This window comes from Rhipicephalus microplus, unplaced genomic scaffold (genome assembly GCF_043290135.1).
Source record: "Rhipicephalus microplus isolate Deutch F79 unplaced genomic scaffold, USDA_Rmic scaffold_60, whole genome shotgun sequence".
Lineage (NCBI taxonomy): Eukaryota > Metazoa > Arthropoda > Arachnida > Ixodida > Ixodidae > Rhipicephalus > Rhipicephalus microplus.
Window position 1 is genome coordinate 1,137,909 of NW_027464633.1, and position 71,835 is coordinate 1,209,743.

The window sequence follows — 71,835 nt, forward strand, 5'->3', positions numbered from 1 at the left end:
CGATATCTAATGTGAAAGCGCTTGAAACCATCGTAATGTTGTAGAAAGCAATGTAAAGTAGCGAGTAAAACGTTTTCTAACGATAAAAGTGCGAAGGTTATGTTAGGTTGAGTTATGTTAGTTTAAGCTAGGTAGCGTCGTGAATCCACCAAAAACGACGTCATCTAACGAGATAGTGTTGTTTTATTGCGAGTACGAAACTGCGATAGGTGAAATGTTGTGAAAGCTCACAAAACGGCATGAACAAGCCAAATACTGCGTGTTGTACCGTTACAAGTGCGAAACTGCTATGTTGTGATATTCTCGTTAAAGCGCATGCAAGCATCGTGAAACCTTAAAGAATGATGTCATTTAGCGAGAGACAGCGTTCTGTACTGTAATAAGTTGGTGAAAAACTGTGAGGTCATGCAAATATCGTAATTGTGAACGAAACAGTGTAATAGAGCGTTTTGAGATACAAGTGCGAATGTTAGGTTAGGTTAAGATATGAACCGTCGTAAAACCGCATTAAACACTGTCACTTTGTGAGATGCAGTGTTTTTCACCATTACAAGTCGGGAACTGCGATATCTAATGTGAAAGCGCATGAAACCGTCGTTAGGTTAGGTTAGGTTAGGTTAGGTTAGGTTAGGTTAGGTTAGATTAGGTTAGGTTGGGTTGAGTTGGGTTAGGTTAGGTTAGGTTAGGTTAGGTTGGGTTAGGTTAGGTTAGGTTACGTTAGGTTACGTTAGGTTAGGTTACGTTAGGTTTGGTTATGTTAGGTTAGGATAATGAGGGTGGCGATTTGGGCTTGTTGGTATGGTTGCATGATGATGGATGGTAGCGCAGACAACGAACACGGACAAGAGAAGGCACATAGACACAACACAGCGCTAACTTTCAACAACAGTTTATTACACGCAGATCTCCGTGGTGTATGCGATCCACCACGCCAACGTCGCACGTGCGTAGCTCTAAAAACCATCAAATATAACCAACGCGCGTGTTCCAATACTTTACAATTTTATATTTTTCAATCTTTTTCTACTTTTTCTTTCTTCCTTTTATCCCATGTTACCACAAACCCTATCGCGAATATATGTAATCAAGTTCCTTATCTGTCAACACCACTGATGGGCTGCTCACACACGTGTCACCTAGCTCTGCAATTCTGCCGGCCTCCAATACCAACCGCGTCATCTCGTGCCTACTTCTATTGATTATAACCGTTTCCTTGAATTTCGGTGTGCAATTACATCTCTGGCAATGAAGGGAAAGAAAACCATCAGGAACAACACTATTTACTTTGTTATTGTGCTCGCGCAAGCGATCGTTTATGCATCTACTGGTCTGACCGATATAACACTTTCCACAAGTAAGTGGAATGAGGTATACAACACACATGATGCACTCCACAAATAGGTTTCTATGTTTCTTTTGGCATACATTTGATTTTCCCTTGTCTGGTCTTGTGCTTCTGCAAAGACTCACCAACTTATTGGGTGCCGAGAAAACTACGTTAGTGCCACATTTTTCCGCAATCTTTTTTATCCTGTGAGAAACCTTATGCATGTATGGAATTACGGCAAAACTTTCCTTTCTTGAGCTCACCCTATCCATCCCTTCACATCTTTTCTCCAGCACTTTTCTGTGCAATCCTTCAGCAACGGACACGACGAGGCTCTTGGGGTACCCGGCATTGCTTAGCCTCGAGACCTGTTGTCTGAAGCTTTCATTCATGAGGCACCGGCAGGACTTCTTTAGTGCCTCACTCAAGCACATCTTCGCAATGCCTCGTTTTACCAGTTTAGTATGCGCTGAGTGAAACTGTAGTAAAGGCTTACTTGCTCTGGGCTCGTAACACCAGCATGTCTTTTCATCTGAGAATTGAAAGTTAATGTCAAGAAATCTGAGCCTTCCGTCACATGGCATTTCAAAAGTCACTTCAAGTGGGTTAAGCCCCTCACGAAAAACGCTACACACGCTACTACATTGAGTAGCAAAATCTGCAGTTCTGTCATTGATAAACACTAAAAAGTCATCGACGTACCTAAATACGTGCACAACATTGTATTCATTTAGGCGTCCTGATAGCCTCCTGTCCATTTCAGCCAAAAACAAATTACTTAAAACTGGTGCTAAGCACGAGCCAATGCATACTCCTTGTTTTTGCAGATACAGGGTACCATTGTTTTCAATAAACGTTGACGACAAGTAAAACCTAAGTAATTCTAAGAAATTGTCGACGGACGTACCTGCTTGTGAGCTAAATCTAACGGCACCGTACTCATCGATGCATTCGCCAACACTTGTTAATACTGCTGATTGTGGCAGAGAATAGTACAGATCTTTTATGTCAGCCGAAAACGCTTTTAACCCTATGTTTTTTCGTTCCCTGACGAAACTTATCACCTGTTCCGAATTTTTTGTCAGGAAGGGGTCATTTATGTCAAGCAAGTTTAATGTTCTTTGCAGATACACAGCTACAGCTTTTTGCCACGTGTCCTTCTCCGACACTATCACTCTGAACGGTACTCCTTCCTTATGCGTTTTAGCACTAAAGAACACATCCAGACTGTCATTTTTACTTTTTCTGATACCGCTAAGCACACCTTCTAGATTCATCCTCTTACAAAGTTCTATTGCTTTTCCCCTCACTTTTTCAATCGAAATACTTTTCTTTTCGCTGAACACTGCCGTAATAGCACTTTTAGCCTTTTCTTTAAATTCATCATGCGAGAAAACCGCAAACCCTCCTTCTTTATCGACTGGAAGTACACTCAGAGCATGCTGTGTCAAGTAAGTTTCCACGCGTTTGAGAGGCAAACTGCGGCATGGAGGCCTACACAATTTTAAAGCGTCCACACCTTCGTTGATGATCCTGGTGGCTTGATCCTCGGGAACCCGCTTCGACACTTGACGTACAATTGATACGAGTTCCGGCTTGTTCTTTTGAGGTTGCACGGCAAACTTTGGCCCAAGTCCCAATACTTCTAGTACAAAGTCCGGTAGGCAGATGCCTTCTGCCACATGAACGTTGGAGGTTGCACTCACGCGCACTTTGTCCACCAAATCACGTAACAGTCGTAATTGAAGCTTCCAGTGGAATTATATCATTTGGTCTGCCAGACGTAGATGCTTTCGAAAGTGAATCTCCGCTGCATATGACTCGTAAGTTCGATGCATCTGCGCGCGTAGGTAGGCTCTGAAAAGGCGTACCTGTCGAAGCCATTCTGAGCGCTGAATTTTCATGATCCTCGTTCTGTGCCCATCTGAAGGGGTACACCCTCCGAAGAGCGCTCGAACATCCTCTGGTAGAATCTTGTTCCTTATGGAAAAGCTGAGCGTTCTTGCCTTGCACACGGCGTTGACGATGAGGGCTACAACACCCGAAGGATCTCGCAGTACATGAACGAAAGAGCCCGTTGAACGAGAAATGAAGTCAATGAGGGTGGCGATTTGGGCTTGTTGGTATGGTTGCATGATGATGGATGGTAGCGCAGACAACGAACACGGACAAGAGAAGGCACATAGACACAACACAGCGCTAACTTTCAACAACAGTTTATTACACGCAGATCTCCGTGGTGTATGCGATCCACCACGCCAACGTCGCATGATGAATTTAAAGAAAAGGCTAAAAGTGCTATTACGGCAGTGTTCAGCGAAAAGAAAAGTATTTCGATTGAAAAAGTGAGGGGAAAAGCAATAGAACTTTGTAAGAGGATGAATCTAGAAGGTGTGCTTAGCGGTATCAGAAAAAGTAAAAATGACAGTCTGGATGTGTTCTTTAGTGCTAAAACGCATAAGGAAGGAGTACCGTTCAGAGTGATAGTGTCGGAGAAGGACACGTGGCAAAAAGCTGTAGCTGTGTATCTGCAAAGAACATTAAACTTGCTTGACATAAATGACCCCTTCCTGACAAAAAATTCGGAACAGGTGATAAGTTTCGTCAGGGAACGAAAAAACATAGGGTTAAAAGCGTTTTCGGCTGACATAAAAGATCTGTACTATTCTCTGCCACAATCAGCAGTATTAACAAGTGTTGGCGAATGCATCGATGAGTACGGTGCCGTTAGATTTAGCTCACAAGCAGGTACGTCCGTCGACAATTTCTTAGAATTACTTAGGTTTTACTTGTCGTCAACGTTTATTGAAAACAATGGTACCCTGTATCTGCAAAAACAAGGAGTATGCATTGGCTCGTGCTTAGCACCAGTTTTAAGTAATTTGTTTTTGGCTGAAATGGACAGGAGGCTATCAGGACGCCTAAATGAATACAATGTTGTGCACGTATTTAGGTACGTCGATGACTTTTTAGTGTTTATCAATGACAGAACTGCAGATTTTGCTACTCAATGTAGTAGCGTGTGTAGCGTTTTTCGTGAGGGGCTTAACCCACTTGAAGTGACTTTTGAAATGCCATGTGACGGAAGGCTCAGATTTCTTGACATTAACTTTCAATTCTCAGATGAAAAGACATGCTGGTGTTACGAGCCCAGAGCAAGTAAGCCTTTACTACAGTTTCACTCAGCGCATACTAAACTGGTAAAACGAGGCATTGCGAAGATGTGCTTGAGTGAGGCACTAAAGAAGTCCTGCCGGTGCCTCATGAATGAAAGCTTCAGACAACAGGTCTCGAGGCTAAGCAATGCCGGGTACCCCAAGAGCCTCGTCGTGTCCGTTGCTGAAGGATTGCACAGAAAAGTGCTGGAGAAAAGATGTGAAGGGATGGATAGGGTGAGCTCAAGAAAGGAAAGTTTTGCCGTAATTCCATACATGCATAAGGTTTCTCACAGGATAAAAAAGATTGCGGAAAAATGTGGCACTAACGTAGTTTTCTCGGCACCCAATAAGTTGGTGAGTCTTTGCAGAAGCACAAGACCAGACAAGGGAAAATCAAATGTATGCCAAAAGAAACATAGAAACCTATTTGTGGAGTGCATCATGTGTGTTGTATACCTCATTCCACTTACTTGTGGAAAGTGTTATATCGGTCAGACCAGTAGATGCATAAACGATCGCTTGCGCGAGCACAATAACAAAGTAAATAGTGTTGTTCCTGATGGTTTTCTTTCCCTTCATTGCCAGAGATGTAATTGCACACCGAAATTCAAGGAAACGGTTATAATCAATAGAAGTAGGCACGAGATGACGCGGTTGGTATTGGAGGCCGGCAGAATTGCAGAGCTAGGTGACACGTGTGTGAGCAGCCCATCAGTGGTGTTGACAGATAAGGAACTTGATTACATATATTCGCGATAGGGTTTGTGGTAACATGGGATAAAAGGAAGAAAGAAAAAGTAGAAAAAGATTGAAAAATATAAAATTGTAAAGTATTGGAACACGCGCGTTGGTTATATTTGATGGTTTTTAGAGCTACGCACGTGCGACGTTGGCGTGGTGGATCGCATACACCACGGAGATCTGCGTGTAATAAACTGTTGTTGAAAGTTAGCGCTGTGTTGTGTCTATGTGCCTTCTCTTGTCCGTGTTCGTTGTCTGCGCTACCATCCATCATCATGCAACCATACCAACAAGCCCAAATCGCCACCCTCATTGACTTCATTTCTCGTTCAACGGGCTCTTTCGTTCATGTACTGCGAGATCCTTCGGGTGTTGTAGCCCTCATCGTCAACGCCGTGTGCAAGGCAAGAACGCTCAGCTTTTCCATAAGGAACAAGATTCTACCAGAGGATGTTCGAGCGCTCTTCGGAGGGTGTACCCCTTCAGATGGGCACAGAACGAGGATCATGAAAATTCAGCGCTCAGAATGGCTTCGACAGGTACGCCTTTTCAGAGCCTACCTACGCGCGCAGATGCATCGAACTTACGAGTCATATGCAGCGGAGATTCACTTTCGAAAGCATCTACGTCTGGCAGACCAAATGATAGAATTCCACTGGAAGCTTCAATTACGACTGTTACGTGATTTGGTGGACAAAGTGCGCGTGAGTGCAACCTCCAACGTTCATGTGGCAGAAGGCATCTGCCTACCGGACTTTGTACTAGAAGTATTGGGACTTGGGCCAAAGTTTGCCGTGCAACCTCAAAAGAACAAGCCGGAACTCGTATCAATTGTACGTCAAGTGTCGAAGCGGGTTCCCGAGGATCAAGCCACCAGGATCATCAACGAAGGTGTGGACGCTTTAAAATTGTGTAGGCCTCCATGCCGCAGTTTGCCTCTCAAACGCGTGGAAACTTACTTGACACAGCATGCTCTGAGTGTACTTCCAGTCGATAAAGAAGGAGGGTTTGCGGTTTTCTCGCATGATGAATTTAAAGAAAAGGCTAAAAGTGCTATTACGGCAGTGTTCAGCGAAAAGAAAAGTATTTCGATTGAAAAAGTGAGGGGAAAAGCAATAGAACTTTGTAAGAGGATGAATCTAGAAGGTGTGCTTAGCGGTATCAGAAAAAGTAAAAATGACAGTCTGGATGTGTTCTTTAGTGCTAAAACGCATAAGGAAGGAGTACCGTTCAGAGTGATAGTGTCGGAGAAGGACACGTGGCAAAAAGCTGTAGCTGTGTATCTGCAAAGAACATTAAACTTGCTTGACATAAATGACCCCTTCCTGACAAAAAATTCGGAACAGGTGATAAGTTTCGTCAGGGAACGAAAAAACATAGGGTTAAAAGCGTTTTCGGCTGACATAAAAGATCTGTACTATTCTCTGCCACAATCAGCAGTATTAACAAGTGTTGGCGAATGCATCGATGAGTACGGTGCCGTTAGATTTAGCTCACAAGCAGGTACGTCCGTCGACAATTTCTTAGAATTACTTAGGTTTTACTTGTCGTCAACGTTTATTGAAAACAATGGTACCCTGTATCTGCAAAAACAAGGAGTATGCATTGGCTCGTGCTTAGCACCAGTTTTAAGTAATTTGTTTTTGGCTGAAATGGACAGGAGGCTATCAGGACGCCTAAATGAATACAATGTTGTGCACGTATTTAGGTACGTCGATGACTTTTTAGTGTTTATCAATGACAGAACTGCAGATTTTGCTACTCAATGTAGTAGCGTGTGTAGCGTTTTTCGTGAGGGGCTTAACCCACTTGAAGTGACTTTTGAAATGCCATGTGACGGAAGGCTCAGATTTCTTGACATTAACTTTCAATTCTCAGATGAAAAGACATGCTGGTGTTACGAGCCCAGAGCAAGTAAGCCTTTACTACAGTTTCACTCAGCGCATACTAAACTGGTAAAACGAGGCATTGCGAAGATGTGCTTGAGTGAGGCACTAAAGAAGTCCTGCCGGTGCCTCATGAATGAAAGCTTCAGACAACAGGTCTCGAGGCTAAGCAATGCCGGGTACCCCAAGAGCCTCGTCGTGTCCGTTGCTGAAGGATTGCACAGAAAAGTGCTGGAGAAAAGATGTGAAGGGATGGATAGGGTGAGCTCAAGAAAGGAAAGTTTTGCCGTAATTCCATACATGCATAAGGTTTCTCACAGGATAAAAAAGATTGCGGAAAAATGTGGCACTAACGTAGTTTTCTCGGCACCCAATAAGTTGGTGAGTCTTTGCAGAAGCACAAGACCAGACAAGGGAAAATCAAATGTATGCCAAAAGAAACATAGAAACCTATTTGTGGAGTGCATCATGTGTGTTGTATACCTCATTCCACTTACTTGTGGAAAGTGTTATATCGGTCAGACCAGTAGATGCATAAACGATCGCTTGCGCGAGCACAATAACAAAGTAAATAGTGTTGTTCCTGATGGTTTTCTTTCCCTTCATTGCCAGAGATGTAATTGCACACCGAAATTCAAGGAAACGGTTATAATCAATAGAAGTAGGCACGAGATGACGCGGTTGGTATTGGAGGCCGGCAGAATTGCAGAGCTAGGTGACACGTGTGTGAGCAGCCCATCAGTGGTGTTGACAGATAAGGAACTTGATTACATATATTCGCGATAGGGTTTGTGGTAACATGGGATAAAAGGAAGAAAGAAAAAGTAGAAAAAGATTGAAAAATATAAAATTGTAAAGTATTGGAACACGCGCGTTGGTTATATTTGATGGTTTTTAGAGCTACGCACGTGCGACGTTGGCGTGGTGGATCGCATACACCACGGAGATCTGCGTGTAATAAACTGTTGTTGAAAGTTAGCGCTGTGTTGTGTCTATGTGCCTTCTCTTGTCCGTGTTCGTTGTCTGCGCTACCATCCATCATCATAGGTTAGGATAATTTGGTTAGGTTAGGTAAGGTTAGGTGAGGTTAGGTTGGGTTGGGTGTTGTTGGGTTGGGTTGGGTTGGGTTAGGTTGGGTTAGGTTAGGTTAGGTTACGTTGGGTTAGGTTAGGTTAGGTTAGGTTACGTTAGGCTATGTTAGGTTAGGTTAGGTTACGTTAGAATAGGTTAGGTTAGGTTACGTTAGGTTAGGTTAGGTTAGGTTAGGTTAGGTTAGGTTTGGTTAGGTTAGGTTAGGTTAGCTTAGGTTAGGTTAGGTTGGGTTGGGTTGGGTTACGTTGGGTTAGATTTGGTTAGGTTAGGTTAGGTTAGGTTAGGTTGGGTCAGGTCAGTTTAGGTTAGGTTAGGTTGGGTTGGGTGGGGTTAGGTTAGGTTAGGTTAGGTAAGGTTAGGTTAGGTTAGGTTACGTTAGGTTAAGGTATGAACCGTCGTAAAACCGCAACAAACAATGTCACTTAGTGAGATGCAGTGTTTTTCACCTTTACAAGTTGGGAACTGCGATATCTAATGTGAAAGCGCTTGAAACCATCGTAATGTTGTAGAAAGCAATGTAAAGTAGCGAGTAAAACGTTTTCTAACGATAGAAGTGCGAAGGTTATGTTAGGTTGAGTTATGTTAGTTTAAGCTAGGTAGCGTCGTGAAACCACCAAAAACGACGTCATCTAACGAGATAGTGTTGTTTTATTGCATGTACGAAACTGCAATAGGTGAAATGTTGTGAAAGTACACAAAACGGCATGAACAAGCCAGATACTGCGTGTTGTACCGTTACAAGTGCGAAACTGCTATAATGTGATATTCTCGGTAAAGTGCATGCAAGCATCGTGAAACCTTAAAGATCGATGTCATTTAGTGAGATACAGCGTTCTGTACTGCAATAAGTTGGTGAAAAACTGTGAGGTTATGCAAATATCGTAATTGTGAACGAAACAGTGTAATAGAGCGTTTTTCAATACAAGTGCGAATGTTAGGTTAGGTTAAGATATGAACCGTCATAAAACCGCATTAAACAATGTCACTTAGTGAGATGCAGTGTTTTTCACCATTACAAGTCGGGAACTGCGATATCTAATGTGAAAGCGCTTGAAACCGTCGTAATGTTGTAGAAAGCAATGTAAAGTAGCGAGTAAAACGTTTTCTAACAATAGAAGTGCGAAGGTAATGTTAGGTTGAGTTATGTTAGTTTAAGCTAGGTAGCGTCGTGAAACCACCAAAAACGACGTCATCTAACGAGATAGTGTTGTTTTATTGCGAGTACGAAACTGTGATAGGTAAAATGTTGTGAAAGCACACAAAACGGCATGATCAAGCCAAATACTGCGTGTTGTACCGTTACAAGTGCGAAACTGCTATGTTGTGATATTCTCGTTAAAGCGCATGCAAGCATCGTGAAACCTTAAAGAATGATGTCATTTAGCGAGAGACAGCGTTCTGTACTGAAATAAGTTGGTGAAAAACTGTGAGGTCATGCAAATATCGTAATTGTGAACGAAACAGTGTAATAGAGCGTTTTTCAATACAAGTGCGAATGTTAGGTTAGGTTAAGATATGAACCGTCATAAAACCGCATTAAACAATGTCACTTAGTGAGATGCAGTGTTTTTCACCATTACAAGTCGGGAACTGCGATATCTAATGTGAAAGCGCTTGAAACCGTCGTAATGTTGTAGAGAGCATTGTAAAGTAGCGAATAAAACGTTTTCTAACGATAGAAGTGCGAAGGTTAGGTTAGTTTGAGCTACGTAGCGTCGTGAAACCACCAAAAACGATGTCATCTAACGAGATAGTGTTGTTTTATTGCGCGTACGAAACTGCGATAGGTGAAATATTGTGAAAGCACACAAAATGGCATGAACTAGCCAGATACTGCGTCTTGTGCCGTTACAAGTGCGAAACTGCTTAATTGTGATATTCTCGTTAAAGCGCATGCAAGTATCGTGAAACCTTAAAGAACGATGTCATTTAGCGAGATACAGCGTTCTGTACTGTAATAAGTTGGTGAGAAACTGTGAGGTCAAGCAAATATCGTAATTGTGAACGAAACAGTGTAATTGAGCGTATTTAGATACAAGTGCGAATGTTAGGTTAGGTTGAGATATCAACCGTCGTAAAACCGCATTAAACAATGTCACTTAGTGAGATGTAGTGTTTTTCAACATTACAAGTCGGGAACTACGATATCAAATGTGAAAGCGCATGAAACTGTCGTAATCTTGAAAAAAACATTGTAAAGTTGCGATTAAAACGTTTTCTAACGATAGAAGTGCGAAGGTTAGGTTAGGTTAGGTTAGTTTAAGCTAGGTAGCGTCGTGAAACCACCAAAAACGACGTCATCTAACGAGATAGTGTTGTTTTATTGCGACTACGAAACTGCGATAGGTGAAATATTGTGAAAGCACACAAAACGGCATGAACAAGCCAGATACTGCGTGTTGTACCGTTACAAGTGCGAAACTGCTATAATGTGATATTTTCGTTAAAGCGCATGCAAGCATCGTGAAACCTTAAAGAATGATGCCATTTAGCGATATACAGCGTTCTGTACTGTAATAAGTTGGAGAAAAACTGTGAGGTCATGCAAATATCTTCAATGTGAACGTAACAGTGTAATAGAGCGTTTTTAGATACAAGTGCGATTGTTAGGTTAGGTTAAGATATAAACCGTCGTAAAACCGCATTAAACAATGTCACTTAGTGAGATGCAGTGTTTCTCACCATTACAAGTCGGGAACTGCGATATCTAATGTGAAAGCGCTTGCAACCGTCGTTAGGTTAGGTTAGGTAAGGTTAGGTTAGGTTTGGTTAGGTTAGGTTAGGTTAGGTTAGATTAGGTTAGGTTGGGTTTAGTTGGGTTAGGTTAGGTTTGGTTAGGTTAGGTTGGGTTAGGTTAGGTTAGGTTAGGTTACGTTAGGTTAGGTTAGGTTACGTTAGGTTACGTTAGGTTAGGTTACGTCAGGTTTGGTTAGGTTAGGTAAGGATAATTTGGTTAGGTTAGGTAAGGTTAGGTTAGGTTAGGTTAGGTCTGGTTGGGTTTTATTGGGTTGGGTTGGGTTGGGTTAGGTTGGGTTAGGTTAGGTTAGGTTACGTTAGGTTAGGTTAGGTTAGGTTACGTTAGGTTATGTTAGGTTAGGTTAGGTTACGTTAGGTTAGGTTAGGTTAGGTCAGGTAAGGTTAGGTTACGTTGGAATAGGTTAGGTTAGATTAGGTTACGTTAGGTTAGGTTAGGTTAGGTTAGGTTTGGTTAGGTTAGGTTAGGTTAGCTTAGGTTAGGTTAGGTTGGGTTGGGTTGGGTTAGGTTGGGTTAGGTTGGGTTAGGTTAGGTTAGGTTAGGTTGGCTTAGGTTAGTTTAGGTTAGGTTAGGTTAGGTTGGGTTGGGTTGGGTTAGGTTAGGTTAGGTTAGGTTAGGTTAGGTAAGGTTAGGTTAGGTTAAGTTAGGTTAGGTTAGGTTACGTTAGGTTAAGGTATGAACCGTCGTAAAACCGCATTAAACAATGTCACTTAGTGAGATGCAGTGTTTTTCACCTTTACAAGTTGGGAACTGCGATATCTAATGTGAAAGCGCTTGAAACCGTCGTAATGTTGTAGAAAACAATGTAAAGTAGCGAGTAAAACGTTTTCTAACGATAGAAGTGCGAAGGTAATGTTAGGTTGAGTTATGTTAGTTTAAGCTATGTAGCGTCGTGAAACCACCAAAAACGACGTCATCTAACGAGATAGTGTTGTTTTATTGCGAGTACGAAACTGCGATAGGTAAAATGTTGTGAAAGCACACAAAACGGCATGAACAAGCCAAATACTGCGTGTTGTACCGTTACAAGTGCGAAACTGCTATGTTGTGATATTCTCGTTAAAGCGCATGCAAGCACCGTGAAACCTTAAAGAATGATGTCATTTAGCGAGAGACAGCGTTCTGTACTGTAATAAGTTGGTGAAAAACTGTGAGGTCATGCAAATATCGTAACTGTGAACGAAACAGTGTAATAGAGCGTTTTGAGATACAAGCGCGAATGTTAGGTTAGGTTAAAATATGAACCGTCGTAAAACCGCATTAAACAATGTCACTTTGTGAGATGCAGTGTTTTTCACCATTACAAGTCGGGAACTGCGATATCTAATGTGAAAGCGCATGAAACCGTCGTAATGTTGTAGAGAGCATTGTAAAGTAGCGAGTAAAACGTTTTCTAACGATAGAAGTGCGAAGGTTATGTTAGGTTGAATTATGTTAGTTTAAGCTAGGTAGCGTCGTGAAACCACCAAAAAGGACGTCATCTAACGAGATATAATTGTTTTATTTCATGTACGAAACTGCAATAGGTGAAATGTTGTGAAAGCACACAAAACGGCATGATCAAGCCAAATACTGCGTGTTGTACCGTTACAAGTGCGAAACTGCTAAGTTGTGATATTCTCCTTAAAGCGCATGCAAGCATCGTGAAACCTTAAAGAATGATGTCATTTAGCGAGATACAGCGTTCTGTACTGCAATAAGTTGGTGAAAAACTGTGAGGTTATGCAAATATCGTAATTGTGAACGAAACAGTGTAATAGAGCGTTTTTAGATACAAGTGCGATTGTTAGGTTAGGTTAAGATATGAACCGTCGTAAAACCGCATTAAACAATGTCACTTAGTGAGATGCAGTGTTTCTCACCATTACAAGTCGGGAAATGCGATATCTAATGTGAAAGCGCTTGCAACCGTCGTTAGGTTAGGTTAGGTAAGGTTAGGTTAGGTTTGGTTAGGTTAGGTTAGGTTAGGTTAGATTAGGTTAGGTTGGGTTGAGTTGAGTTAGGTTAGGTTAGGTTAGGTTGGGTTAGGTTAGGTTAGGTTAGGTTACGTTAGGTTAGGTTAGGTTACGTTTGGTTACGTTAGGTTAGGTTACGTTAGGTTAGGTTAGGTAAGGTTAGGTTAGGTTAGGTTAGGTCTGGTTGGGTTTTGTTGGGTTGGTTTGGGTTGGGTTAGGTTGTGTTAGGTTAGGTTACGTTAGGTTAGGTTACGTTAGGTTATGTTAGGTTAGGTTAGGTTACGTTAGGTTAGGTTAGGTCAGGTAAGGTTAGGTTACGTTAGAATAGGTTAGGTTAGGTTAGGTTACGTTAGGTTAGGTTAGGTTAGGTTAGGTTTGGTTAGGTTCGGTTAGGTTAGCTTAGGTTAGGTTAGGTTGGGTCGGGTTGGGTTAGGTTGGGTTAGGTTAGGTTAGGTTAGGTTGGCTTAGGTTAGTTTAGGTTAGGTTAGGTTAGGTTAGGTTGGGTTGGGTTGGATTAGGATGTAAGAATAGCAGACTGGGCTTGTTGGTTTAACATATTTGCAGCTTAAGGCGCGAAAACGACACGGACGAAGAGAGACAGTACACACACACGGAGCGCCACTCTTTCGAAATAAATCTTTGTTGGAAGTGGCGCTCCGTGTGTGTGTACTGTCTCTCTTCGTCCGTGTCGTTTTCGCGCCTTAAGCTGCAAATAGGTTGGATTAGGTTAGGTTAGGTTAGGTGAGGTTAGGTAAGGTTAGGGTAGGTTAGGTTAGGTTAGGTTACGTTAGGTTAAGGTATGAACCGTCGTAAAACCGCATTAAACAATGTCACTTCCCAGGCAGCACAGAAGGTTGGCCCAATATTGGGGATAGATCGGCATTGCCTGGCCCATGAACGGCCCAGTTTTCACAACGTACCGCCAAGATTGGCTATGCCAGCCAAATAGAACGGCGACGTTGGACCAGCGTTGACAACGTATCCCCAATATTGGTTCTGCCAGCCGAATAGAACGGCTATGTTGGACCAGCATTAACAACATTCCGCCAATGATGGCTGTGCCAGTCTATTAGATTGGTTATATTGGGCCAGCTTTCAGAACTTTCCGCCCATATAGGCTGTGCCGGCCTATTAAAACGGACACATCGGGCCAGGTTGTACAAGTAGCAGCCAATATGGGCGGAGCCATCCAATAAGACCGGCATTATTGGCCCGCCGTTTGAACGTTATTGCCGGCGTCAGCTGAAAAGTCAACATCACGATGTCATAATATTAGAATATGAGCCAATTTCTGCGTGTGCTGCTTTTTGGCGCTGTTCTGGCCCCAATTCACGCGCCGATTTTTCAAGTTAGAGAGAGAGTAATATATGTGCCGGGCACAATATTAGAACTATCTTTTCGTCATTAAACCATGCCCCGCCGCGGCGGTCTAGTAGCTAAGGTACTCGGCTGCTGACCCGCAGGTCGCGGGTTTGAATCCCGGCTGCGGCGGCTGCACTTCCGATGGAGGCGGAAATGTTGTAGGCCCGTGTGCTCAGATTTGGGTGCACGTTAAAGAACCCCAGGTGGTCGAAATTTCCGGAGCCCTCCACTACGGCGTCTCTCATAATAATATGGTGGTTTTGGGACGTTAAACCCCACATATCAATCAATCATTAAACCATGCACAGCTCGTTGAAATGCATAATCGTTGGTTGAAGTTGTGCAAGGTAGACTTTTTAAGTGAGAAAAAATTACCGATCAAGTTTCTCTGACAGACGTGACGTCCGATGCGGTGCTATTCGTACGTATGACGAACCTGCTGCGGATACCGCTGTCTTACGCGTGCATGTAGACGTCGAATATCTGACGCAAATCTTATCGTATCATGTGTCGGGCTAGCTATCTACGCGACCTATTCGAATCTGTTTTGCGTTCACAGCACAGTACGGTTAACGGCGCTTGCTGCTGCTTGACGTGTGGGAAGAGCGGGGGTCGTCAGTTGCGTTATGGTGACTGAATCATACAACATATGCAGTTGCCGTGATCTAACACACAGACGCGCGTGCGCACGCACGCACGCGCTATATTCATGTAACGACCACACGAATTCCCAACAACATCGCAGCGAACGGTTGGTAAGGTGTTGCGGAGTGTGTGGGCGTCGTAGGGCACCCTGTCGGTGCCCAGCTCGTTGCGAACGCGAATTTCGGCGTGGAACGCATCTTTTATATGTACTTTTTTTACGTGTCCCCTAAACGGTAGGCTGCGCGATACGAGAAGTACGACACACAAAAAAAGAAGAAACGTGAATGCGTAGGGCAAATCGTTAATAACAAAAAAAAAAAAACACGCACGCTCACGCCACTGCAGTGGCGTGAGCGTGCGTGTTTTTTTGTTATTAACGATGCACATGTGCTTCCATAAAACATGACAGCCAAGAATGATGAAGTATTCATTTACATACAAATTACTATGAGTTGCTGAAACTCACGCAAAAGAACATAATTTTCTTCCTTGGATATTGATCGAGTGCCTTGGAATTATGCTATGTGAATTTGACACATCAACAGTGCATAATGATTCCCACCATAAGGGGCCACAATCTTGGCAAGTAATAGAAGTACTCTTCCCACCTGATGTGCACCTAACGTAAAGAGGCCTTGTTTCTCAAGTTAGCAATATATATATATATATATATATATATATATATATATATATGTTATATAACCACTGGAAAAATATACCAGGTGTAACCAGAAAAAGGTGTACCTGCAGTTTTAAAGTTTAAAAGAAGCAATGACATGCCAACCATCCAAAATAGAACGCCCGAGAAAGGAGCATCAATCAGTATTACAGCAGCTAAAAACCTGCTAACAGCTGAAGGTAGTCATGCTGCTCTTCCATTCAAGTATAGTGTACACTGAGAAAAGATACTGAAGATACACCATCAGCAAATGACAAAAGCAATACAGACAGAGCTTTCTCTTATAATACAAAAAGTCTTTAGCTGAGGAGGCAAATAAGTCATTGGCACACAATAAGTGCACAAAAAAAAAAAAGCTGTCGCACGAGGCTGTCAGCGCTTAGACAACACAGGCAAAAATACAGTAGACTGAAGAAGGGAAAACCCATAGCAAAAGTTACCATACTCATGAGCTCTTGCTTTGCGTGCAAATGAAGCTAGCGTGAAGTTGAACACTAGATTAAAGCACCACAATCAAAATCTGGAAGTCAATGCTTTAGGAATAATACAAAGTACTGAAAAAGCATGCAAAGAGCATTCCTGTGAAGGCAAATATAAAAAAAGACTGAAAGCTCTGTGGCCCTGAACAAGACAACACCACAACCAATCGAAGAGCCGTTCGGACACACCAGCAGTTCTGGCCAACACTAAAAAGTCACAAAAACATACCTTTAATGCCTTTTTTACAAGAGAACTTCAAAAGAAATGTGCATACACCAATGCCAGAAGTATCGATGGAAGCTATTACTCATATTCAGCTCTTCATTGAAACACTGACAGAAGATACTTGTAGCTGGATGCTTAATTACTTTGGTACAACCCAAGAGCGTCGACGCCAAGTGGCAAAAAAATTATGATGGAAGACTACAATGTGATCAAATGCACACGTCAATCACCAACCAAGGTCCTATGCTAGAGTGAATATCGCAAAAAGTCTTGAACGCCTAATGTCACTGGCTCATACTCAGCGTTCTCAATCAAAATCTTGACCTCCCACACAGCATATCATTTCAACAACCTGCCACCTCTCACCATGTCATGAAACAAGCTCGAGTATACACAAACCCTCCTCACCGTTAGGTAGTTAGATAGCTCCACTAGTGCTTCACTCTCGGAACACATAGACCAGGGCCGTAACTAGACGGGTAGTGAGGAGGTTCTGAGCCCCTGAAGTGTTTTCATGCTCTGACTTTTCGTCAACAATAGCTTAATCTGGGCAAGTTGGTTCATCGTGGTTGTGTTCTAGTAACAGTGAGAGAAGTTCAGGAAGAGACAAAAAGGACAGGAAAGAGCGCTGACTGCCAACTAAATTTTATTGAAGGTACTACGCCCACTTTTTTACAGAGTACAAGAACAGTGCTCATGCACAACGACACATGTGAGACCATGATAATATAATCTTAACTGAGAAAAGAATACTCTCTCTCCGAATGGATGAGTGAAGGTATACTGATGCACTGATCCATGGCCTTCCTGACAAGAAAATGCTTTCACAGTCTCTCTTTCATTTCTTATTCTTGCTTTTTTCAAAAACAGTGTTTTATGAAACATAGAGCTGCACTTACATTCTTTACAGTGTATGGCCATGCGACTACCATAGCCATTCTTAACATTTTAAGCATGCTGTCTTGCTCAAACATTGGGGCATTGCCCAGTTTGTCTTATGTTTACGCTTACACGTGTCAATAGTATCTCATACACAACATTATATTGGCATTCAGTATACCTATTCTCGTGACGAATGGTGAAATAATGGCTATTCCTGTTGCTTTTTAGTACACACACTTTTGAAAACTTGCAAGAGATGGCAAATAACAAGATAAAATCATATCGGCTCGCTATTTTCTTTATATTGTGAAACACCTTATGTACGTACGGTATAGCATGCAAAGATCTTTGGTCATTCTGTTTTTATTTTGGTCCTGTTTTGTTTAACTTGACTTTCTGCAGGAGGGTTTAGCACACGGGTGTGATGGTGCTGTTGGGATATCCAGCATCCTTTAGTCTTTTAATCTGGTTTTTAAGGCTTACCTCATCCTTGTGCTCACATGACTTCTGAAGGGTGGCCTCAATGCACGTGGTGGCAATTCCTCTGTGTAAATTGTGTAAATGTGTAATTATGTGTTATGATGTACTAAAAAAGATGTCCCAAGAATCAGAATAAGTGACAGTAGTCAAAGTTTTTGTCACTGCCTTCATACAAATACCAGTTTATTTGTTGCCTCCTGCAGTATTTTAGTGCCTCTTATATAGATAGGATGTTTTCTCACTTTTATTACATTTTTGTATTGATGATGCCATATGCTCAGGAGGTAGAATGTCGTTATGTTCTTTCTGATAACTTCTAGCTTCTGAGCAAAGATAATGTTTCAGAAAAATGAAAAAAGGCTAGCATAATATTAAGACATGAAAAGAAAGCAGAGTTTATCAAAAATGAATGCATTATTTGGGAATGAGAAAAAAAGATGGATGACAGGTCAGTAATGTCAATTAATTTATATTAGGACACATGAAATGTAGCAGAGGGTGGCAGGTGATTAGTTCCAATGAGATCAAGAAATTATCAGCCATAATATGAAATTGGCTCATACAGGACAGGGAACATTGATTGGGCTTCCACCCTGGAGTGGACATAATGTAGGCTTAACGCTAACAATGAGCAAAGCCTGTGAAATTAATCCTCCACGAAATGAGCAGTACTGCACAGATTGCTGTGCTAGACTTCCCATTTTGCATGTTTTTACCAGCTTATCCTGCTCGCTGTTCAGACACAAAGCTTCACCAGAAAAACAATGTTATACTTGGTGAGGATAATGCCAGTGAATCCAGTGTTTTATCTACACCTTTCCTTGCTTAAGTCCTCCTCCAAACTATACGATTTTTCTTGGAAATGTTCTGCTTATAGCACACCAACCAATCAAGTGAAACAACTTTATTGGGGTCCTGCAAGACGTGCCCTAGTATGCAATCACCATTTCACTTCACGTTACAACATACTGGTGGTAAAAATATTCTCTGGCAGGGTACAGAAGTGCATGCACTGAGCTAGCTTGTGCAGCGCGGTCTATTCCAGAAAGCTGAACCTATGTTTGGTACAGAATTTTGTAACCACACGATGCTTGCACAGATTAAATGTGGCCCCACATAGCAACTTCTGAGCTTTTTTATGAAATGATCTCGCAGTATCTGAAAACATTTGTTTTTTTGTTTACTTCATAGTTCCCAGTGAAATATTTCTCTTGTTCCTCTCATTCAATAATGGCATTTGGTGTGACTAAGGTGTTCCTAATGCCTCACTATGAGATCAAAAAAACGATTCTCCTTGACATTGGTTCACGAGCATTTCCTAAGATATTGAATGACACTGCTTGCACATGTACAAACATTTGCTAGTTTTATTGAGGGTTGATGATAAAGGGAATCAGTTGGTGCATCCAAGCCGGACAGAGATTGACTGGCCCTGAAAAGGGCCGTTTAGTTATATATCTTGCAGCTTGTTCCAGGTAGACAGGGCTTCATTCTGTAGAAATGGTAACTCATCACACTGGTTCCCCAGCATGAAGAACATAACTTGATGCTAACACTGACTCAGATGTTCTGAAATGTCGTAGAGGGTACATGAAGGCTGGGTACATGAAGGTTGCAGTTATACTAACTGTACAGTCAGCATGCTTGTGTGATATGTGCATAGCTGCATCAAAGCCACGTGTGAGAATTGCGTGACCAGCTGAAAATCTCAATGGCAGCATAGCTTAAGAAGTCTGTCATCCCTTTTTTGCCAGTTTCCAATATCATCCTTCCCTTTTCATGCATCTTCTTTCAATATACCTGGGGTTTTAATTCCCAAAACCACGATATATTAATGAGAAGCAAATTTTGAACATCTGGTGTTCTTTAACATCTTCACTTGTTTGCAGCGCAACACCAGAAACACAGGACAGGGAAGGAGCAAAAGAGAAAGAAAAGACGGCGCCGACTCTGAAAAAGACGGCACTGACATCATGACATGCACATGTCGTGATGTAAGCTGCCCAAAGAGTGGCCTCCCGTGAGAATAGTGAAGAATTGGGAATAGGATCTACCAGTAAGGGCTTTGTGTGCAATTCACAAACAGTGAAAAAGATCCACCAGGGGTGAACCACAGGTACATGGTGCACTCTGGTTGAGAGAGAGCAGAGTAAAACAGATGTGCCAGACAGGAGATTATAAATGGTTTTGTCTGGAGCTGGTGCCAGACCGAGCTCTGATTAAGCGTAAGGGAGTATTGAGCGCCAGGCCAATCTGATCCCATTCCTGTGATGGGGTGCAATATGATGACAGGTGCGAATTCCATTTTCTTTTTTTTCCATGGGTTTAGGGAAATAATTTTTCAGGGATCAGATGAAAATACCTCCGACATACATAATAACATGCTTATTCTTGGGCGTAGTCATGCCTAGCCACCAGATTGGGAGAAAAAGGAGTGTTTCCCGAAATGTGCGATAAAGTGTTTGGTGCTACGCCTTGACGGAAGTATTGATAGGTGCTTTGGAAATCGGTACGCCATTTCTGTAATCGTTAAATATGCAACTGCATGTGCCACTGCTAGGGATAGCGTGACACTCCCAGCCATTTCGGGGTAAGCCATTTTAATCTACGTGAAGATGTTAATGAGCCCGTTCTCCATCACAGCAGTAGCTGTGGCCATTCCTTCAACTAGGCCTACTGCAGCGCGAACTAAACGTCTGCATGAATTTGCAGCTAGTACCGTACATAATAATCAGCACAGGCCTTGGGTTCACTTCGATGGTGTTGTGAATTCATCTTGCGTGACAATGGTTTAAGTTGCATGCGTGCCTTAATCATTATTGCAATAGGAGACCATGATTTATCGTCACGCATGGTGTTGCTTAGCTCGGTCCTCGGTGTTCGAAGCAGGTTCCGCCTTGTGTGTGCATGAGAGAGGCACAAGAGTTGATTTCTGCTCTGTGTTTCTATAATTCCCTAGCCTGTATTATACAGGAAGCGGATAGTGCTGGTGTGCGTCAGCTGCCTCGGTGCGCTCTCAACTGCCTGCCTGGTAAGACTGATACCTCATTCTATCAGCGCCTTGTCGTACTCCCTCCTAACACTGCGACATGTCCTCCACTTGGAGGACATGATGACGGAACAAGATGATACGAAACCCAAAACCGCAATGTTTGCAAGCCACAACCCGAGCAAACAATTCAACGGTGAGGCCAGAAAATCTACCTGACTAGGCCTGGAGCAACAAGCCAGAGAGCATATTCTTGGCTGGATAGATGGATGGATGTGGCTGTACCCTTTAGATCGGACGGCGGCTAACGTCACCTTGCCGTAATGCTTAGTGAACTAACCACTAGATTTTTTTTTCCCCTTTAAATAGTAAAGTTGGACGGGTACTTTGAAGTGAAGGGTTTAATTTTCAATCGTGCCTTGACTTTAGCCACCAATCAGATAACCTCCTTCTAGTTAAGTCTACCCGCTTAAAGTCTATTTTGCCCTCCCTGTCCCTAAATACCAGTGCTTTGAAAAACTCTGCGCCATCATCTTGAACTATAAGGTGAAGCCCATTACACAGCATTGTCAAGTGTTCGGCAGTTTTTTCTTTCTCTTCGCACGCACTGCATATTGTGTCTACCTCTTCATATTTGGCCCGATATGTCTTGGTTCGCAGTACTCCCGTCCTGGCCTCAAACAGTAGAGAACTACCCCGAGTATTATCATAGGTCCTTTTCTTGGCGATTTCCTGCTTAAAAGTTCGATAGATCTCTAGTGCGGACTTCTTAATCATGCCCATTCTCCACATGTCAGTCTCCGTTTCCTTTACTTTCTTCTTAACCGATAGTTCTTTTTGGTTTGGCCACCTGCTGTTTTCTAAGTATTTACCAGTCAATTTCCTGGTTCGCTTCCTTCATTTTGTATTAACATTCTTCATGTACAAATAGCTGAAAACCTTCATAGCCCAACGCTCCTCCCCCATTTCTCTCAATCGCTTCTCAAATTTTATCTTGCTGCTAGCTTCCCTGCCATCAAATGATGTCCATCCCATATCACCTTGTACTCCCTGGTTTGGTGTATTCCCGTGAGCTCCTAAAGCAAGCCTAAATATTTCACGTTGCCTAATTTCTAATCTTGCTTGAACTTCTGACCTCATGCACAAGACCGTGTTGCCGAACGTCAGCCCAGGAACCATGACCCCTTTCCATATTCCTCTCACAACATTATACCTATTGTAATTCCACAGTGCCCTATTTTTCATCACTGCTGCATTCCTGTTATCTTTAGTCGTCACGCATATTTCGTGTTCCCTCAGGTGCTCGGTCCCATTGCTTATCCATACGCCCAGTTATTTGTATTTATCTGTTATCTCTAGCGTGACTTCCTGTATTCTAAGCTCACTACCTCTGTTATCATTAAAAATCATGACTACTGATTTTTTCTAACTGAATCTAAAATCTAACCTATCTCCCTCATTACCGCAGATGTCCATCAACCTCTGCAAATCTTCCTTGTTGTCGGCCATTAGCACTATATCATCTGCGTAGGTTAATGCTGGTAGTGCCTGATCAATGAGTTTTCCTTGTTTGACTAAAGAGAGGGTGAAGCCAAGTCCCCTTGCCTCTAATTTGGCCTCTAATCCTTGCAGGTACATCATGAATAAGAAGGGTGACAGTGGGCACGCCTGCCTAAGTCCACGTTTCACCACTGTGGGCTTGGATACCTGTTTTTCCCACTTTTTAACTACCTTGTTAGTTTTATAGATTTCCTTTAAACGATTAGTGACTCCATCTTTTACACCCAGTGTGTCTAGTATTCCCCACAAGTCCTCTTGAACCACGCTATTGTACGCTCCCTTGAATTTCTGCAGGCCGGTAGGAAGCTTCACAGCGCAGCGCCTGATCTTGTGAAACAGCGCAGCCATGCAGGCAGGGCATTCAATTCGCTCCCTATTTTTTGTATACTACTGTCCTTGTGTACATCGTAGAACACATAACAGTAATGATAGCAAACAGATCATTGATTCGGGTAGGCTTGGTGTTTTTATTTAAAATGGAACAACGAGGAAGCTGCTGAAGCTCGTGCCTGTATACAGCTGCTTTATATGGAGATGAAACTTTAACGAAAAAAAAATGTAATGATAAACAGTAGGCTCATAACAAACAACATTTCTCTGAGGGTGCATGGAATATATGTCCCATGCAAGGCTATGCATTGCAGTCCTTACTGCATTAATTATGTACACGTACTGCAGGGCATGCAAGTGTATGCAGACACACGCTGACGAAATGACATTTTTTGCTACATACAAACGTGCACCACACCAAATAAGACGCACGTGTTTGTATAGTCAGGGAACACTCGTGAATACTGATGAAATCACACAGCTCGCTTACAGTATAAAACAAACACAATTGCGAACAATAAAATGCGACGCTGTTTAAAGAGGCGGACCCAGGTTACGAGGAGAATTATCAGTATGGCATACACACCACGTGTCAAGCTTTTGCAACATTTAAAGAGACTAAATATGGAAAGTTGCCTTTTTAAGTTAACATGACAGTACCAAATGGAGAAGCCACACGAGAGAACAATTCATCGTGGGCTAAAGAATGTGTTTTAAATATATACACAGCTTTGCAAGACAACATCGACGAGTTTTACTCGTCTAGGTGTGGGAGGTGTAGGCCTGATAAAATGCGATATTGCTTCGGAGCCTTTCTTTCGTAATATTGCAATTTTATTCAACTCTTTCAAACGCGGCCCCGTAAATTTCTACTGGGTGCTCGAACACGGCAAGCAGGTCGCGGGGCAAAATCTTTGTAACATTTTATTACCGAAACAGCGATACTAGCAATGCTTGAGCTGCACTTGCTGTTTTCTAAATTGTAATCTCCTCAATCTCATCACTGTGATCAGGAAACAGAGAGGAAAAGTACAGCAGTAGTACGTAGAGAAATATTTAATTTCAAGCCCTTTAGCAATATCATCTAAACAAATTGCCAGTTCACTGTTGAACTCTCGATGGAAACAAACAGCTGATCAGGGACGCAAGCTTGGCTTGGCACTGGCTTGGCCGTCCATACAGAGCCAAAAGCCGCTGCAGGAAACTGGATTGCGGATCGTATTGAGACAAAATATTTTATACATTTTTGTTTTCTTTGTTTCATTTCTCTAATTGCTCTTGTGATGGCGTGGACCGCGCTTCGTGATCTCATGTACCGGCGCACTGTTTTGAAGTTTAGTATGGCGCACGATAATACATGATTGCGTGCTTTAATTTAAAAAGGTTCGCGAGTATGGCAGCAACACTGCAATGTCGGGAAGAGGCACGGGGAAGAGGATAATAGCAGAACCAGTAGCAGCTGCATGCCCGGGTGGAGCGACTGATGCCCAGATGGAGGAATGTCAACCCGATGCCTTTTGTGTTGGCCGTTCTGGCAGTTCCGCCGACTTTATAGAAAGAGACGACCCCGTCGCTTGTCCTCTTCTCTTTTCCTTCGGGCATCAGCGACAACATTGACGGACGACGTGTTCGACTTCACCGTGCACGTGAGTATAGGTTGGTTTTTCATTCGAGTGAATTCTTGTTCAGATTTGCAACTTGTCGACTTCATCCTGATTACCTGTCACCGGCAATAAGTCACATACGTGTGATATTTAGGTGAAATAAATGATAATGCACATTTTCTGCTCTATTTGCGTGACTTAGCTACACCAGGACATGAGGTAAAGCCTTTGTCGCCTAGCCACTAGCAGGCAAGATTGATCACTCGCATCCTTCAGTTCACGAATCAACGCGCCTGCCTTAAAATTAGTAAGCTGCTCGCAAAGAAATCTTACCGAGGCAATTTTGTTTTCTGTGAACAATGCACCGTAGATTTGTCTTGAATAACAAAAAAAAAACAACTTGAAAAATAAATGTCGCGACCTTTTAGAAAACGCCGTGTCTAAGAGCTAGACGCGGCATTTTGTAAAAGGCTCATTAAATTCAGTATGTTTTCGTAGTTTCTGCTTGAAATTATTATTGTCTATGAATTTCATGGCCCAATCTTTTGCTTTGGCTGAAAATCTCGGCGGCAAAAACTTTGTTCAGTGTCCCTTTAAGGGCAGGTGTAGATGCCATCATTTCAGTCGCAAATCTTTTTGCTAGTCGGTCGGCTGGTTAACAATAAGGGTACTAACTAGAGTTCCAGATTTCATCAGCAACACATCATCATGGCTTCATCAGATGCTGCATTATATACATTCTATCCTCGTTTTTAAATAGGTGTACCGTATGGTCCACTGTTACAGGAAACAAGCGAGCTCATGGACAGTGAGCCATCTGGTGCTAACTGGCAGCGATGCTTGTGAATGGGACGCATGCGCATAGAATCGGGGTGCGCCCAGTTTTGTCTGCCATTTCTCCGCATGTACGCATCACAGCATTGGAAAGCGCATCCGTATTTTAGCTGTGCAATTTATCTAGCCCAGTGCCTCCTGCTTCAGGGATTTCCTGTGAGCACAAAAAATGCATGATTTTAATCGTTGCTGCAGTGTTTTGCAAGTTGTCACCGTAAAGCACATCATATTTTTCGCATAATGCTCGCTGCAACTAGCAAGTTTCGATGACTCAAAATGCTGTTCAGGTCTGATGTAGCAAACATTTTAAGCTCGTCCTCATGACCATGAAATATTGGTTTATTAAATAATGGAAGGCAGAGTTGGTATCAGTTGATTTACAGTGTGAAAATGAAAAGTGCGAAGGACCGTGCCTCGCAAGTAAGCCCCGAGAGCATGAGCAGAGAAGTAGCAGATGAGGATGCTCATGCGCTGCATTTCCAAATCTCACCAGCACTAATGCTTGACGGACTGCTGGCCACGCACTAGCGTGATCTTTCTGAAACAGGACTTTGGCCCTGTAAGCATGTTCTTAAAGGGCATAAGTAAAACGTACAATGGGCCCCCTAAATGCACCCATCCTTGAACCATTGGGCTTATAAATTAGTGCCCTTTTCAAAATACAACTATTCTGAGCTATAAATTGTGACAGAACAGTGCACGAAGTTCAAAAATGGGAAAAAAGTCTTTAAATGTCCCCTTTATACATAGTGTTCTTGTGATGTCACTTCTGCCGTTGTCGCCCTCTCCCGCCATGCCCGGGTAACTCCCTGGGTACCTACGGCAGTTCACGTGCTGCAGTGCGGTTTGTTGGGGGCTTGTCATCTGTTGCTGTGAACGATGTGGAAGCATTGTGGTTTTTTGTTGTCTTACTTTAACGAGCTCATTGGATGAGGAAGGCCTCGCTCGTTCACTCGATACAAGACCAGATAATCAAGATGTGCGACACATATACCAGCCACGGCGTACACCGGCTGCCCGCATATACCAGCCACGGCGTACACCGGCTGCCCGCCACAACCTATGAGGGCCTATTATCTTGCTTTCACTACAAATTGCCTGGCCCAAAAACAAGTGAAAGCTCAAAATCTCTCGAGCCGCAATTTTAAGAGTGGATGTGCGAAGCGCAGCTGCTCCTATCGAAAACTAGTCGTGCAGAGCTAGGCAATTTTACAAGAGATATAATATTATGAATATATTGTCACGGCCTAAGCCACCAAAGTAGCAATGCCCCCCCCCCCCCAAGTGTTTTAAACAGTGCTGATGTTGAGCTTGAGCCTCTTTGATTGCAATTTGTGGAAATAGTCGAGGAAAATATTATACAAGGCAGATAGCGACTTTGTGTGGTGTGTGCCGCAGTAATGCCAGTCATCACTTTATTTTTCGCGTATGCTTTAACACACTTTTCACTTTGTATTTTGCTTTTGTTGTACGCTAATGTACAGTGGAGTCACTGAACATGATAGAGACCGTGTATAGAAATAATTGACTAATAAAAAAAAATCCTGACGCCCAACTTGAACCGATCGGCTATACTTCAAAGTGAACTAATATTGTTTCCCATTCTTTATAGTTTGTTTCAGTGCAATACCAAATCTCCGCGATCACCATCACGATTTTAACCGCCTTCCTCGCCATCATGATTTTAACTGCGGACAAGTTTCTATGTACAGTATCTTGGTAAGCTATATCTGTTTGCAGGTAAATACTTGGCTATGGCACTTACCCGTAATGAAGTTGCACCTGAAGATGCAAATATTGCAAAGTTTCTTCAAATAGCTTTTGTTAATCTGCACCAGCCAAATACGCTGGTACTTTTAGGAAAATCGGAATGTGCGTTCTCAATTTTAGGTTATAACTTTCAGCGAAGGAACACCCTAAGCCCTGCTCCCTCTGCGTGGACTACTAAATCAACTTGCCTCACTAGCAGGTCATAATTTCTCAAACTTGCATCGTGAGGCAAAACTAAACGGGCGCAAGCACGAGGAGACAACATGGCAGTTGTAGGCAATAGATTCGGTTGGTGCCTGGGCATGTTGGTGGCGCATTTCGGAAGTGACGAAAAGGCGCTGCGAGATGCATGTGCACACTTTGTATAGATGCTGTATTGGACAGCAAACTTTTTTTCTTATCTGAGCAGTTTTACCAAAGGAAGCTTCATCATATGGCGTGATAAATGAAGCGAATCCACAGGTTGAACCACATCATAGCCTCGCTGTGCTTTTGTACTTTTTTTAGCTCGCAAAATTTATTGACGGATAAGGCAGCACTTGTTTCTTTACCATATGATCATCTCCGGTGTGCTGCTGCCTTAATATTTCAAATTCTAAGCATTTACACCATTGTATGCTAACTTTTCCTTCAAAGTGAGACAAGCCACATGTGTATCGTAGATCAAGAAGCATGCCAGTTTTACGTAATTGCAAGGTAAACATCAGAAATGCACAGTTGATCAAAAATACTAGTTTAATGGTGCATCTACATAGCAGAGCACCTGTGGCACCTCGGGAACAAGATAATGCCACACATGTTACAAGAGATAATTAAAGAAGACAGGGGACGTTCCGTGAACAAATAGAAACAAAAATAAAATGGCACGTGGCAGCGAGCGAAGGCGGCAAGGGGGGGGGGGGAGCCCGTGGGACTTCAGCGGATGAACGTAAGGTGTGTGTTTAATATGTGGAAGAAAAAAAAATTCAAAATTTTGGCGACTGAAATGAGGGTGACTTAGTGAGTGCGCTCATGACGAGAGTAAACACGGTTATTATTTTTTTTTCAAATCTCTTTTGAAAGCCACAAAAAATCTGTATGTGGTGCAGCCTAACAGAAGGTCCGTGAAGGCAAATTATGCATTCGTCGTTGTACAAAGGCTATTTTTTTTTCATGCGCACCATCCCCGCCGCGGTGGTCTAGTGGCTAAGGTACTTGGCTGCTGACCCGCAGGGCGCTGGTTCGAATCCCGGCTGCGGCGGCTGCATTTCCGATGGAGGCGGGAATGTTGTAGGCCCGTGTGCTCAGATTTAGGTGCACGTTAAAGAACCCCAGGTGGTCTAAATTTCCGGAGCCCTCCACTACGGTGTCTATCATAATCATATAGTGGTTTTGGGACGTTAAACCCCACATATCAATCAATCAATCATGTGCACCATAAATAATGCTCAAAATTTAATTGCATATGTTGTTTTCATCCTCGCTGTATTCCGTGCTGTTTATGATGTAAAAAAAAAAAAGTAGCACGCTGAAGTGGTGCTGCTTTTGGGCAACAGTTGAAAATGGCGGGGTGCATGAATGCGGAATACTGTTGCTTACACTCAAATCACTCTTGTGGTCACCTCCCACTGTTTGCAGCGTGTGTTGTGTATACACAGCTGCATATTTCCTAGCTAGAAAAATTTGATTTTAGGTGTTTCACGCCATTTTCCATGTAACTATTCCACAATTGCACACACTGATCAGCAGGCTTTCAATTGCGCTGAAGGACACAGGTGCCATAAAATTCATAGTCGATTCTTTCAAGAAACCGTATGTAAAGGCTGAAGCTTCATGCGTACATACACACATACATACCATATTGTTTTTTGTACTTTATGAAAGCTGCGAAGGTCTCATGTGCCTCCAAGCGTAACCTGTCTTATTTATTCTCCATCACCACAAAAGTTTTGTGAGTTTCAAATAAAAGTACTTTGCGCATGGCCACTTTTGGGTAATTTTTTGTGTAGGTGTTATTTGAGCAGCCTACAGTGTTTACTTTATAAGCCTGTATGTATATGTTGCATTATAAGGATGCAGAATGTGTGTAGCTGTACAATATAGATGAAGTGTAAAAATCAAGTGTGTCTATTGTAGTGTTCTTGCAACCAATCTTACCCCCGTATTCTAGAACGTCCCTCCACTCAACGCTTCACCTTCACTTGAGATGGCTGATGGGAGCGCCGTCTCTAAGCAGAGAAAATTGCTGCATGTCAGCAATAATCTGCTGTGATTCTCGAGTAGCGCAGCGTGGCTTTCAAACGAGCAGCGGCACAGTGCTCAACGCTGTCAAGTGAAGGGTGAAAGTCGAGTCGGGGAGCGTTTATGAATATGGGGGTTAGTTTTGTTGTCTTGTTAACCTGCCATTAACACTGGATTGATGCTACTTTGCTCTAGCTGTACAGTGCTCTCCAAGGCTCAAGGAGGCATCGCACGTGGAAGGCTCGGAGCAAACCATGCGTGAGTTTCCTTTCATTGTTACACTATGCACGTATTAAGTGATAGACTTTAATGTATGCTATTTGTATTGTGCAAGTTTTTGGGGACATACAACTTCCAACACTTATATGTTCTGACGAAAATCACGCAAGAATGAGAGAAGCTTGTGCAAAAATTATGCAAGAGTGTAAGAAGCTTTCGCAGAAGTCTGTGAAATGAAGTTTTGAAATTTTGTGGCAATGTGTCATTGTACAGTGGTCAACAGTCTTGCTCAGCATGCTTGACTGCAGGGCTCCCGGCTGCACAGGCGCATCTACGGAGTGCCTGATGCATGATGGGCCAAATGTCAGCCTGCACACTGGTGCCTCTTATCCCCGTTTGTCTGTTACATCAGTGTCTCTTGTAAAGGGGATCAACTGTGCTACCTTTTTTTTTTTCGAAAGTAATGAGTTCTTTTTCCAGATTATTGTTGTTTTAAGGTAGAGCCTCACATTTCTATCAAATACTGAAGATTCTATTTTTCCTTCTAGATGCTATGAAGTCACTCCTTGTGTTACAATAGAGTGAACACTGTTATGAGAAAAGCTACTTGATGGAGTTAACTCACCCCATATTGACTTAACACACAGAATTGGTGAAAACTACACTCCATTCCAGCTGCATTAGGAATAATATTCATTTGCATACTTCTGTTTCTTTTGTTTGTTTGTTGGCTGGAGGTTTGGAGTATAGGGTGGCCAGAGGGCACTGTGTAGTCTTTCTTCATCTTCCCAATTTTGTGAACATCAATTGATAGCCGTATGGGAAGCAGCCAGCATGCTGAAACAGCGGTGCAAGCAGGCAAGATGTTCACCATTGCATGCAGTCAATTGCTGTGAGCAACCTACTGCATACAATTAACTGCGAGTGGTGCTGCACTATGTGTGCCTCCTGGAAAGCTGCAATGGTAAAGTGCCACAATCGTATAGTAACATGGATAACATCGCAATTTGTTTGTTGAATAATTTTGCAACAGAATCAATGGAGTTTTGGATAAATTTGTGTATCTGCCTGGTTCATCAAAGCTACAGAGTCAAATGCGGTATATATTCGCGTATTATGTGTACTTGTTTTGTCAATCCGGTCATGTGCGAAGCTAGTATGAATCGCTGGCCTAAAAGCTCAACTGGGAATATATGTTGCAGGCGCTGTCACAGCTGTCTCAAAGCGGATGGTCATTTGTTTGCTAAGCCTGTTCAAATGCCCCCATTTTCTTGAAGTTCTTCCGAACAGTGCTCACAAAAACCAGTTCCCATGACAGGGTTATACCAGAGAACATAAGTACTCTCCAATAATTGTCGGGAACCCAACGTAAAGTAAGATGCAGACAAGGAAGCGCGATGCCAACACAGTGCTGTGTGTGTCGCCCTTCATGTGTGTGTGTGTCCATTCCTTGTCCCAGTCTTCTATTGCGTTGTGTTCCCTCCGATATCTAACCAACACACCCAAGCTTCTATGCTAAGTCTTATTCAACGCACTCTTCTGCTGGCTCCCATACCGAATATTGCATGTCGAAGAACTCCACGCTGATGTGCTTAGCGGTAGCACGGTTTCAGTTTTCTTCGGTAAGCTTTATAACAGCAATCTGCCTCGTATATAATTATTGTAGCCTATCACAAGGAACGGTAAAAACGCAATGGCCAGATGGCGAAACCGAAAAAAAAAAAAAGAGTGCGAACACCTGCCTCATCTAGTTGATGTGACAGGTCCTTGCACGCGTTCAACATCTGTGCTGTGTCTCGGGAATACATTCTTGCCGTGGAAGAGGTGGGAAGATAGGAGGCAAACCTTTAGGCATTTCGGACTACACATAAACAGGTTTCGGTTTTCAAGTTCGATATTCTAGGGAAAGCATAAAAGTTCATGGAAGGAGGGACCTTGCACTCAGTCCATTTTGTGTAAGACTGCACTCGCCTGCTCGACAAGAGATGTGCCTGACCAGAGCATCATGAAGTCAAATGTGTCTGTGTGTGTGCTGGCAAGGTGGCTCGGGCTGGTTGGGGAGGGCAAAGTATGCGAGCAAAAAGTTTCTTGTAGTAAAGCAGGCTGGCTAATTATACTGGTGAGCAAATTATGTGAGGATGCAAATTGTGCGAGTAAATATGGTATGTACTCTTGTATGTTTCAGCTCTATTGCTACGGATCCTGCAGATCCAACTTGGCATCCGGCAGCAACAAAGAGGTTCTGCAGGAGGTGCGACAGCTGAAGCACGAGGTACGGCTCTTGTCCGTGCCTCAGCACGCCCAGCCAGCACAGCGCTCCTCTGACCTTCCCCGGCTGCCTGCTGGTACAATTGGAGAAGTGGAGGCAGCAGAGGCAGCTGTGCAGAGTAAAGCTGTGGCTGTGGCTTTGGTATATATTTCTTGATTTTTAATATGCCTATGTAACATGCAGAAATTTAGTACTGCTTTAAGATACTGTGTTTCGGGAAACAAACTAGTCAGGTTATCTCATGAGCCACTGTACTACAGTCGAATATGAATAATTCGTACTCAAAGAGGCCAGAAAATTTGTTCAAATTAAAAGAAGTTCAAAATAATGAGTTACCGTAATTACTTGAATCTAACACTCACCTTTTTTCCGGTTAAGAGAGTTCATAAATCGCATGTGCGTTAGAATCGAGTACGACAAAAAAAATGAATATGGTCGTTCTATTGCCATCGCCACTTACAAAATGGCCGCCCCCTACGTGCGTCGACATGGCGCGTCGGTCATTTCTGCCTATGTGTTTCCCATTCGCGGCACTTCATACGTGTGCTGAGCAGTTCGTCATCTTGTAGTACATTAGCATCGACGGCATGGTAGGGCCGACTCCAAAAACTCGACGAGTGCACCACCATGCTGCTTCTAAAAGAAAAGTCGTCGCGTGTGCCGGAACGGACAGAAATCGGGCCGCATCGCGGTCATTCGAAGTTCCCGAAACGTGCGTGTGGTACTGGCGGAAACAAAAGCAGAAAATTGTCGACAGCAAAGATTCACGCAAAGGCTTCAGTGGACCACAGCAGGGTCGGTTTCCACAAATTGAAGAGCTGCTCGGCGAGTATGTGATTAAGCAGTGAGCGGCACAGCGGCCCGTGACGACAGAACTGCTCCAAATGCAGGCTATGCAGTTAGCCTTAGAAAAAGGGCTAATGCAGAGCCATTTTAAAGTGAGCAGGTGCTGGCTAACGAACTTTATGAAGAGAAAAGGCTTTTCCCTCCGAAGGCGAACGGGCATTTGCCGGAAGTTGCCGGAGGAGTACGAAGAAAAGCTTCAGAGTCTTCAGAGGTTCCTCCTAAACTTGCGGCACAACAACGGCTACCTGCTTTGGCAAATCGGGAATGCCGATCACACGCCTCTTTACTTCGACATGCCTGGCACCACAACCGTCTAGGAGAAGGGGGCGAAGCAAGTTTGTGTACTGACATCGGGCCACGGTAAAACTAGAGTGACAGCAAGGCTCTGTTGCACGTCAGATAGGCATAAGCTTCCCCCGTACTTCATATTTAAACGGAAGACGCTCTCAAAAAGAGTCGTTTTCGCGAGTGGTGTGATCAAGCGGGCCAACGAGAAAAAAGGGTGCGCGTTGCAACCGATGTCTTAGTTTTTTTTGTTTTTTTTTTTGTCGTGGAAATTGGGCGCGCGTTACAATCGAGGGCGCGGTAGAATAGAGTAAATACGGTAAACGAGCGGAGGGCTCACCATGCAGTGATGCATGTGCATGGAGTTTTATTCACAAATTACAGGACATCCATCATTAATTAGAGTAGTCAATACATGTCTGTACACGTTGGCCTTGCAACGAGTCAACAAGTCTTGCGTGCAGTTTGCAAAGCATTTGTACTTCGGCTTCAGTATTCTCCTGGCAAAAGAAGTTGCGCGCGGCAATGTCCAGTGCTGACACTCTTCGAAGACAACTGTGTTTCCACTGTTACCATCTGCGCTGCAGCCGGAGCGTGGCCAGCACATGACGAGAATGGAGGAGCGTCTCCACCTGGAGAAAAGCAGATCGGCATTCGAGAGAGAAGCACTCCGCGGCAGCTTTTTTTTTTCTCTCTTCATGCGCGGTGTTGAAAGGAGAAGAGTCTCTACATAGCAGGGACGGAAAACAGGGAAGCGTGACACCGGCGCATTGCAGATTGGCATGAGAGAGCCAACTCTCTGCGACAGCTTTTTCTCCCCTCTTTCTCTTCATGCGCAGTGTTAAGTGGAGAAGGGTCTCTACGTGGCAGGGACGGAAAAAGCCGAAGCGTGGCACAGGAATGTCGCAGATTGGCATTTGGCAAACATTCCACCGCAGTCTTTTCTTTCCTTTTCTTCATTTTCTTCTTCAAGCACAGCGATGAGGTGTCTGAAGTGCCACCGCAGGATTGGGCGGGGTGCTGAGAGCATTTTCGGAGCGCGGTATAGCTTTGATAGGAGCACAGCGTCAGTTCGAATTAAGTGTGTTGGAATTAATGAGATTTGACTGTATTTACTATAGTCTGTGAAGTCCGAGTGAACTGTCCTAAGCTAGCAGACGATGTAGGCGGCATCGTGTGTTTGATGGGCAGTGACTAGCAATAGCCTGCTTAAAACAGACATTCAGTAATTTTGTTAATTTATCACCCTATTTCGTGTCCGCTGCGGCTCTCTCTACTTTGAGCTACAGTTCACCCTGCCTTGTATTAGCCGATTTCTTACTTTTTTAAAAATCTAACATGCACCCAATTTCGCAGTGTGAAGAAAAATGCACCTTTGTTTATTGTGATGAGATTTCTATAGCGACATGCCTCTTTGTTGGCTATCACAGAAAAATATAAACAGCAAATGGTGCGACCATCTAGTGCGACCTTTATTTTTCTATCAGTTTCATCTATGACCAAGATTTGGTCGCTCTAAGGTTGCCTCTTAGTACGCCTTGATCATGTTCATTTATCTTGTTGTGCTTTGCTTACAATGCATTGATTAAAAACATGTCCAAGCTTCTTTTTGAATTCCACATATTTTATCGTTTTTCACGTGTAGAAGCTACTCCTGGTCAACATTCAGGCAAAGACATTGTAACCTCGAAGAAACGTGTATTGGAATTTGAGCACTGTGCAAAGTAATTATACTATTTCATAGCTAGAATCAATATTTATTAAGGGTTATAACAGTGTTGTATTTGATTTCATAACAGCGAAACTGCATTCAGAGAAGGACTCTGAAAGGTTCTCACACTGAGTGTGAGAGGGCTGATGTGGAAACCATTTTAGGTCAAGTGAGTTGAAGTTAGCGTAAAAAAACAATGAAATGTTATGATGCCCAAATATTCAAGTTGTTGTTTTCAGTGTCCTCTTCTTGCAGATTTTTATCATGAAAACATTTCGATGTGCTGTTGCGTTTACTCCATCTATGCTTCTTGCATTTTTTTACAGCGCAAGCACCTCCTGCAGATTGGGGGACGTGGCCTCCGAGAAATTGGTGTGAATGCCATGAAGGCTGTATTGGCACATGACGTGCAAGTGCTGTACAGCCTTCATGGCAGAAAAGGGAAAAGGGCCTTTGTGAACCTGAGGCTCTGTAGATTAGTGACAGGTTAGACTTGTTCATTGTTTTATGTGTGTGTACCCTTGTGTATTCTCTGTACTGCAGTGCTTCATGTGTACTATGGTATTTCTGTTCTTGTATGCAGATGTCATCTGCCAAAAAGCAGGGTGCGACCAGGCGGAGGCCCTCAACTTTATTAAGAGGTGGCTACCAGGGTCTGGTGATCGCTGTGGGGGCAGGAAGCGGCGCTTCAGAGAAACATTTGTTGTGGAGCAGCCCGATGATCCCCACTCTCAGAGTGCAGATTATCGGCTGCTCGTGGCAGCTGGCTTCCTGCCCAGCCACAGCAGCCAGGGCCTTGACAGCACCACTGTCACTGTGTCCCCAACGCAACCTGACCTGCAGTAGAGCGGGCCTTTTTTAGTTGTGTATATATATTTTTCAATGTATACATTTTTTGTTGTACCAAATAAATAAAAAAGACCAAGAATAAATAGTCTGCAGACTGTCGGTGGTGCACTGTTCGGCTAGCTTATGCTGATTCGGAAGCACCATCACCATGTTTTAGTTACAAAAAAATGCTCTAAACTATGAATATTATCGATTACCATGTGGGGGACATATGTGGGGATTGCAAGTGGGGGACATACGCTTTCAGCATTTACTTCCTAACGACTTTTTTCGATCTGCTGTACCAAATACCAGTACCAAATAAAGCACTCGCTATTGCAAAAGATAAATTGGTAAAAAAATAAACTACACTTCTAGTGTTAGCAAAGGGAATGAGGTATAAAAGATGAAATAGATCGAGTAACTGCTTTCAGTTCTCGGCATTCAATTTTCTGTTGCCCCAAGTATACAGGGCTGCAAAGCTACAAGAGCGGGTCATCGAGTCATATTGTTTAAATCTTTCGGTAAGAAAAATTCCCTACTAATAATGGTTACATAATGGCAAGCCAATCAGTAGCCAATATTCGTCGTGCAGGAAACATCGGTGTAATAACGGCATTCGATTGGCTGCAATGTGGCCCTGGATTGGTCCAATGTCGGTCGTACATCCGTAGCCAATATTCGTCGTGCAGCAAACATCGGCGTAAAAATGGCATGTGATTGGCTGAAATATGGCCCGATGTTGGCCGAACATTGGCAGCTTTGTCGGCAATACGATGGGCCTTCGTCGGCCCAATGTTGGTTGCATACTGGCTAAAACATCGGCAAAACGTCGGCCCATCATTGGCTTGAACGTCGGCCCGACATTGGAAGAAGTTGCACTTCCGACGTCGGCCCGACGTCGGTGCCGATGTTAGCCGATGTTGGTCCAAGATTGGTCCAACGGCGGCGTGCTGCCTGGGTTAGTGAGATGCAGTGTTTTTCACCTTTACAAGTTGGGAACTGCGATATCTAATGTGAAAGCGCTTGAAACCGTCGTAATGTTGTCGAAAGCAATGTAAAGTAGCGAGTAAAACGTTTTCTAACGATAGAAGTGCGAAGGTTATGTTAGGTTGAGTTATGTTAGTTTAAGCTAGGTAGCACCGTGAAACCACCAAAAATGACGTCATCTAACGAGATAGTGTTTTTTATTGCGAGTACGAAACTGCGATAGGTAAAATGTTGTGAAAGCACACAAAACGGCATGAACAAGCCAAATACTGCGTGTTGTACCGTTACAAGTGCGAAACTGCTATGTTCTGATATTCTCGTTAAAGCGCATGCAAGCATCGTGAAACCTTAAAGAATGATGTCATTTAGCGAGAGACAGCGTTCTGTACTGTAATAAGTTGGTGAAAAACTGTGAGGTCATGCAAATATCGTACAGTAAAACCGAAAGTTGGGCGAGTTGGTGATAGTTCATGGTTACAAATAAGCAGCGCACAACGTTTTACAAAAGAGAGACGATAGGGACACCGCTGCACTCTCAACTAGTTTATTTCGTAAAAGACCTTGGTTATTATACAACAAGACGGTGTACCACGTGCTACAATGACAACGTATTTTCTAAAAAGCCAACTTCGCAATCGCTCAAAGTAATCGATGCTTGGCTTATACAGTAATCTTTTCTTTTTGCGATGTGGAAGGCCTCGATCACTTCCCTTGTCATCTTATCTCTGTGGCTGGCAAGAATTTTAGTCTCAGAGAACAGCGGGGAGCAGCCACATTCCAAGCAATGCCGTCTTAAGTGCGAGTAGGCATTATTAGCTAATGCTCTCTTGTGCTCCGTTAACCTTGTATTTATGCACCGGCCCGTTTGACCGATGTACATTTTCCCACATGACATGAGCAAACAGTAAACCACCGCGGTTCTGCACTCAACAAATGAAACAATGTGCTTAACAGAGCACCGACACCTATCCTTTTTTGTCAATCGCTTTCTATCTAGCCTAGCGCATATCTTTCCTAGTTTGTTAGGTGCAGAAAAAACAACTTGTAATCCATACCGGCTGCCTACATTCTTTAGATTATGTGATATACTGTGCGCATAGGGTATGGAGACACATTTCTTTTTCTTTTCTTCATAACTCCTCTCAATTTGAGGCTGCTCCAAAGATATATTCTTGCGCACAAGATGAACCAACTTCTGTGCGGTTCTGCGCAGAACATGCTCTTCGTAACCCGCACTAGCCAATCTATCTACTTGTCTGATGAAGCTATCATTAACTTTGTGGGGACAAGATTTGGCCAAGGCAGCGCGGAGACAAGAGAAGGCTATGCCATTCTTAACTGTCTTTGAATGCCCGGAATAATAGCTGAGCAGGGGCTTCTCAGATCGTGGGCTATATAACCAGCAAACATGGTCTGGCTTACGTGATAACAATAAGTCCAAGAACTGAAGCTGACCTTCCCGTGGCACTTCCCACGTAAACTCTAGGCCTTCGCTGCAGTCCCTGAAAACATTTAAGATATCTACTATAGCCCTGTCAAGTACAGTGTGTTCTACAAAAATTAGGTAATCGTCAACATATCTAAATATGGTCTTTGCAAGGCCCTTTATGTTGGCTTCAATTTTTTTGTTCACGTAACCCAAGAAAATGTTGCTAAGTATCGGGGCCACCTTCGAACCAATGCATATTCCCGATCTTTGTAGGTACAACTCATCATGCCATTTGATGAAAGTAGACCTTAAGTAAAAAGACAATAATTCGAGGAAAGCTCCTACTGAAATGCCGCATTTGTTAACAAATTCGATTTCATCATTATCATCAGTAATGCACTTTCTAACAACTGTCAATAAAGGACCATGTGGAATGTTGTAGTACAAATCCTGAACATCAACACTAAAAAAATTGCAAGTACCAGGGTTTGAGGTTGTCAAGAAGGCAACCAACGCCTCCGAGTTCGGTACACAGAAAGGATCCGATACCTTAAGGCTAACTAGCTGCTCTTGAAGAAAGGTAGAAAGATTAAGTTGCCATGAGTCCCTTTCCGATACAATACACCTAAACGGAACGTCAGGCTTGTGAGTTTTTGCTGCAAAAAACAACTCCAGGTGCAAATTTATCGCACGTTTCACAGTAGAAGCAAGCTTTTCCAGATTGTGGTTCAAAAGTAGCGCGACAGCTTCTTCCTTGACTTTGCTAGCTTTCTTGTTAACAGGAACAAAATTCTTTTTAACTGCCGATAACGCCTTTGTTTGGAAAAGCCCATCAGGTAAAATAACAAAGCAACCCTCCTTGTCAGAGGTCAGAAAACGCAAATTGTTGCTAATGCCAAAGTCCACCAAAGTTCTTACGTGCTGTTGCTTCCCGCTTGTGGTTGACGTCCTCTTTAGAACATCCACGCATTCCGTGATGAAGCGTGGGCGCTCTTCTTCTAACACACGACGAGCAAGGTTCTTGGTGAGCGCCACTTTCTCCGGTGGGGTAAAGGACGGTTCAAAGCAGAACTTTGGTCCTAATCCGAGAATCTTCTTGTAGTCTTTAGGAATGGCACAGTCTCCCAAGGTGATGACTTTTCCATCCGTTGGCTTGGGTTTTTTTGGCCTAGGTAAGGTTATGGGACAACAGCCGGCCACACTTACCTAGGCCAAAAAAAAAAAAAAAAACCCAAGCCAACGGATGGAAAAGTCATCACCTTGGGAGACTGTGCCATTCCTAAAGACTACAAGAAGATTCTCGGATTAGGACCAAAGTTCTGCTTTGAACCGTCCTTTACCCCACCGGAGAAAGTGGCGCTCACCAAGAACCTTGCTCGTCGTGTGTTAGAAGAAGAGCGCCCACGCTTCATCACGGAATGCGTGGATGTTCTAAAGAGGACGTCAACCACAAGCGGGAAGCAACAGCACGTAAGAACTTTGGTGGACTTTGGCATTAGCAACAATTTGCGTTTTCTGACCTCTGACAAGGAGGGTTGCTTTGTTATTTTACCTGATGGGCTTTTCCAAACAAAGGCGTTATCGGCAGTTAAAAAGAATTTTGTTCCTGTTAACAAGAAAGCTAGCAAAGTCAAGGAAGAAGCTGTCGCGCTACTTTTGAACCACAATCTGGAAAAGCTTGCTTCTACTGTGAAACGTGCGATAAATTTGCACCTGGAGTTGTTTTTTGCAGCAAAAACTCACAAGCCTGACGTTCCGTTTAGGTGTATTGTATCGGAAAGGGACTCATGGCAACTTAATCTTTCTACCTTTCTTCAAGAGCAGCTAGTTAGCCTTAAGGTATCGGATCCTTTCTGTGTACCGAACTCGGAGGCGTTGGTTGCCTTCTTGACAACCTCAAACCCTGGTACTTGCAATTTTTTTAGTGTTGATGTTCAGGATTTGTACTACAACATTCCACATGGTCCTTTATTGACAGTTGTTAGAAAGTGCATTACTGATGATAATGATGAAATCGAATTTGTTAACAAATGCGGCATTTCAGTAGGAGCTTTCCTCGAATTATTGTCTTTTTACTTAAGGTCTACTTTCATCAAATGGCATGATGAGTTGTACCTACAAAGATCGGGAATATGCATTGGTTCGAAGGTGGCCCCGATACTTAGCAACATTTTCTTGGGTTACGTGAACAAAAAAATTGAAGCCAACCTAAAGGGCCTTGCAAAGACCATATTTAGATATGTTGACGATTACCTAATTTTTGTAGAACACACTGTACTTGACAGGGCTATAGTAGATATCTTAAATGTTTTCAGGGACTGCAGCGAAGGCCTAGAGTTTACGTGGGAAGTGCCACGGGAAGGTCAGCTTCAGTTCTTGGACTTATTGTTATCACGTAAGCCAGACCATGTTTGCTGGTTATATAGCCCACGATCTGAGAAGCCCCTGCTCAGCTATTATTCCGGGCATTCAAAGACAGTTAAGAATGGCATAGCCTTCTCTTGTCTCCGCGCTGCCTTGGCCAAATCTTGTCCCCACAAAGTTAATGATAGCTTCATCAGACAAGTAGATAGATTGGCTAGTGCGGGTTACGAAGAGCATGTTCTGCGCAGAACCGCACAGAAGTTGGTTCATCTTGTGCGCAAGAATATATCTTTGGAGCAGCCTCAAATTGAGAGGAGTTATGAAGAAAAGAAAAAGAAATGTGTCTCCATACCCTATGCGCACAGTATATCACATAATCTAAAGAATGTAGGCAGCCGGTATGGATTACAAGTTGTTTTTTCTGCACCTAACAAACTAAGAAAGATATGCGCTAGGCTAGATAGAAAGCGATTGACAAAAAAGGATAGGTGTCGGTGCTCTGTTAAGCACATTGTTTCATTTGTTGAGTGCAGAACCGCGGTGGTTTACTGTTTGCTCATGTCATGTGGGAAAATGTACATCGGTCAAACGGGCCGGTGCATAAATACAAGGTTAACGGAGCACAAGAGAGCATTAGCTAATAATGCCTACTCGCACTTAAGACGGCATTGCTTGGAATGTGGCTGCTCCCCGCTGTTCTCTGAGACTAAAATTCTTGCCAGCCACAGAGATAAGATGACAAGGGAAGTGATCGAGGCCTTCCACATCGCAAAAAGAAAAGATTACTGTATAAGCCAAGCATCGATTACTTTGAGCGATTGCGAAGTTGGCTTTTTAGAAAATACGTTGTCATTGTAGCACGTGGTACACCGTCTTGTTGTATAATAACCAAGGTCTTTTACGAAATAAACTAGTTGAGAGTGCAGCGGTGTCCCTATCGTCTCTCTTTTGTAAAACGTTGTGCGCTGCTTATTTGTAACCATCAAATATCGTAATTGTGAACGAAACAGTGTAATAGAGCGTTTTGAGATACAAGTGCGAATGTTAGGTTAGGTTAAGATATGAACCGTCGTAAAACCGCATTAAACACTGTCACTTTGTGAGATGCAGTGTTTTTCACCATTACAAGTCGGGAACTGCGATATCTAATGTGAAAGCGCATGAAACCGTCGTTAGGTTAGGTTAGGTTAGGTTAGGTTAGGTTAGGTTAGGTTAGATTAGGTTAGGTTGGGTTGAGTTGGGTTAGGTTAGGTTAGGTTAGGTTAGGTTGGGTTAGGTTAGGTTAGGTTACGTTAGGTTACGTTAGGTTAGGTTACGTTAGGTTTGGTTATGTTAGGTTAGGATAATTTGGTTAGGTTAGGTAAGGTTAGGTGAGGTTAGGTTGGGTTGGGTGTTGTTGGGTTGCGTTGGGTTGGGTTAGGTTGGGTTAGGTTAGGTTAGGTTACGTTGGGTTAGGTTAGGTTAGGTTAGGTTACGTTAGGCTATGTTAGGTTAGGTTAGGTTACGTTAGAATAGGTTAGGTTAGGTTACGTTAGGTTAGGTTAGGTTAGGTTAGGTTAGGTTTGGTTAGGTTAGGTTAGGTTAGCTTAGGTTAGGTTAGGTTGGGTTGGGTTACGTTGGGTTAGATTTGGTTAGGTTAGGTTAGGTTAGGTTAGGTTGGGTCAGGTCAGTTTAGGTTAGGTTAGGTTGGGTTGGGTGGGGTTAGGTTAGGTTAGGTTAGGTAAGGTTAGGTTAGGTTAGGTTACGTTAGGTTAAGGTATGAACCGTCGTAAAACCGCAACAAACAATGTCACTTAGTGAGATGCAGTGTTTTTCACCTTTACAAGTTGGGAACTGCGATATCTAATGTGAAAGCGCTTGAAACCATCGTAATGTTGTAGAAAGCAATGTAAAGTAGCGAGTAAAACGTTTTCTAACGATAGAAGTGCGAAGGTTATGTTAGGTTGAGTTATGTTAGTTTAAGCTAGGTAGCGTCGTGAAACCACCAAAAACGACGTCATCTAACGAGATAGTGTTGTTTTATTGCATGTACGAAACTGCAATAGGTGAAATGTTGTGAAAGTACACAAAACGGCATGAACAAGCCAGATACTGCGTGTTGTACCGTTACAAGTGCGAAACTGCTATAATGTGATATTCTCGGTAAAGTGCATGCAAGCATCGTGAAACCTTAAAGATCGATGTCATTTAGCGAGATACAGCGTTCTGTACTGCAATAAGTTGGTGAAAAACTGTGAGGTTATGCAAATATCGTAATTGTGAACGAAACAGTGTAATAGAGCGTTTTTCAATACAAGTGCGAATGTTAGGTTAGGTTAAGATATGAACCGTCATAAAACCGCATTAAACAATGTCACTTAGTGAGATGCAGTGTTTTTCACCATTACAAGTCGGGAACTGCGATATCTAATGTGAAAGCGCTTGAAACCGTCGTAATGTTGTAGAAAGCAATGTAAAGTAGCGAGTAAAACGTTTTCTAACAATAGAAGTGCGAAGGTAATGTTAGGTTGAGTTATGTTAGTTTAAGCTAGGTAGCGTCGTGAAACCACCAAAAACGACGTCATCTAACGAGATAGTGTTGTTTTATTGCGAGTACGAAACTGCGATAGGTAAAATGTTGTGAAAGCACACAAAACGGCATGATCAAGCCAAATACTGCGTGTTGTACCGTTACAAGTGCGAAACTGCTATGTTGTGATATTCTCGTTAAAGCGCATGCAAGCATCGTGAAACCTTAAAGAATGATGTCATTTAGCGAGAGACAGCGTTCTGTACTGAAATAAGTTGGTGAAAAACTGTGAGGTCATGCAAATATCGTAATTGTGAACGAAACAGTGTAATAGAGCGTTTTGAGATACACGCTTGAATGTTAGGTTAGGTTAAAATATGAACCGTCGTAAAAGCGCATTAAACAATGTCACTTTGTGAGATGCAGTGTTTTTCACCATTACAAGTCGGGAACTGCGATATCTAATGTGAAAGCGCATGAAACCGTCGTAATGTTGTAGAGAGCATTGTAAAGTAGCGAGTAAAACGTTTTCTAACGATAGAAGTGCGAAGGTTATGTTAGGTTGAATTATGTTAGTTTAAGCTAGGTAGCGTCGTGAAACCACCAAAAAGGATGTCATCTAACGAGATATAATTGTTTTATTTCATGTACGAAACTGCAATAGGTGAAATGTTGTCAAAGCACACAAAACGGCATGAACAAGCCAAATACTGCGTGTTGTACCGTTACAAGTGAGAAACTGCTAAGTTGTGATATTCTCGTTAAAGCGCATGCAAGCATCGTGAAACCTTAGAGAATGATGTCATTTAGCGATATACAGCGTTCTGTACTGTAAAAAGTTGGAGAAAAACTGTGAGGTCATGCAAATATCCTAAATGTGAACGAAACAGTGTAATAGAGCGTTTTTAGATACAAGTGCGAACGTTAGGTTAGGTTAAGATATGAACCGTCGTAAAACCGCACGAAACAATGTCACTAAGTGAGATGCAGTGTTTTTCACCATCACAAGTCGGGAGCAAATATCTATTGTGAAAGCGCATGAAACTGTCGTAATGTTGTAGAGAGCATTGTAAAGTAGCGAATAAAACGTTTTCTAACGATAGAAGTGCGAAGGTTAGGTTAGTTTGAGCTACGTAGCGTCGTGAAACCACCAAAAACGATGTCATCTAACGAGATAGTGTTGTTTTATTGCGCGTACGAAACTGCGATAGGTGAAATATTGTGAAAGCACACAAAATGGCATGAACTAGCCAGATACTGCGTCTTGTGCCGTTACAAGTGCGAAACTGCTTAATTGTGATATTCTCGTTAAAGCGCATGCAAGTATCGTGAAACCTTAAAGAACGATGTCATTTAGCGAGATACAGCGTTCTGTACTGTAATAAGTTGGTGAGAAACTGTGAGGTCAAGCAAATATCGTAATTTTGAACGAAACAGTGTAATTGAGCGTATTTAGATACAAGTGCGAATGTTAGGTTAGGTTGAGATATCAACCGTCGTAAAACCGCATTAAACAATGTCACTTAGTGAGATGTAGTGTTTTTCAACATTACAAGTCGGGAACTACGATATCAAATGTGAAAGCGCATGAAACTGTCGTAATCTTGAAAAAAACATTGTAAAGTTGCGATTAAAACGTTTTCTAACGATAGAAGTGCGAAGGTTAGGTTAGGTTAGGTTAGTTTAAGCTAGGTAGCGTCGTGAAACCACCAAAAACGACGTCATCTAACGAGATAGTGTTGTTTTATTGCGACTACGAAACTGCGATAGGTGAAATATTGTGAAAGCACACAAAACGGCATGAACAAGCCAGATACTGCGTGTTGTATCGTTACAAGTGCGAAACTGCTATAATGTGATATTTTCGTTAAAGCGCATGCAAGCATCGTGAAACCTTAAAGAATGATGTCATTTAGCGATATACAGCGTTCTGTACTGTAATAAGTTGGAGAAAAACTGTGAGGTCATGCAAATATCTTCAATGTGAACGTAACAGTGTAATAGAGCGTTTTTAGATACAAGTGCGATTGTTAGGTTAGGTTAAGATATAAACCGTCGTAAAACCGCATTAAACAATGTCACTTAGTGAGATGCAGTGTTTCTCACCATTACAAGTCGGGAACTGCGATATCTAATGTGAAAGCGCTTGCAACCGTCGTTAGGTTAGGTTAGGTAAGGTTAGGTTAGGTTTGGTTAGGTTAGGTTAGGTTAGGTTAGATTAGGTTAGGTTGGGTTTAGTTGGGTTAGGTTAGGTTTGGTTAGGTTAGGTTGGGTTAGGTTAGGTTAGGTTACGTTAGGTTAGGTTAGGTTACGTTAGGTTACGTTAGGTTAGGTTACGTCAGGTTTGGTTAGGTTAGGTAAGGATAATTTGGTTAGGTTAGGTAAGGTTAGGTTAGGTTAGGTTAGGTCTGGTTGGGTTTTATTGGGTTGGGTTGGGTTGGGTTAGGTTGGGTTAGGTTAGGTTAGGTTACGTTAGGTTAGGTTAGGTTAGGTTACGTTAGGTTATGTTAGGTTAGGTTAGGTTACGTTAGGTTAGGTTAGGTTAGGTCAGGTAAGGTTAGGTTACGTTGGAATAGGTTAGGTTAGATTAGGTTACGTTAGGTTAGGTTAGGTTAGGTTAGGTTTGGTTAGGTTAGGTTAGGTTAGCTTAGGTTAGGTTAGGTTGGGTTGGGTTGGGTTAGGTTGGGTTAGGTTGGGTTAGGTTAGGTTAGGTTAGGTTGGCTTAGGTTAGTTTAGGTTAGGTTAGGTTAGGTTGGGTTGGGTTGGGTTAGGTTAGGTTAGGTTAGGTTAGGTTAGGTTAGGTAAGGTTAGGTTAGGCTAAGTTAGGTTAGGTTAGGTTACGTTAGGTTAAGGTATGAACCGTCGTAAAACCGCATTAAACAATGTCACTTAGTGAGATGCAGTGTTTTTCACCTTTACAAGTTGGGAACTGCGATATCTAATGTGAAAGCGCTTGAAACCGTCGTAATGTTGTAGAAAACAATGTAAAGTAGCGAGTAAAACGTTTTCTAACGATAGAAGTGCGAAGGTAATGTTAGGTTGAGTTATGTTAGTTTAAGCTATGTAGCGTCGTGAAACCACCAAAAACGACGTCATCTAACGAGATAGTGTTGTTTTATTGCGAGTACGAAACTGCGATAGGTAAAATGTTGTGAAAGCACACAAAACGGCATGAACAAGCCAAATACTGCGTGTTGTACCGTTACAAGTGCGAAACTGCTATGTTGTGATATTCTCGTTAAAGCGCATGCAAGCACCGTGAAACCTTAAAGAATGATGTCATTTAGCGAGAGACAGCGTTCTGTACTGTAATAAGTTGGTGAAAAACTGTGAGGTCATGCAAATATCGTAACTGTGAACGAAACAGTGTAATAGAGCGTTTTGAGATACAAGCGCGAATGTTAGGTTAGGTTAAAATATGAACCGTCGTAAAACCGCATTAAACAATGTCACTTTGTGAGATGCAGTGTTTTTCACCATTACAAGTCGGGAACTGCGATATCTAATGTGAAAGCGCATGAAACCGTCGTAATGTTGTAGAGAGCATTGTAAAGTAGCGAGTAAAACGTTTTCTAACGATAGAAGTGCGAAGGTTATGTTAGGTTGAATTATGTTAGTTTAAGCTAGGTAGCGTCGTGAAACCACCAAAAAGGACGTCATCTAACGAGATATAATTGTTTTATTTCATGTACGAAACTGCAATAGGTGAAATGTTGTGAAAGCACACAAAACGGCATGATCAAGCCAAATACTGCGTGTTGTACCGTTACAAGTGCGAAACTTCTAAGTTGTGATATTCTCCTTAAAGCGCATGCAAGCATCGTGAAACCTTAAAGAATGATGTCATTTAGCGAGATACAGCGTTCTGTACTGCAATAAGTTGGTGAAAAACTGTGAGGTTATGCAAATATCGTAATTGTGAACGAAACAGTGTAATAGAGCGTTTTTAGATACAAGTGCGATTGTTAGGTTAGGTTAAGATATGAACCGTCGTAAAACCGCATTAAACAATGTCACTTAGTGAGATGCAGTGTTTCTCACCATTACAAGTCGGGAAATGCGATATCTAATGTGAAAGCGCTTGCAACCGTCGTTAGGTTAGGTTAGGTAAGGTTAGGTTAGGTTTGGTTAGGTTAGGTTAGGTTAGGTTAGATTAGGTTAGGTTGGGTTGAGTTGAGTTAGGTTAGGTTAGGTTAGGTTGGGTTAGGTTAGGTTAGGTTAGGTTACGTTAGGTTAGGTTAGGTTACGTTTGGTTACGTTAGGTTAGGTTACGTTAGGTTAGGTTAGGTAAGGTTAGGTTAGGTTAGGTTAGGTCTGGTTGGGTTTTGTTGGGTTGGTTTGGGTTGGGTTAGGTTGGGTTAGGTTAGGTTACGTTAGGTTAGGTTACGTTAGGTTATGTTAGGTTAGGTTAGGTTACGTTAGGTTAGGTTAGGTCAGGTAAGGTTAGGTTACGTTAGAATAGGTTAGGTTAGGTTAGGTTACGTTAGGTTAGGTTAGGTTAGGTTAGGTTTGGTTAGGTTCGGTTAGGTTAGCTTAGGTTAGGTTAGGTTGGGTCGGGTTGGGTTAGGTTGGGTTAGGTTAGGTTAGGTTAGGTTGGCTTAGGTTAGTTTAGGTTAGGTTAGGTTAGGTTAGGTTGGGTTGGGTTGGATTAGGTTAGGTTAGGTTAGGTGAGGTTAGGTAAGGTTAGGGTAGGTTAGGTTAGGTTAGGTTACGTTAGGTTAAGGTATGAACCGTCGTAAAACCGCATTAAACAATGTCACTTAGTGAGATGCAGTGTTTTTCACCTTTACAAGTTGGGAACTGCGATATCTAATGTGAAAGCGCTTGAAACCGTCGTAATGTTGTCGAAAGCAATGTAAAGTAGCGAGTAAAACGTTTTCTAACGATAGAAGTGCGAAGGTTATGTTAGGTTGAGTTATGTTAGTTTAAGCTAGGTAGCACCGTGAAACCACCAAAAATGACGTCATCTAACGAGATAGTGTTTTTTATTGCGAGTACGAAACTGCGATAGGTAAAATGTTGTGAAAGCACACAAAACGGCATGAACAAGCCAAATACTGCGTGTTGTACCGTTACAAGTGCGAAACTGCTATGTTCTGATATTCTCGTTAAAGCGCATGCAAGCATCGTGAAACCTTAAAGAATGATGTCATTTAGCGAGAGACCGCGTTCTGTACTGTAATAAGTTGGTGAAAAACTGTGAGGTCATGCAAATATCGTAATTGTGAACGAAACAGTGTAATAGAGCGTTTTGAGATACAAGTGCGAATGTTAGGTTAGGTTAAGATATGAACCGTCGTAAAACCGCATTAAACACTGTCACTTTGTGAGATGCAGTGTTTTTCACCATTACAAGTCGGGAACTGCGATATCTAATGTGAAAGCGCATGAAACCGTCGTTAGGTTAGGTTAGGTTAGGTTAGGTTAGGTTAGGTTAGGTTAGATTAGGTTAGGTTGGGTTGAGTTGGGTTAGGTTAGGTTAGGTTAGGTTAGGTTGGGTTAGGTTAGGTTAGGTTACGTTAGGTTACGTTAGGTTAGGTTACGTTAGGTTTGGTTATGTTAGGTTAGGATAATTTGGTTAGGTTAGGTAAGGTTAGGTGAGGTTAGGTTGGGTTGGGTGTTGTTGGGTTGCGTTGGGTTGGGTTAGGTTGGGTTAGGTTAGGTTAGGTTACGTTGGGTTAGGTTAGGTTACGTTAGGCTATGTTAGGTTAGGTTAGGTTACGTTAGGTTAGGTTAGGTCAGGTAAGGTTAGGTTACGTTAGAATAGGTTAGGTTAGGTTAGGTTACGTTAGGTTAGGTTAGGTTAGGTTAGGTTTGGTTAGGTTAGGTTAGGTTAGCTTAGGTTAGGTTAGGTTGGGTTGGGTTGGGTTACGTTGGGTTAGATTTGGTTAGGTTAGGTTAGGTTAGGTTAGGTTAGGTTGGGTTAGTTTAGTTTAGGTTAGGTTAGGTTGGGTTGGGTGGGGTTAGGTTAGGTTAGGTTAGGTAAGGTTAGGTTAGGTTAGGTTACGTTAGGTTAAGGTATGAACCGTCGTAAAACCGCAACAAACAATGTCACTTAGTGAGATGCAGTGTTTTTCACCTTTACAAGTTGGGAACTGCGATATCTAATGTGAAAGCGCTTGAAACCATCGTAATGTTGTAGAAAGCAATGTAAAGTAGCGAGTAAAACGTTTTCTAACGATAGAAGTGCGAAGGTTATGTTAGGTTGAGTTATGTTAGTTTAAGCTAGGTAGCGTCGTGAAACCACCAAAAACGACGTCATCTAACGAGATAGTGTTGTTTTATTGCATGTACGAAACTGCAATAGGTGAAATGTTGTGAAAGTACACAAAACGGCATGAACAAGCCAGATACTGCGTGTTGTACCGTTACAAGTGCGAAACTGCTATAATGTGATATTCTCGTTAAAGTGCATGCAAGCATCGTGAAACCTTAAAGAACGATGTCATTTAGCGAGATACAGCGTTCTGTACTGCAATAAGTTGGTGAAAAACTGTGAGGTTATGCAAATATCGTAATTGTGAACGAAACAGTGTAATAGAGCGTTTTTCAATACAAGTGCGAATGTTAGGTAAGGTTAAGATATGAACCGTCATAAAACCGCATTAAATGATCTCGATGAGGCTGAGGATCGCTCTCGGAGGGATAATCTAGTATTCTTTGGTATCGCAGACAATGCCTCTGAAACTACGCAGCAGACTGAGGAAACTATCTTGAGCTTATTTCGCCAGTCCCTTGATCTAACTTTATCTGGTGATAACGTTGCACGCGCACATAGAATCGGCCGCTTTTCCACTAATAAAGTTCGTCCGATTATAGTAAAATTTTCCACCTACAAAACGAAAGAAATGGTTCTTTCAAAACGTCACATGCTCAAAGGAAGCAAAGTGGTTATGCGGGAGGATTTTTCTGCTAACACTCGCCGTACTAGAGCAATGCTGACCAACTTCGCCAAAGAGCTTCATTGCCCTTTCAGTGTGCGCTATAACAAACTTTTTGCAAATGAGAAATGTTATGGCTACGACTACGTTACTGATACAGTGCATGAAATCGGGCCATCCAGACGCGTAACTAATAACGCTAGTGTCGCCAACTCCTCTTCTCGGCAACTTCGTTCTGGTCGACAATTTAATGCTTCCTCGGGAAGCTAGGATGAAGCAAGGGGTGGTGGCACTTGCGTTGACCACAGAAAATTGATCGTGCTGTCTACTAATGTTCGCAGCCTCCTGTCCAAGAAAGATGAAATGAGTGCAGCAGTTAATGATTCAAACGCCGATATTATTGCGGTAACTGAAACATGGCTTTGCGACAAAATACGAAACGAAGAGCTGCTGTGCTGTGATAAAAAATACAAAATATATCGCTGCGACAGACCTAATAGATGTGGCGGTGGTGTTCTTCTTGCGGTGAATGAGAGCATTGAAAACTACGCTGTTGCAATAGACTCGGTTTTGGAGGCAACATGGTGTTGCCTCAACGTGGCTTTTAGAAAAGTTGTCATTGGCGTATGTTACCGCCCACCTTCAGGAAGTGCAAACTTTTGCAATGACCTACATGATTGTCTGAGCCATGTGAAGGTTTTGTTTCCTCGCGCAGCTGTGATTCTACTAGGCGATTTCAATTTCCCTAACATTGTGTGGTCAAATTCTTATTCATATTCCTTGCCTAACTCAGCGGAAGCGGAGCATTTTATTCGCATCTGTTCAGATTTTGGTTTGACGCAGCTTGTTAATTTTCCTACGCGCGTTACCGATACTACGTCATCCATTCTTGATCTTATATTGACATCAGAACCAGATATTGTATCTTCAGTGTCCAATGTACCTGGTATCAGTGATCACGATATTATTCAAGCAAATATATTGCTGCCATTCTCACGCATGCGTAAGCAGCTTAAAACTATACGGGATTACAGAAAGGCTGACTTTGACTCAATTAACAAGGATTTGGGCACATTCCTAGATGAGTTCTTACCCAACTACCCTGAAAGATCGGTGCAGAGCAACTGGGACTTATTTAAAGCTAAAGTTTCAGAGCTAACCGTTAAACATATCCCTATAAAACAAGTTCTTTCCAATACACGTGCTCCATGGTACAACAGATACATAAACCGCCTTTCAAACCGTAAGAAAAGGTTTTATCGTGCTGCTGTCAAATCCCCGTCTGATAAACGTTGGTCTACTTACAAATCTGCTGCCACAACCTATTTATCTGAAGTGAAACGAGCTAAGTCTTCCTTTTTTAGTCACACTCTACCGGTTATGCTGAAAAATAACCCTAGACAGTTTTGGAATTTCATGCGTGGCAGCGAGCGCCGCGCTATAGCCTTGCTGACAGCTGAAGGGCATCCCGTGCCCGACGTAGAATGCGCATCTGTACTAAATGACACATTCATAAAAGCTTTCTCTCACCAGGCGACCATCAACAACCAAATCTCCTTGCCGTCACCCCATTACCTACCTATGGACGCTATCTTCGTTACCTCGGAAGGTATTCGTGCGGTCATTAAGAAACTTAAAAACTCATCATCATGTGGAGTTGATGGTATCAATGCTAAATTCCTGAAGAACACTGTTGAATACTCCTCTATTATCCTGTCATGCATTTTTTCACAGTCCCTGCAGCATTCTAGCCTTCCGGAAGACTGGCTGGTCGGTAAGATAGTGCCAGTTCACAAATCAGGGCTAACACACAATCCATCAAACTTCCGTCCAATTTCACTGACATCTGTCCCGTGCAAAATACTTGAGCATATCATTTTCACCCACCTTGTTAACTTTCTCGAGTCTAACCAGTTTTTCACACCCTCGCAACACGGTTTCCGCAAGAATTTTTCTTGCGAAACGCAGCTCTTAGTCTTTACAAACGACCTGCATGTCCTACTCGATTCTGGATTCACCATTGACTGTATTTTTTTAGATTATTCTAAGGCATTCGATAAGGTCAGTCATCAGTTACTACTTCTTAAGATGAAACACTTAAACCTAGACCCTAACGTGTTTAACTGGATTCGAGCCTTTCTTTCCAACCGAACACAGTTTGTTTCTGCTAACAATATTGATTCCCCCGTCCAGCCGGTGCTCTCGGGTGTTCCCCAAGGCTCTGTGTTGGGACCCTTACTGTTCTTAATTTTCATGAACGACCTGCCAACTAATGTCTCATCAAAGGTATGCCTATTCGCAGATGACTGTGTAATTTATCGGAAAATAACTAACCAAAATGATGTTACCTCGCTCCAGACGGATTTAAATAACATATTTACCTGGTGTCAATTATGTAACATGGAACTAAACATTTCAAAATGCAAAGCAATGCGTGTGTGCCGCACCTCACTTGCGTATCCAGATTATCATCTCAATGATACCCACCTCGAGTCTGTTTCATTTTACAAATACCTAGGTGTTCATATTTCCAGTAACCTGTCATGGAACCACCATGTGGAGCACATCATCGCCAAGGCTAACCGTTCTCTCGGGTATTTTCGCAGGAACTTCTACATGGCGCCCTCATCCCTTAAGAAACTTCTTTACACTACTTATATTCGTCCATCACTTGAATACGCATCATCCGTCTGGGATCCTGGTGGCACTACACTTACACATGAATTAGAAGCAGTCCAGAATCGTTCAGTTCGCTTCATTTCAGCCAATTATAACCGCACGGCCAGTGTTACCTTAATGAAGTCCCAGCTCAACCTTCCTGAACTCGCCATTCGGCGTAAAATAGCCCGACTCAGTCTCCTTCATAAACTTTATCATAGCAAAAATCTTCGTGAACAGTTTATTAAACCCCCCTCATTCATATCACCCAGATTGGACCATCTGCAAAAAGTTCATGTTCCCCGCTGCAGAACCGTAACCTATTCGCATGCCTTCATTCCAAGAACCACATCCGAATGGAATCTACTACCACAATCAGCTACGGCTATTACCGATACATCACGTTTTAGGGCCTTTTTGCAAAACATGTTTTGCGGTGTTTGATTTTGCTTCGTGTTATATATGTCGTGCTTTTTTTTTTTTATCAAAATCGTTGTCAAGTATTCCCGCTGCTACATTTACTTCTTTGTTACTGTGTGTTCTTGCCAACCGCTTTGTATTTTCCCTTCTTTTCCTTTACGTTTTGCCGTTTTGCCGTTTTTTTTTTTTTAACAAAATCGTTGTAATGTATTACCGCTACTACATTTAATTCTTTGTTACTGTGTGTTTTTGCCAATCGCTTTGTATTTTCCCTTCTTTTCCTTTACGTTTTGCCGTTTGCTGTATTATTTTGTATTGCCACTCCCCTCTGTAATGCCTTCGGGCCCTGAGGGTACCATAAATAAAAAAAAATAAAAAAAAACAATGCCAATTAGTGAGATGCAGTGTTTTTCACCATTACAAGTCGGGAACTGCGATATCTAATGTGAAAGCGCTTGCAAACGTCGTTAGGTTAGGTTAGGTTAGGTTAGGTTACGTTAGGTTAGGTTAGGTTTGGTTAGGTAAGGTTAGGTTAGGTTAGGTTACGTTAGGTTAAGGTATGAACCGTCGTAAAACCGCAACAAACAATGTCACTTAGTGAGATGCAGTGTTTTTCACCTTTACAAGTTGGGAACTGCGATATCTAATGTGAAAGCGCTTGAAACCATCGTAATGTTGTAGAAAGCAATGTAAAGTAGCGAGTAAAACGTTTTCTAGCGATAAAAGTGCGAAGGTTATGTTAGGTTGAGTTATGTTAGTTTAAGGTAGGTAGCGTCGTGAATCCACCAAAAACGACGTCATCTAACGAGATAGTGTTGTTTTATTGCGAGTACGAAACTGCGATAGGTGAAATGTTGTGAAAGCTCACAAAACGGCATGAACAAGCCAAATACTGCGTGTTGTACCGTTACAAGTGCGAAACTGCTATGTTGTGATATTCTCGTTAAAGCGCATGCAAGCATCGTGAAACCTTAAAGAATGATGTCATTTAGCGAGAGACAGCGTTTTGTACTGTAATAAGTTGGTGAAAAACTGTGAGGTCATGCAAATATCGTAATTGTGAACGAAACAGTGTAATAGAGCGTTTTGAGATACAAGTGCGAATGTTAGGTTAGGTTAAGATATGAACCGTCGTAAAACCGCATTAAACACTGTCACTTTGTGAGATGCAGTGTTTTTCACCAATACAAGTCGGGAACTGCGATATCTAATGTGAAAGCGCATGAAACCGTCGTTAGGTTAGGTTAGACTAGGTTAGGTTAGGTTAGGTTAGGTTAGATTAGGTTAGGTTGGGTTGAGTTGGGTTAGGTTAGGTTAGGTTAGGTTAGGTTGGGTTAGGTTAGGTTAGGTTACGTTAGGTTACGTTAGGTTAGGTTACGTTAGGTTTGGTTATGTTAGGTTAGGATAATTTGGTTAGGTTAGGTAAGGTTAGGTGAGGTTAGGTTGGGTTGGGTGTTGTTGGGTTGGGTTGGGTTGGGTTAGGTTGGGTTAGGTTAGGTTAGGTTACGTTGGGTTAGGTTAGGTTAGGTTACGTTAGGCTATGTTAGGTTAGGTTAAGTTACGTTAGGTTAGGTTAGGTCAGGTAAGGTTAGGTTACGTTAGAATAGGTTAGGTTAGGTTACGTTAGGTTAGGTTAGGTTAGGTTAGGTTTGGTTAGGTTAGGTTAGGTTAGCTTAGGTTAGGTTAGGTTGGGTTGGGTTGGGTTACGTTGGGTTAGATTTGGTTAGGTTAGGTTAGGTTAGGTTAGGTTGGGTTAGGTCAGTTTAGGTTAGGTTAGGTTGGGTTGGGTGGGGTTAGGTTAGGTTAGGTTAGGTAAGGTTAGGTTAGGTTAGGTTACGTTAGGTTAAGGTATGAACCGTCGTAAAACCGCAACAAACAATGTCACTTAGTGAGATGCAGTGTTTTTCACCTTTACAAGTTGGGAACTGCGATATCTAATGTGAAAGCGCTTGAAACCATGGTAATGTTGTAGAAAGCAATGTAAAGTAGCGAGTAAAACGTTTTCTAACGATAGAAGTGCTCAGGTTATGTTAGGTTGAGTTATGTTAGTTTAAGCTAGGTAGCGTCGTGAAACCACCAAAAACGACGTCATCTAACGAGATAGTGTTGTTTTATTGCATGTACGAAACTGCAATAGGTGAAATGTTGTGAAAGTACACAAAACGGCATGAACAAGCCAGATACTGCGTGTTGTACCGTTACAAGTGCGAAACTGCTATAATGTGATATTCTCGGTAAAGTGCATGCAAGCATCGTGAAACCTTAAAGATCGATGTCATTTAGCGAGATACAGCGTTCTGTACTGCAATAAGTTGGTGAAAAACTGTGAGGTTATGCAAATATCGTAATTGTGAACGAAACAGTGTAATAGAGCGTTTTTCAATACAAGTGCGAATGTTAGGTTAGGTTGAGATATCAACCGTCGTAAAACCACATTAAACAATGTCACTTAGTGAGATGTAGTGTTTTTTAACATTACAAGTCGGGAACTACGATATCAAATGTGAAAGCGCATGAAACCGTCGTAATCTTGAAAACAACATTGCAAAGTTGCGAGTAAAACGTTTTCTAACGATAGAAGTGCGAAGGTTAGGTTAGGTTAGGTTAGTTTAAGCTAGGTAGCGTCGAGAAACCACCAAAAACGACGTCATCTAACGAGACAGTGTTGTTTTATTTCGACTATGAAACTGCGATAGGTGAAATATTGTGAAAGCACACAAAACGGCATGAACAAGCCAGATACTGCGTGTTGTACTGTTACAAGTGCGAAACTGCTACAATGTGATATTCTCGTTAAAGCGCATGCAAGCATCGTGAAACCTTGAAGAACAATGTCATTTAGCGAGATACAGCGTTCTGTACTGCAATAAGTTGGTGAAAAACTGTTAGGTTATGCAAATATCGTAATTGTGAACGAAACAGTGTAATAGAGCGTTTTTAGATACAAGTGCGATTGTTAGCTTAGGTTAAGATATGAACCGTCGTAAAACCGCATTAAACAATGTCACTTAGTGAGATGCAGTGTTTCTCACCATTACAAGTCGGGAACTTCGATATCTAATGTGAAAGCGCTTGCAACCGTCGTTAGGTTAGGTTAGGTAAGGTTAGGTTAGGTTTGGTTAGGTTAGGTTAGGTTAGGTTAGATTAGGTTAGGTTGGGTTGAGTTGGGTTAGCTTAGGTTAGGTTAGGTTAGGTTGGGTTAGGTTAGGTTAGGTTAGGTTACGTTAGGTTAGGTTAGGTTACGTTAGGTTACGTTAGGTTAGGTTAGGTTAAGATATGAACCGCGCTAAAACCGCAATAAACAATGTCACTTAGTGAGATGCTGTGTTTTTCACCATTACAAGTCGGGAACTGCGATATTTAATGTGAAAGCGCATGAAACCGTCGTAATCTTGTAGAAAACATTGTAAAGTAGCGAATGAAACGTTTTCTAACGATAGAAAAGCGAAGGTTAGGTTAGTTTGAGCTAGGTAGCGTCGTGAAACCACCAAAAACGATGTCATCTAACGAGATAGTGTTGTTTTATTGCGAGTACGAAACTGCGATAGGTGAAATATTGTGAAAGGACACAAAATGGCATGAACTAGCAAGTAACTGCGTCTTGTGCCGTTACAAGTGCGAAACTGCTTTATTGTGATATTCTCGCTAAAGCGCATGCAAGCATCGTGAAACCTTGAAGAACAATGTCATTTAGCCAGATACAGCGTTCTGTACTGCAATAAGTTGGTGAAAAACTGTGAGGTTATGCAAATATCGTAATTGTGAACGAAACAGTGTAATAGAGCGTTTTCAGATACAAGCGCGAATGTTAGGTTAGGTTAAGATATGAACCGTCGTAAAACCGCATTAAACATTGTCACTTTGTGAGATGCAGGTTTTTTCACCATTACAAGTCGGGAACTGCGATATCTAATGTGAAAGCGCATGAAACCGTCGTTAGATTAGGTTAGGTTAGGTTAGGTTAGGTTTGGTTAGGTTAGGTTAGGTTAGGTTAGATTAGGTTAGGTTGGGTTGAGTTGGGTTAGGTTAGGTTAGGTTAGGTTGGGTTAGGTTAGGTTAGGTTAGGTTACGTTAGGTTAGGTTAGGTTACGTTAGGTTACGTTAGGTTAGGTTACGTTAGGTTAGGTTAGGTTAGGTAAGGATAATTTGGTTAGGTTAGGTAAGGTTAGGTTAGGTTAGGTTAGGTTGGGTTGGGTGTTGTTGGGTTGGGTTGGGTTAGGTTGGGTTAGGTTAGGTTAGGTTACGATGGGTTAGGTTAGGTTAGGTTAGGTTACGTTAGGTTATGTTAGATTAGGGTAGGTTACGTTAGGTTAGGTTAGGTCAGGTAAGGTTAGGTTACGTTAGAATAGGTTAGGTTAGGTTAGGTTACGTTAGGTTAGGTTAGGTTAGGTTAGGTTTGGTTAGGTTAGGTTAGCTTAGGTTAGGTTAGGTTGGGTTGGGTTAGGTTGGGTTAGATTTGGTTAGGTTAGGTTAGGTTAGGTTGGGTTAGGTTAGTTTAGGTTAGGTTAGGTTAGGTTGGGTTGGGTGGGGTTAGGTTAGGTTAGGTTAGGTAAGGTTACGTTAGGTTAAGGTATGAACCGTCGTAAAACCGCATTAAACAATGTCACTTAGTGAGATGCAGTGTTTTTCACCTTTACAAGTTGGGAACTGCGATATCTAATGTGAAAGCGCTTGAAACCATCGTTATGTTGTAGAAAGCAATGTAAAGTAGCCAGTAAAACGTTTTCTAACGATAGAAGTGCGAAGGTTATGTTAGGTTGAGTTATGTTAGTTTAAGCTAGGTAGCGTCGTGAAACCACCAAAAACGACGTCATCTAACGAGATAGTGTTGTTTTATTGCATGTACAAAACTGCAATAGGTGAAATGTTGTGAAAGTACACAAAACGGCATGAACAAGCCAGATACTGCGTGTTGTACCGTTACAAGTGCGAAACTGCTATAATGTGATATTCTCATTAAAGCGCATGCAAGCATCGTGAAACCTTAAAGAATGATGTCATTTAGCGAGATACAGCGTTCTGTACTGCAATAAGTTGGTGAAAAACTCTGAGGTTATGCAAATATCGTAATTGTGAACGAAACAGTGTAATAGAGCGTTTTTCAATACAAGTGTGAATGTTAGGTTAGGTTAAGATATGAACCGTCGTAAAACCGCATTAAACTATGTCACTTAGTGAGATGCAGTGTTTTTCACTATTACAAGTCGGGAACTGCAATATCTAATGTGAAAGCGCTGGCAAACGTCGTTGGTTAGGTTAGGTTAGGTTAGGTTAGGTTAGGTTACGTTAGGTTAGGTTAGGTTAGGTTTGGTTAGGTTAGGTTAGGTTAGGTTATGTTAGGTAAGGTTTGGTTAGGTTAGGTTAGGTTAGGTTGGGTTAGGTAAGGTTAGGTTAGGTTGGGTTAGGTTAGGTTAGGTTAAGGTATGAACCGCTCTAAAACCGCAATAAACAATGTCACTTAGTGAGATGCTGTGTTTTTCATCATTACAAGTCGGGAACTGCGATATCTAATGTGAAATCGCATGAAACCGTCGTAATCTTGTAGAAAACATTGTAAAGTAGCGCATAAAACGTTTTCTAACGATAGAAGTGCGAAGGTTAGGTTAGTTTGAGCTAGGTAGCGTCGTGAAACCACCAAAAACGATGTCATCTAACGAGATAGTGTTGTTTTATTGCGAGTACGGAACTGCGATAGGTGAAATATTGTGAAAGCACAAAAAATGGCATGAACTAGCCAGATACTGCGTCTTGTGCCGTTACAATTGCGAAACTGCTTTATTGTGATATTCTCGTTAAAGCGCATGCAAGTATCGTGAAACCTTAAAGAATGATGTCATTTAGCGAGATACAGCGTTCTGTACTGTAATAAGTTGGTGAGAAACTGTGAGGTCAAGCAAATATCATAAGTGTGAACGAAACAGTGTAATTGAGCGTATTTAGATACAAGTGCGAATGTTAGGTTAGGTTGAGATATCAACCGTCGTAAAACCGCATTAAACAATGTCACTTAGTGAGATGTAGTGTTTTTCAACATTACAAGTCGGGAACTACGATATCTAATGTGAAAGCGCATGAAACCGTCGTAATCTTGAAAAAAACATTGTAAAGTTGCGAGTAAAACGTTTTCTAACGATAGAAGTGCGAAGGTTAGATTAGGTTAGGTTAGTTTAGGCTAGGTAGCGTCGTGAAACCACCAAAAACGACGTCATCTAACGAGATAGTGTTGTTTTATTGCGACTACGAAACTGCGATAGGTGAAATATTGTGAAAGCACACAAAACGGCATGAACAAGCCAGATACTGCGTGTTGTACCGTTTCAAGTGCGAAACTGCTATAATGTGATATTCTCGTTAAAGCGCATGCAAGCATCGTGAAACCTTAAAGAACAATGTCATTTAGCGAGATACAGCGTTCTGTACTGCAATAAGTTGGTGAAAACTGTGAGGTTATGCAAATATCGTAATTGTGAACGAAACAGTGTAATAGAGCGTTTTTAGATACAAGTGCGAATGTTAGGTTAGGTTGAAATATGAACCGTCGTAAAAACGCATTAAGCAATGTCACTTAGTGAGATGCAGTGTTTCTCACCATTACAAGTCGGTAACTGCGATATCTAATGTGAAAGCGCTTGCAACCGTCGTTAGGTTCGGTTAGGTTAGGTTTGGTTAGGTTAGGTTAGGTTAGATTAGGTTAAGTTAGGTTAGGGTAGGTTACGTTAGGTTACGTTAGGTTAGGTTAGGTTAGGTAAGGATAATTTGGTTAGGTTAGGTAAGGTTAGGTTAGGTTAGGTTAGGTTGGGTTGGGTTTTGTTGGGTTGGGTTGGGTTAGGTTGGGTTAGGTTGGGTTAGGTTAGGTTAGGTTACGTTAGGTTAGGTTAGGTTAGGATACGTTACGTTAGGTTATGTTAGGTTAGGTTAGGTTACGTTAGGTTAGGTTAGGTCAGGTAAGGTTAGGTTACGTTAGAATAGGTTAGGTTAGGTTAGGTTAGGTTAGGTTTGGTTAGGTTAGGTTAGGTTAGCTTAGGTTAGGTTAGGTTAGGTTGGGTTGGGTTGGGTTAGGTTGGGTTAGGTTAGGTTAGGTTAGGTTGGCTTAGGTTAGTTTAGGTTAAGTTAGGTTAGGTTAGGTTGGGTTGGGTTGGGTTAGGTTAGGTTAGGTTAGGTTAGGTAAGGTTAGGTTAGGTTAGGTTAGGTTAGGTTAGGTTACGTTAGGTTAAGGTATGAACCGTCGTAAAACCGCATTAAACAATGTCACTTAGTGAGATGCAGTGTTTTTCACCTTTACAAGTTGGGAACTGCGATATCTAATGTGAAAGCGCTTGAAACCGTCGTAATGTTGTAGAAAGCAATGTAAAGTGGCGAGTAAAACGTTTTCTAACGATAGAAGTGCGAAGGTAATGTTAGGTTGAGTTATGTTAGTTTAAGCTAGGTAGCGTCGTGAAACCACCAAAAACGACGTCATCTAACGAGATAGTGTTGTTTTATTGCGAGTACGAAACTGCGATAGGTAAAATGTTGTGAAAGCACACAAAACGGCATGAACAAGCCAAATACTGCGTGTTGTACCGTTACAAGTGCGAAACTGCTATGTTGTGATATTCTCGTTAAAGCGCATGCAAGCATCGTGAAACCTTAAAGAATGATGTCATTTAGCGAGAGACAGCGTTCTGTACTGTAATAAGTTGGTGAAAAACTGTGAGGTCATGCAAATATCGTAACTGTGAACGAAACAGTGTAATAGAGCATTTTGAGATACAAGCGCGAATGTTAGGTTAGGTTAAAATATGAACCGTCGTAAAACCGCATTAAACAATGTCAAATTGTGAGATGCAGTGTTTTTCACCATTACAAGTCGGGAACTGCGATATCTAATGTGAAAGCGCATGAAACCGTCGTAATGTGTTAGAGAGCATTGTAAAGTAGCGAGTAAAACGTTTTCTAACGATAGAAGTGCGAAGGTTATGTTAGGTTGAATTATGTTAGTTTAAGCTAGGTAGCGTCGTGAAACCACCAAAAAGGACGTCATCTAACGAGATATAATTGTTTTATTTCATGTACGAAACTGCATAGGTGAAATGTTGTGAAAGCACACAAAACGGCATGAACAAGCCAAATACTGCGTGTTGTACCGTTACAAGTGCGAAACTGCTAAGTTGTGATATTCTCGTTAAAGCGCATGCAAGCATCGTGAAACCTTAAAGAATGATGTCATTTAGCGATATACAGCGTTCTGTACTGTAATAAGTTGGAGAAAAACTGTGAGGTCATGCAAATATCTTAAATAAGAACGAAACAAGTGTAATAGAGCGTTTTTAGATACAAGTGCGAACGTTAGGTTAGGTTAAGATATGAACCGTCGTAAAACCGCATGAAACAATGTCACTAAGTGAGATGCAGTGTTTTTCACAATTACAAGTCGGGAACTGCGATATATAATGTGAAAGCGCATGAAACCGTCGTTAGGTTTGGTTAGGTTAGGTTAGGTTAGGTTAGGTTTGGTTAGGTTAGGTTAGGTTAGGTTAGGTTAGATTAGGTTAGGTTGGGTTGAGTTGGGTTAGGTTAGGTTAGGTTAGGTTAGGTTGGGTTAGGTTAGGTTACGTTAGGTTAGGTTAGGTTACGTTAGGTTACGTTAGGTTAGGTTAGGTAAGGATAATTTGGTTAGGTTAGGTAAGGTTAGGTTAGGTTGGGTTGGGTGTTGTTGGGTTGGGTTGGGTTAGGTTGGGTTAGGTTAGGTTAGGTTACGTTGGGTTAGGTTAGGTTAGGTTAGGTTACGTTAGGTTAGGTTAGGTTAGGTTTGGTTAGGTTAGGTTAGGTTAGCTTAGGTTAGGTTAGGTTGGGTTGGGTTAGGTTGGGTTAGATTTGGTTAGGTTAGGTTAGGTTAGGTTGGGTTAGGTTAGGTTAGTTTAGGTTAGGTTAGGTTAGGTTAGGTTGGGTTGGGTGGGGTTAGGTTAGGTTAGGTAAGGTTAGGTTAGGTTAGGTTACGTTAGGTTAAGGTATGAACCGTCGTAAAACCGCATTAAACAATGTCCCTTAGTGAGATACAGTGTTTTTCACCTTTACAAGTTGGGAACTGCGATATCTAATGTGAAAGCGCTTGAAACCGTCGTAATGTTGTAGAAAGCAATGTAAAGTAGCGAGTAAAACGTTTTCTAACGATAGAAGTGCGAAGGTAATGTTAGGTTGAGTTATGTTAGTTTAAGCTAGGTAGCGTCGTGAAACCACCAAAAACGACGTCATCTAACGAGATGGTGTTGTTTTATTGCGAGTACGAAACTGCGATAGGTAAAATGTTGTGAAAGCACACAAAACGGCATGAACAAGCCAAATACTGCGTGTTGTACCGTTACAAGTGCGAAACTGCTATGTTGTGATATTCTCGTTAAAGCTCATGCAAGCATCGTGAAACCTTAAGAATGATGTCATTTAGCGAGAGACAGCGTTCTGTACTGTAATAAGTTGGTGAAAAACTGTGAGGTCATGCAAATATCGTAACTGTGAACGAAACAGTGTAATAGAGCATTTTGAGATACAAGCGCGAATGTTAGGTTAGGTTAAAATATGAACCGTCGTAAAACCGCATTAAACAATGTCACTTTGTGAGATGCAGTGTTTTTCACCATTACAAGTCGGGAACTGCGATATCTAATGTGAAAGCGCATGAAACCGTCGTAATGTGTTAGAGAGCATTGTAAAGTAGCGAGTAAAACGTTTTCTAACGATAGAAGTGCGAAGGTTATGTTAGGTTGAATTATGTTAGTTTAAGCTAGGTAGCGTCATGAAACCACCAAAAAGGACGTCATCTAACGAGATATAATTGTTTTATTTCATGTACGAAACTGCATAGGTGAAATGTTGTGAAAGCACACAAAACGGCATGAACAAGCCAAATACTGCGTGTTGTACCGTTACAAGTGCGAAACTGCTAAGTTGTGATATTCTCGTTAAAGCGCATGCAAGCATCGTGAAACCTTAAAGAATGATGTCATTTAGCGATATACAGCGTTCTGTACTGTAATAAGTTGGAGAAAAACTGTGAGGTCATGCAAATATCTTAAATAAGAACGAAACAAGTGTAATAGAGCGTTTTTAGATACAAGTGCGAACGTTAGGTTAGGTTAAGATATGAACCGTCGTAAAACCGCATGAAACAATGTCACTAAGTGAGATGCAGTGTTTTTCACCATTACAAGTCGGGAACTGCGATATATAATGTGAAAGCGCATGAAACCGTCGTTAGGTTTGGTTAGGTTAGGTTAGGTTAGGTTAGGTTTGGTTAGGTTAGGTTAGGTTAGGTTAGATTAGGTTAGGTTGGGTTGAGTTGGGTTAGGTTAGGTTAGGTTAGGTTGGGTTAGGTTAGGTTACATTAGGTTAGGTTAGGTTACGTTAGGTTACGTTAGGTTAGGTTAGGTTAGGTAAGGATAATTTGGTTAGGTTAGGTAAGGTTAGGTTAGGTTAGGTTAGGTTGGGTTGGGTGTTGTTGGGTTGGGTTGGGTTAGGTTGGGTTAGGTTAGGTTAGGTTACGTTGGGTTAGGTTAGGTTAGGTTAGGTTACGTTAGGTTAGGTTAGGTTAGGTTTGGTTAGGTTAGGTTAGGTTAGCTTAGGTTAGGTTAGGTTGGGTTGGGTTAGGTTGGGTTAGATTTGGTTAGGTTAGGTGAGGTTAGATTGGGTTAGGTTAGGTTAGTTTAGGTTAGGTTAGGTTAGGTTAGGTTGGGTTGGGTGGGGTTAGGTTAGGTTAGGCAAGGTTAGGTTAGGTTGGGTTACGTTAGGTTAAGGTATGAACCGTCGTAAAACCGCATTAAACAAAGTCACTTAGTGAGATACAGTGTTTTTCACCTTTACAAGTTGGGAACTGCGATATCTAATGTGAAAGCGCTTGAAACCATCGTAATGTTGTAGAAAGCAATGTAAAGTAGCGAGTAAAACGTTTTCTAACGATAGAAGCGCGAAGGTTATGTTAGGTTGAGTTATGTTTTTGAAGCTAGGTAGCGTCGTGAAACCACCAAAAACGACGTCATCTAACGAGATAGTGTTGTTTTATTGCGAGTACGAAACTGCGATAGGTAAAATGTTGTGAAAGCACACAAAACGGCATGAACAAGCCAAATACTGCGTGTTGTACCGTTACAAGTGCGAAACTGCTAAGTTGTGATATTCTCGTTAAAGCGCATGCAAGCATCGTGAAACCTTAAAGAATGATGTCATTTAGCGATATACAGCGTTCTGTACTGTAATAAGTTGGAGAAAAACTGTGAGGTCATGCAAATATCTTAAATAAGAACGAAACAAGTGTAATAGAGCGTTTTTAGATACAAGTGCGAACGTTAGGTTAGGTTAAGATATGAACCGTCGTAAAACCGCATGAAACAATGTCACTAAGTGAGATGCAGTGTTTTTCACCATTACAAGTCGGGAACTGCGATATATAATGTGAAAGCGCATGAAACCGTCGTTAGGTTTGGTTAGGTTAGGTTAGGTTAGGTTAGGTTTGGTTAGGTTAGGTTAGGTTAGGTTAGATTAGGTTAGGTTGGGTTGAGTTGGGTTAGGTTAGGTTAGGTTAGGTTGGGTTAGGTTAGGTTACATTAGGTTAGGTTAGGTTAGGTTAGGTTACGTTAGGTTAGGTTAGGTTAGGTAAGGATAATTTGGTTAGGTTAGGTAAGGTTAGGTTAGGTTAGGTTAGGTTGGGTTGGGTGTTGTTGGGTTGGGTTGGGTTAGGTTGGGTTAGGTTAGGTTAGGTTACGTTGGGTTAGGTTAGGTTAGGTTAGGTTACGTTAGGTTAGGTTAGGTTAGGTTTGGTTAGGTTAGGTTAGGTTAGGTTAGCTTAGGTTAGGTTAGGTTGGGTTGGGTTAGGTTGGGTTAGATTTGGTTAGGTTAGGTGAGGTTAGATTGGGTTAGGTTAGGTTAGTTTAGGTTAGGTTAGGTTAGGTTAGGTTGGGTTGGGTGGGGTTAGGTTAGGTTAGGCAAGGTTAGGTTAGGTTAGGTTACGTTAGGTTAAGGTATGAACCGTCGTAAAACCGCATTAAACAATGTCACTTAGTGAGATACAGTGTTTTTCACCTTTACAAGTTGGGAACTGCGATATCTAATGTGAAAGCGCTTGAAACCATCGTAATGTTGTAGAAAGCAATGTAAAGTAGCGAGTAAAACGTTTTCTAACGATAGAAGCGCGAAGGTTATGTTAGGTTGAGTTATGTTTTTGAAGCTAGGTAGCGTCGTGAAACCACCAAAAACGACGTCATCTAACGAGATAGTGTTGTTTTATTGCGAGTACGAAACTGCGATAGGTAAAATGTTGTGAAAGCACACAAAACGGCATGAACAAGCCAAATACTGCGTGTTGTACCGTTACAAGTGCGAAACTGCTATGTTGTGATATTCTCGTTAAAGCGCATGCAAGCATCGTGAAACCTTAAAGAATGATGTCATTTAGCGAGAGACAGCGTTCTGTACTGTAATAAGTTGGTGAAAAACGTTGAGGTCATGCAAATATCGTAACTGTGAACGAAACAGTGTAATAGAGCATTTTGAGATACAAGCGCGAATGTTAGGTTAGGTTAAAATATGAACCGTCGTAAAACCGCATTAAACAATGTCACTTTGTGAGATGCAGTGTTTTTCACCATTACAAGTCGGGAACTGCGATATCTAATGTGAAAGCGCATGAAACTGTCGTTAGGTTAGGTTAGGTTAGGTTAGGTTAGGTTAGGTTACGTTAGGTTAGGTTAGGTTATGTTAGGTAAGGTTTGGTTAGGTTAGGTTAGGTTAGTTTGGGTTAGGTAAGGTTAGGTTAGGTTAAATTAGGTTAGGCTAGGTTAGGTTACGTTAAGATATGAACCGCGCTAAAACCGCATTAAACAATGTCACTTAGTGAGATGCTGTGTTTTTCACCATTACAAGTCGGGAACTGCGATATCTAATGTGAAAGCGCATGAAACCGTCTTAATCTTGTATAAAACATTGTAAAGTAGCGAATAAAACGTTTTCTAACGATAGAAGTGCGAAGGTTAGGTTAGTTTGAGCTACGTAGCGTCGTGAAACCACCAAAAACGATGTCATCTAACGAGATAGTGTTGTTTTATTGCGAGTACGAAACTGCGATAGGTGAAATATTGTGAAAGCACACAAAATGGCATGAACTAGCCAGATACTGCGTCTTGTGCCGTTACAAGTGCGAAACTGCTTTATTGTGATATTCTCGTTAAAGCGCATGCAAGCATCGTGAAACCTTAAAGAACAATGTCATTTAGCGAGATACAGCGTTCTGTACTGCAATAAGTTGGTGAAAAACTGTGAGGTTATGCAAATATCGTAATTGTGAACGAAACAGTGTAATAGAGCGTTTTTAGATACAAGTGCGAATGTTAGGTTAGGTTAAAATATGAACCGTCGTAAAAACGCATTAAGCAATGTCACATAGTGATATGCAGTGTTTCTCACCATTACAAGTCGGCAACTGCGATATCTAATGTGAAAGCGCTTGCAACCGTCGTTAGGTTAGGTTAGGTTAGGTTAGGTTTGGTTAGGTTAGGTTAGGTTAGGTTAGATTAGGTTAGATTAGGTTAGGTTGGGTTGAGTTGGGTTAGGTTAGGTTAGGTTAGGTTAGGTTGATTAGGTTATGTTAGGTTAGGTTACGTTAGGTTAGGTTAGGTTACGTTAGGTTACGTTAGGTTACGTTAGGTTAGGTTACGTTAGGTTAGGTTAGGTTAGGTAAGGATAATTTGGTTAGGTTAGGTAAGGTTAGGTTAGGTTAGGTTAGGTTGGGTTGGGTTTTGTTGGGTTGGGTTGGGTTAGGTTGGATTAAGTTGGGTTAGGTTAGGTTAGGTTACGTTAAGTTAGGTTAGGTTAGGTTAGGTTACGTTAGGTTATGTTAGGTTAGGTTAGGTTACGTTAGGTTAGGTTAGGTCAGGTAAGGTTAGGTTACGTAAGAATAGGTTAGGTTAGGTTAGGTTACGTTAGGTTAGGTTAGGTTAGGTTAGGTTTGGTTAGGTTAGGTTAGGTTAGGTTAGCTTAGGTTAGGTTAGGTTGGGTTGGGTTGGGTTAGGTTGGGTTAGGTTAGGTTAGGTTAGGTTAGGTTGGCTTAGGTTAGTTTAGGTTAAGTTAGGTTAGGTTAGGTTAGGTTGGGTTGGGTTGGGTTAGGTTAGGTTAGGTTAGGTTAGGTAAGGTTAGGTTAGGTTAGGTTACGTTACGTTAGGTTAAGGTATGAACCATCGTAAAACCGCATTAAACAATGTCACTTAGTGACATGCAGTGTTTTTCACCTTTACAAGTTGGGAACTGCGATATCTAATGTGAAAGCGCTTGAAACCGTCGTAATGTTGTAGAAAGCAATGCAAGCTAGCGAGTAAAACGTTTTCTAACGATAGAAGTGCGAAGGTAATGTTAGGTTGAGTTATGTTAGTTTAAGCTAGGTAGCGTCGTGAAATCACCAAAAACGACGTAATCTAACGAGATAGTGTTGTTTTATTGCGAGTACGAAACTGCGATAGGTAAAATGTTGTGAAAGCACACAAAACGGCATGAACAAGCCAAATACTGCGTGTTGTACCGTTACAAGTGCGAAACTGCTATGTTGTGATATTATCGTTAAAGCGCATGCAAGCATCGTGAAACCTTAAAGAATGATGTCATTTAGCGAGAGACAGCGTTCTGTACTGTAATAATTTGGAGAAAAACTGTGAGGTCATGCAAATATCTTAAATAAGAACGAAACAAGTGTAATAGAGCGTTTTTAGATACAAGTGCGAACGTTAGGTTAGGTTAAGATATGAACCGTCGTAAAACCGCATGAAACAATGTCACTAAGTGAGATGCAGTGTTTTTCACCATTACAAGTCGGGAACTGCGATATATAATGTGAAAGCGCATGAAACCGTCGTTAGGTTTGGTTAGGTTAGGTTAGGTCAGGTTAGGTTTGGTTAGGTTAGGTTAGGTTAGGTTAGGTTAGATTAGGTTAGGTTGGGTTGAGTTGGGTTAGGTTAGGTTAGGTTAGGTTGGGTTAGGTTAGGTTACGTTAGGTTAGGTTAGGTTAGGTAAGGATAATTTGGTTAGGTTAGGTAAGGTTAGGTTAGGTTAGGTTAGGTTGGGTTGGGTGTTGTTGGGTTGGGTTGGGTTAGGTTGGGTTAGGTTAGGTTAGGTTACGTTGGGTTAGGTTAGGTTAGGTTAGGTTACGTTAGGTTAGGTTAGGTTAGGTTTGGTTAGGTTAGGTTAGGTTAGCTTAGGTTAGGTTAGGTTGTGTTGGGTTAGGTTGGGTTAGATTTGGTTAGGTTAGGTTAGGTTAGGTTGGGTTAGGTTAGGTTAGTTTAGGTTAGGTTAGGTTAGGTTAGGTTGGGTTGGGTGGGGTTAGGTTAGGTTAGGTTAGGTAAGGTTAGGTTAGGTTAGGTTACGTTAGGTTAAGGTATGAACCGCGCTAAAACCGCATTAAACAATGTCACTTTGTGAGATGCTGTGTTTTTCACCATTACAAGTCGGGAACTGCGATATCTAATGGGAAGCGCATGAAACCGTCTTAATCTTGTATAAAACATTGTAAAGTAGCGAATAAAACGTTTTCTAACGATAGAAGTGCGAAGGTTAGGTTAGTTTGAGCTACGTAGCGTCGTGAAACCACCAAAAACGATGTCATCTAACGAGATAGTGTTGTTTTATTGCGAGTACGAAACTGCAATAGGTGAAATATTGTGAAAGCACACAAAATGGCATGAACTAGCCAGATACTGCGTCTTGTGCCGTTACAAGTGCGAAACTGCTTTATTGTGATATTCTCGTTAAAGCGCATGCAAGCATCGTGAAACCTTAAAGAACAATGTCATTTATCGAGATACAGCGTTCTGTACTGCAATAAGTTGGTGAAAAACTGTGAGGTTATGCAAATATCGTAATTGTGAACGAAACAGTGTAATAGAGCGTTTTTAGATACAAGTGCGAATGTTAGGTTAGGTTAAAATATGAACCGTCGTAAAAACGCATTAAGCAATGTCACTTAGTGAGATGCAGTGTTTCTCACCATTACAAGTCGGCAACTGCGATATCTAATGTGAAAGCGCTTGCAACTGTCGTTAGGTTAGGTTAGGTTAGGTTAGGTTTGGTTAGGTTAGGTTAGGTTAGGTTAGATTAGGTTAGATTAGGTTAGGTTGGGTTGAGTTGGGTTAGGTTAGGTTAGGTTAGGTTAGGTTGATTAGGTTAGGTTAGGTTAGGTTACGTTAGGTTAGGTTAGGTTACGTTAGGTTACGTTAGGTTACGTTAGGTTAGGTTACGTTAGGTTAGGTTAGGTTAGGTAAGGATAATTTGGTTAGGTTAGGTGAGGGTAGGTTAGGTTAGGTTAGGTTGGGTTGGGTTTTGTTGGGTTGGGTTAGGTTGGGTTAAGTTGGGTTAGGTTAGGTTAGGTTACGTTACGTTATGTTAGGTTAGGTTAGGTTACGTTAGGTCATGTTAGGTTAGGTTAGGTTACGTTAGGTTAGGTTAGGTCAGGTAAGGTTAGGTTACGTAAGAATAGGTTAGGTTAGGTTAGGTTACGTTAGGTTAGGTTAGGTTAGGTTTGGTTAGGTTAGGTTAGGTTAGCTTAGGTTAGGTTAGGTTGGGTTGGGTTGGGTTAGGTTGGGTTAGGTTAGGTTAGGTTAGGTTGGCTTAGGTTAGTTTAGGTTAAGTTAGGTTAGGTTAGGTTGGGTTGGGTTGGGTTAGGTTAGGTTAGGTTAGGTTAGGTAAGGTTAGGTTAGGTTAGGTTAGGTTACGTTAGGTTAAGGTATGAACCATCGTAAAACCGCATTAAACAATGTCACTTATGGACATGCAGTGTTTTTCACCTTTACAAGTTGGGAACTGCGATATCTAATGTGAAAGCGCTTGAAACCGTCGTAATTTTGTAGAAAGCAATGCAAACTAGCGAGTAAAACGTTTTCTAACGATAGAAGTGCGAAGGTAATGTTAAGTTGAGTTATGTTAGTTTAAGCTAGGTAGCGTCGTGAAACCACCAAAAACGACGTCATCTAACGAGATAGTGTTGTTTTATTGCGAGTACGAAACTGCGATAGGTAAAATGTTGTGAAAGCACACAAAACGGCATGAACAAGCCAAATACTGCGTGTTGTACCGTTACAAGTGCGAAACTGCTATGTTGTGATATTCTCGTTAAAGCGCATGCAAGCGTCGTGAAACCTTAAAGAATGATGTCATTTAGCGAGAGACAGCGTTCTGTACTGTAATAAGTTGGTGAAAAACCTGTGAGGTCATGCAAATATCGTAACTGTGAACGAAACAGTGTAATAGAGCATTTTGAGATACAAGCGTGAATGTTAGGTTAGGTTAAAATATGAACCGTCGTAAAACCGCATTAAACAATGTCACTTTGTGAGATGCAGTGTTTTTCACCATTACAAGTCGGGAACTGCGATATCTAATGTGAAAGCGCATGAAACCGTCGTAATGTGTTAGAGAGCATTGTAAAGTAGCGAGTAAAACGTTTTCTAACGATAGAAGTGCGAAGGTTATGTTAGGTTGAATTATGTTAGTTTAAGCTAGGTAGCGTCGTGAAACCACCAAAAAGGACGTCATCTAACGAGATATAATTGTTTTATTTCATGTACGAAACTGCATAGGTGAAATGTTGTGAAAGCACACAAAACGGCATGAACAAGCCAAATACTGCGTGTTGTACCGTTACAAGTGCGAAACTGCTAAGTTGTGATATTCTCGTTAAAGCGCATGCAAGCATCGTGAAACCTTAAAGAATGATGTCATTTAGCGATATACAGCGTTCTGTACTGTAATAAGTTGGAGAAAAACTGTGAGGTCATGCAAATATCTTAAATAAGAACGAAACAAGTGTAATAGAGCGTTTTTAGATACAAGTGCGAACGTTAGGTTAGGTTAAGGTATGAACCGTCGTAAAACCGCATGAAACAATGTCACTAAGTGAGATGCAGTGTTTTTCACCATTACAAGTCGGGAACTGCGATATATAATGTGAAAGCGCATGAAACCGTCGTTAGGTTTCGTTAGGTTAGGTTAGGTTAGGTTAGGTTTGGTTAGGTTAGGTTAGGTTAGGTTAGGTTAGATTAGGTTAGGTTGGGTTGAGTTGGGTTAGGTTAGGTTAGGTTAGGTTAGGTTGGGTTAGGTTAGGTTACGTTAGGTTAGGTTAGGTTACGTTAGGTTACGTTAGGTTACGTTAGGTTAGGTTAGGTAAGGATAATTTGGTTAGGTTAGGTAAGGTTAGGTTAGGTTAGGTTAGGTTGGGTTGGGTGTTGTTGGGTTGGGTTGGGTTAGGTTGGGTTAGGTTAGGTTAGGTTAGGTTGGGTTAGGTTAGGTTAGGTTACGTTAGGTTAGGTTAGGTTAGGTTTGGTTAGGTTAGGTTAGGTTAGCTTAGGTTAGGTTAGGTTGGGTTGGGTTAGGTTGGGTTAGATTTGGTTAGGTTAGGTTAGGTTAGGTTGGGTTAGGTTAGGTTAGTTTAGGTTAGGTTAGGTTAGGTTGGGTTGGGTTGGGTGGGGTTAGGTTAGGTTAGGTTAGGTTACGTTAGGTTAAGGTATGAACCGTCGTAAAACCGCATTAAACAATGTCACTTAGTGAGATACAGTGTTTTTCACCTTTACAAGTTGGGAACTGCGATATCTAATGTGAAAGCGCTTGAAACCATCGTAATGTTGTAGAAAGCAATGTAAAGTAGCGAGTAAAACGTTTTCTAACGATAGAAGCGCGAAGGTTATGTTAGGTTGAGTTATGTTAGTTGAAGCTAGGTATCGTCGTGAAACCACCAAAAACGACGTCATCTAACGAGATAGTGTTGTTTTATTGTATGTACGAAACTGCCATAGGTGAAATGTTGTGAAAGTACACAAAACGGCATGAACAAGCCAGATACTGCGTGTTGTACCGTTACAAGTGCGAAACTGCTATAATGTGATATTCTCGTTAAAGCGCATGCAAGCATCGTGAAACCTTAAAGAACGATGTCATTTAGCGAGATACAGCGTTCTGTACTGCAATAAGTTGGTGAAAAACTGTGAGGTTATGCAACTATCGTAATTGTGAACGAAACAGTGTAATAGAGCGTTTTTCAATACAAGTGCGAATGTTAGGTTAGGTTAAGATATGAACCGTCGTAAAACCGCATTAAACAATGTCACTTAGTGAGATGCAGTGTTTTTCACCATTACAAGTCGGGAACTGCGATATCTAATGTGAAAGCGCTTGCAAACGTCGTTAGGTTAGGTTAGGTTAGGTTACGTTAGGTTAGGTTAAGTTATGTTAGGTAAGGTTTGGTTAGGTTAGGTTAGGTTAGTTTGGGTTAGGTAAGGTTAGGTTAGGTTAAATTAGGTTAGGTTAGGTTAGGTTAAGATATGAACCACGCTAAAACCGCATTAAGCAATGTCACTTAGTGAGATGCTGTGTTTTTCACCATTACAAGTCGGGAACTGCGATATCTAATGTGAAAGCGCATGAAACCGTCTTAATCTTGTATAAAACATT

General features: G+C 41.9%; 1 protein-coding gene across 1 annotated transcript; it reads left to right on the forward strand.

Moving 5' to 3' along the window:
• The first annotated feature begins 23,393 nt into the window (after positions 1-23,393).
• LOC142788470 (uncharacterized) lies at positions 23,394-35,204 on the forward strand. Its single transcript, XM_075884960.1, has 5 exons — positions 23,394-24,192; positions 29,170-29,232; positions 31,379-31,603; positions 34,631-34,790; positions 34,888-35,204. Exons 1-5 carry the CDS (start codon positions 24,046-24,048, stop codon positions 35,148-35,150), a joined length of 858 nt encoding a protein of 285 aa, XP_075741075.1. The 5' UTR covers positions 23,394-24,045; the 3' UTR covers positions 35,151-35,204.
• The last annotated feature ends 36,631 nt before the right edge of the window (positions 35,205-71,835 follow it).

Bases quoted from the DNA above. Each gene is read 5' to 3' on its own strand.
- LOC142788470 (XM_075884960.1), top strand. From the start codon at position 24,046: ATGTCAACCCGATGCCTTTTGTGTTGGCCGTTCTGGCAGTTCCGCCGA. The intron at 31,604-34,630 runs GTATATATTTCT...ATTTTTTTACAG, and splicing joins AAGCTGTGGCTGTGGCTTTG to CGCAAGCACCTCCTGCAGAT. The intron at 34,791-34,887 runs GTTAGACTTGTT...TCTTGTATGCAG, and splicing joins GCTCTGTAGATTAGTGACAG to ATGTCATCTGCCAAAAAGCA.